The sequence below is a fragment of the Nothoprocta perdicaria genome, unplaced genomic scaffold (genome assembly GCF_003342845.1).
Source record: "Nothoprocta perdicaria isolate Ctin4 unplaced genomic scaffold, notPer1 scaffold_201, whole genome shotgun sequence".
NCBI lineage: Eukaryota > Metazoa > Chordata > Aves > Tinamiformes > Tinamidae > Nothoprocta > Nothoprocta perdicaria.
Genome location: NW_020455217.1, coordinates 1,208,018 through 1,279,539, shown reverse-complemented (window position 1 = coordinate 1,279,539; position 71,522 = coordinate 1,208,018). Strand labels below are relative to the sequence as shown.

Below are 71,522 nucleotides of genomic sequence, written 5' to 3'. Positions count from 1 at the left end.
GCAGCATCCAAGCCATCCTGGAGGTACCCACCACTCCTCCTGAGTGCTAAGCAGTGTGGCTAGACAAGCCACATGCACCTAGAGAAAAGAAAGGTGCTTTGCAGGAACGCAGGCCTTTTCACTCTTCATCTGATTTTCAGAGCTAGCCATAAGACTGCTATAACTTGGATGTAATGAAGCAGAGACTGGGCTGTGCTCCAAAACCACCCCTTCACATTTACAAAGCTACCTGAATAACCTGCAAAGGGCAAAGGCACCTAAGGGAGCCAAGCCTTGTTGCAAAGAGGAAGAGCAAGTGGCTGTTCTATTAGAAATCTCAGTCTCTCTCACAGAATGTCCCAGCTGCTCAGGCCTGATTCCTCTTAAGAGACATAAAGCAACACTCGCTCTACAGAGCAGAATCCTGGTGGAGCTGTAACCACCACTATCACAATTCAGCCCCAGATGAATGATGAGTGTGCGGAGCTGGGCGGAGCACCGTAGGGGCCACGCAGCCATCATGCTTGCACCTTGCATCCCCTGTGGGCCCAAACCCTGGGTCTGCAGATGCAAAAGAGGCTGGGGATAGGGAGAAAAGCAGGAAGCATCCTGGGGAGAGGTGCAAAGAGGTGGTGTGGAGCAAGCATGGTGGCAGGGTAAGACTTGGGCGCTCCTCCTGCTCGCACCAGCCGCTCCTGTGCTGAGCTGCTCCCTTTCCCGTGGTGCTGGCACGCGCTCAGGGATGCTGGCCTGGGGGCCGGCCCGGCCCAGCCGGCTCTCAGCCCGCACCCGTGGGAAGCACCGAGCCCGTCCTGCCGCCCAGGTGTGGCCCTGCGCCTCGGGGCTGCCGCCGGGCGTGAGCACGGAGCCAGCGCGGATGTGGCCAGGGAGCTGGGGGCAGCGATTCGGGGTGGGCCGTGCAACACGCTGCAGAGCTGCAGCGGGCTCCAGCTCCCTCCCGACCCCGCGTGCTGGCAGCAAACTCCATGCCGTCACCCCTCTTCCCCGAAAGCCCAGGAGCAGGAGGGAGTGGTGATGTGGCTTCCCCACCCAGCTTAGAGGTCTGGGACAGGCCTGGGGAGAGCAAGACAGTGCTCGGGCTCCTGGCTCATCCCGTCCCCAAAGACACACGCTAGCTCAGCAGAAAGCAGCGGCTGCTGGTCCCCTCCTTGGCTGCTCCAAGCGGAGGGCAGAGCGCCCTGGATTGATGGGGCAAGCAGCCCTCCCTCCTTCCCTCCTGCAGCTCGGCGAGCCTTGGAAACCCACAGCTTTTCCCTGCGGAACAGGTTCTGCATGGGGAGCAGCCATGCCCGCTTCCCACGCCTGCACCCCCACTCCAGTATCCCCCTCCCCCTTTTCTTTTCCTGTTCCCGGATCAAAGCTGCCTCTCCTCCCTGTATTGCAAACATTATTCTGTGGCTAGATAAGGAACTCTCTGGCAGCTCTTTATTAATCCCATTGGAGGCAGGTAGCAAGTGGAGAAAAAAAGCTTCCATGAGGCCAGGGCAGGGACTAATGTGCCACGAGGCACCTTTACAAAAAGAGAGGGATTTTTTTTTTCTCCAAAAAGTCCCATGGAAGGCATAAGTAATTGATAATTATCGAAATTTAAACCTCGCCATTCCTCTTTTCGTCCTGACCGTGTTTTTGTAATAGCTCTCCCAGTCTGACCTGTTCCCAATCTGGTTTGCCAGGGTGTTTTGGGGAAAAACAGACACAACCTGAGGTTGGTCTTGGAAACAGTACAATGGATCCGGTAAGGGATCAAGGAAGAGGACCCAGGGGATGTAGAAAGACCTCCAGACAGAGTGGATGAAGGCACTGAGCTAGCTGGTTTCTTCCTTTCATGCTGAGCCTCATCCCCACATCTGCATGTGAGTCTCTTTTTCCTTCTTCAGCGTACCTCACTGTTCCCTGGTCCACAAAATCCCACATATCTTTTTGTGGCATACCCCTTTCTAGGGAAGAGCTTCCCCAGCGTAGGAATACCCCAGAGACATGCACAGATGGCTAAAGTTCTCCTCTACCCGGGACACAGAGTAGAAAGGTTTTGCAGCATAAATCCATGTGCTGCCAGAGGCAACTTGAGTGAGTACTGTCCTGTGTGATGGCTCACATGAGAAACAAGTTTAATGGCTCATAGGGCCAGTGTTTGCATTGCTCCCTATCCCTTCTTATTGAAGGACCAGGCAATTTTCAAAGAATTTATGCATGCAACAGGCAGGGTACTACTGTTTTATGCACCCTTTTCAATGGGGATACTTGACCATAGTCCACATTTCTTGCGAGCAATCATTCCCCTGCAAATATTTCTTGGAATAACCTCAGAAATAACCTCAGAGCAAAGCTAGTGGTGTGAGAAATAAACAGACTTTTGCCATGAAAACAGGCAAAGAAGCATTGACCCTCTTCCTCACACCAAAGACTCAGAAGAAAGAAACTGGGTCCAGTGTTTGCCCCAACAGAGAAATTTGTATATATATATCACATAAAACATTTTTTTTTTGACTTCTAAAATCCCTGGGCAGGGAGCAGTCTGATCTCAGCTGCAATGAAAAATGACAAAAGAGAGGAGAGTCACCTTTCCCTGTGCTTTGCAATAGGTCTGCTGCCTGTATAGAGTAACTACTGCAGGATCAGTTGTGCAAGGCACCATGCAAACACAGGGCAATATGAGCAGAGCAGAGAGGGACTGCTACCAGCAGCTTTTGACAAGAAAAGGCACACAGAGGTGAAAGGAGCTGGCCAAGGATGTTTCAGGGAGCCTGTGGCGAAGCCAAGGAATGATGCCAGCGCTTCTGAATTCAGCCCACTTTGCCATCACCTCCAGGCCATTCTTTCCCTCTAAGTAAAAGCTGATTCAACCTTGGTGGAAATCAGTGTGAGGCAGCAGGTATTCCCATTTCCAACAAGTACAAAGGAGCCGTAAGGTACTCTGCAGGCACAGCAGCCACCGGGATGTCAGGAATATGAAAATATATACCTAAAAAGAATGGTTTTAACCTTATATTTCCGAAAGTGAGTTTATAGCCAGCAAAAGGTCTCAGATCAATACAACAGCGAGACCACAAATTGGAGTCCTCCCCTTAACCACAGAAAGGGTACAGCTGAGACAGCATCTGTACAAACAGCCTGCCCACAGCCTCTGCCAGCGTGCCTCAGCTCTGACCTTGAGGACTTGCCTTGAAGAGGGAAACTCCCCTTTTCTCCTTCCTCTCCCCTTCCCATTCAGCCCTTGGTGTTTGTCATCCAGCTGGGAGATCATTGCTGGCTTATTTTGTTTGGATTCATTCTGTCTAGAGAAGAAGCTGACTGCTGACAAACTCATTCCACATGCACACCCCTCTGGAGAAGACATTGTGCTCAACATGCAGGTAGAAAGCAAGTTTAATAAGGGATTCAAGGGGATTTTGCAGCACAGATTTTGAGCACAGATTTTGAGCACAGATTTAGAGAGAGTTTAGCCACCAGGCTGGGCCGGGCATTTCAGACCGTGAGATGCAATTCCTCCTTCACATCCCCCCTTATAAACAAGCCTTTCTTCTTCTATTCTGCCCCACAGCTGTACATGTGCTCAGGTCCATGCCCCAGGGACCTTCAAAGACCGCATTATAGGTTCTCCCCATACAAAGTTTGGATCGATACAGCTGTCAGGCTTTGGCCACATTACCCCTGCTAATTGGAATTACAATAGGCAGACTGCAGCTTTCACCCCATCTCTCTGCTGCTTGTCATAATGTAATCAAAATTTCTCTTGCTCTTTCTTTATCACAGAGCGTGACAGGAGCAGAGGCACTGGCAGCCACATGGCCTCCAGAGAACGGATTCCTGTGGATCAGTACGGCGCTGGGAAGCCTTGGCACAGCGATGGGAGAGCAGCCCTCCTGCACGGGCTGTGTGTGGGGCCCTGGGAGGGATGTGCTTCCCTCCGCACCCTGCCAGCTGCCTCCTGAGCTCCTCCGTGGTGGACAGGCAGAGCAGGGGTACCCAGGGAGGACAAGGCTCCCTGGGAGCATCGCTTCTGTGGGATGGGCTGCTCCCCACCTTGGCAGCCCCTGCTAGTACTCCAGAGCATCCCGCCTGTCCTGAGGTTCTTGTCCACCCGTGCTCAGCAAGAGATGGCTGCCAGCTGTAGGAATGCAATGGAACGGGGCATCATGGGATGAGCAATGCCATGGGCATGGCATGCTGATGGAAACGCAGCACGAAGGAGGCAATGCCAGTTGCTTGGATAGGAAGCAGCTCCCCGCTTGGCCCTGCTGCAAGCAAAGCTGAGATAGCGTCTGCAGGCTTCAGTTAAGTCAGGATCCCCGCCACACAAGGTGCCGCACGAAGAAGTCTCTGCCCCAGCAAGCTTCCCTGTACTGACTCACAAGCTGCTGCCCACAGCTTGCTCACTGCTCCTCGCCCACGCGCAGCAGCCCTGCCAGCGAGAGCCCGTGCGTGCCTCGCTCACACCAGCCCTGAAGACTTGGCTAATTTACGGGACTGGGATGATACACAGCGGGCAATAGATACAGCAGTTGTGATTTGCTGATCATTATCAAATGGCAATAATGCAGGGCTGCTCTAACCAGGCGGGGAAGTATCGGCAGCTCTGACCTACTCGGCTCCCCTGAGACTGGCCATAAACAAAACTTAAATAATTAGAGGGCTTGGGCGGAGATACAGCTTCTAAGTATTCCTAGGCGCATGCAAAGAAAGGAAATAAATTCTTGGAAGGTGCCAGGCTGGATGGGACAGAGGGAGGCTCATTTTCCACATCACTTGAGAGCAGCCGTTATAAATCTCACTGAAAGATGCACCTCCCCAGGCTAGTGATATTTTTAAACTCTGAGAGAGAGGGAAAAGAAAAAAAAAAAACCCATGTTTTAGTATTTACACCACAGGCAAAAGGGATATTTAAGAATCAGGATACATTTTGAAAGCCTGTTCCTGCCATGCCAAGAAAGAAAGCAAGAATTATCTTTCTATAGTGGGATAGCTAGAAGTATTAGCTCTAGAGAAGTCACTGCTATCACTACCCCCCCTCTTTAGGCTGGGAAATTGGACTCTCAGAAGGACTGATGTGGGGAGTGAGGGGATGAAGACTCCTTCACTGGCAAATTGCTGCTTCAGTTCTCAACTGGATCAGTTATAAATTCAAATCAGCTCCCCTAAATCCTGTCAGGGGACATTAAGCCCTTCTTACTTGGTGTCTGGAATCACATCCCTTAGGAGCTGAGACCATGCAGTTCTAGGCAGGGGCAATGCTATCATCTACCTCAGCAGCTTTCCTCCTGCCGAATTTGGCCCTGCTTCTAATTCCTCTTGGGACTTGAGGCACTTGGAACCTTCCCTGTTTTACAAGCTGTGCTCTGTGCAAGCCTCTCACCCCTTGCCAGAGCTGCTGCCATCCTCCCAGTGAGATCCTATTTAGCCCAAATCAAAGGGATCCATGAACACACCCATGAGACATCAGAAGACCAAGCAAATCCCCAAACAGTCCACCTCTAAGGATCAGAGCACGGTGTAATCACTCCCTGGGCAAGGAGATCCCAGGAAGTCCTCCCCCATCCCTAGGTCCTTGACATTGAAATGCACAAGAGAAACATTCAGCAAGTTCAACCCTATCATTGGGAAAAATCTCACAGAGTTCCTAGCCTCTCCCTAGCCCTTGCAATCCCGCAACCCCCTTTCCCTGTGCAGCAGATGTTCAGAGGGTGCCACAGAGGTGGCATTGCTGCTGATCGGAAGGCCTGGGTCTTTCACATCCCTGCCTGCAGCTGGCAGGCAGCACCTGGGCTGGACAGCGAGAGAGGCAACTGCAGATGTCACCAGCAATAGCATCAGGTCCCCTCGCCCTCCAAGCACTCCTCTCCCTGCTGCCCCAGCGGCAGCAGAGAAGCCAAGCAAAGCAAGAGGTGACAGGAATGCTGGCGGCCGGCTGGACGTGCCTGTGCAGGGGCAAACACTGGGACACAGCAGCAGCCGGGAACACGCGTGTTATTTCACGTGCTGGTGCACATGAAGTCTTTCATAACTGTAGCCTCAAAAAGAAAGGCGAGAAGCCTTTTCGAAAGCCTTTCGTAAGAAACCATGTGCTTTTCCTATATGACACAATGAGCACAGCACTTGGCTTTGAAGTTGTGACGTTAGGTGTCCCGCAGGTCAGTCTAGCCTGAGACTGCCCTTTCTTCAACACCTGTCAGCCAGATCTCGGCCCCGCAGTGCACAAACATGAATCCACCATTGCAGTGAGCTACAGCATGTCCGACTGTGGGGTGCAACACACGGACTGCCAGGGGAACCGAGAGGGGACCCGTGTCGCAGGGAAACCACGGCAGCTGACACCAATTAGTGCACGGCAAGGATGCTGCAACGATACGCGTCCCTCATCCTCAGTGGCCATACATGGGCACAGTCTCAGTCCTCAAAGGCCTCCAAAAGGCACCGCTCCTTGCAGCGGTGTGCTGGTCCCCAGCCGCTGTGCCTCTATGCTGGCTGGCACGGGGGAGAGCACGGGCAGGCCAAGCCAATGTGCGCCCATGCAGTTGTCTGCAGTGCCAGTGAATCACAAGCTGCTGCCTTCAGCTCTAGCCTCCATGAGTGTTGGTTTTGCAACTAGGCCGATCTTGAGTAACAGAGCAAGGTGACATCGACAAGAGAAGCAGTAATAAGAAGGAGTACTGTATGCTGTGACCTCTTTAGAGTCTTTTTCCTATCTGTATGTGCAGGCCCTAAAATGACCATGATGACACCACACCGCTTGCAGCTTAATTCTGCCGTGGAGTGGAGTATTCCTGACACCAAGCTCTCCTTGGGGCTTTAATGTGTGACCCTTTCCTGCCTCCCCCCAAGATTGAGTCTGTTGGGCACGTAGCACAGGGCCACCCCATTGCAGCATCATAGCTCCTTAGTCACAAGGAGCTCGGGCGTTTGCACACCAGGACACCAGGACTTGCTCTTCTCTTCTAGTCCCTGGCCAGTGGGAGGTGGAGAAGATATTTCAAGGCAGGAGGAAGGTCGAGCACAGTTGTGGATTTGCGTTTGGGGGTCAGTTATGACTCCATGGTTTGCTGATAAACTTACCCAGCCCCGACTCTGGCTCATTTGTTTGGGCTGTTCAAGGACAGAGGGGGGTTCATTGCTGTTCCCCCCTCCCTGAGTGCGATACTGCATTGCCCTGGGCTGCATAGCACTAGGATTTCTGCTGCTGTTTCCCTATCTACCCCTGCTTATTTGCCTCCAAATAATCCCTGCTTATCATGTTAAACTCTCCCATAGCACCAACATTTCTGCCCACCACGGATCATTTGAAACCCCTGACTTTCCTAGGATACTCAGCAAAACATGCCTTAATGACAGGTCTCTGCTTAGTGTGTCAGATACTCCTCATCCCAGTGATATATGGTCCTAAATCCAGGGCAGAAATATGCCCTAAGGCTCCTGCCTTCGGCTGTCCTTCCTAATGGCAGGCAATATGGCCTGCAAACCGCCTCTTAACTGGTAAGCTCCTGGCTCCAGGGGTTATTTTGCCAGTGGATAAGGAATGATACCCAATCTTGCCAAGTGTGGGACCCCCAGTCCAGAAAGTAGTTACTGAAATGGATGCTTGCTGCTCAATCTGCTTGATGTGGCCACTGGCCCTCCACTGCAGTGGCCAGGACTGGGTTGCTGTGTCTTTAGCCTGGCACAGAAAACAAGGCTGTTTGTGCTCTCAGGTGGCCGTGGGGTGCTCGGCTCCCACACAGATGGGTCATTGTGCTCCGAAGCGCTCGTGCCCGTTACCAGCAGAGACGTGCTGGATGCTGGACACCAGCTGTGAGCTGCACCCTCCCTCTGTCCCTGCTCGCCCTGTCTCTGCATGCCTCACTGTTGAAAGGGGAGGGAAAAATAGACTTGAGATCAGCCCACTCTTGGGCTTTTCCTGGTAGAGAGGAGTTGCTGAGGACAGGATGGAGGCAGGGTCCAGTCCTGGAAATACCTGCTGCCTCACAGCCTTGTGGCCCAGCTGTACCCTGCTGCATAAGGCAGTGACAGGATGGGATGTGATGTGATTTGCAGGTCCTTCTATGACATTCCTGCATGGTCAGAAGCAGGTGGAGCCACTTCACTGTTTCCACTCACCTCCTACAGCTAAAAGGCAGGTGGGCTGGGGGCGAGGACATAAAAGCTTCCTTCCTGGGTTGTTTTTATTTGTTTTCTTTCCCTCTCAGGGAAAAGGAAGCTCCTAGAAAAAAAAAGCCTCTCTTCAAGCCCTTTCTTCTTCTGTGTGTGAAAGTTTAGTGAAGATGCAGAGTGCTGTTGTATATCAGTCTCCAACTGGCCCATCCAACTGGCCTAGTGATAACTTTGTACTGGAGGAATGGAGAAGAGATGCTCTGTTGAGCTGGGTGAGTTTCTCCTGCTTATCCCAGGCACTCCATGGGGAAACTGCAATGCCAGGAGGTTGCTGGCCAGGCTTCTCCCTGGCTGCTGTCACCCCAGCCCTGTTCCATGCAAGGCACAAGCAACCACCCTGGTATGGGCAGCCAGCAAAGTGCTGAAGCTGCGTTTCTCCCTCTCATGCTTCTAGCTGCTGTTCATCTGCCTTGGGACTGCTGCTGGACCTTTGATGACACCAGCCTATGGAAATGCCTGCATCTGCTTCCAGGATGGAAAGGAAGAGCAAACAGACAACAAGGTATTAAACTTGCCCATTTCCTGTGTGTGCACAGAGGCAGGGAGACATGCAAAATGCAGCATGAAGCAGATGCAATAACTGACTGCTGGCCATCGCAGACCCAGTGCCTACAACTGTACGTTCAGCTTTTAAGAGTGTTGGAGAGATAGCCAGGGACACAAGCATGAAAACCCAGCACAGTGGAAGGAGAGATGTGTGCATTGCTAGCTCCTCTGGGCTTTTATTCACAGTCTGGAAGATGCTGTTCCTTCGCCCTCTGGGTGATACTTGAGTATCTGAGCAGCTTGGACAGGAGTTTCCCTTCTGCAGATCTGAGAGGTTTCAGGTTGAGACCTGACTGGAAGAGTGTATGTGTGGATAGGGTCTTATTCCATCCCTGAAATGAAGCTTGCACCAAGAAAGGCAAAGAACTGGAAGGCAGAGAAAATCTGGGGCTCAGCAACATCCAGGAGGAAAGCAGAGTGATATGCTGTGTGATGTCTCCCTGCTTAATTAACTAAGTTTTCACCTGAAATGATCTGCATTACAGAGCTCTCGCCGCAGCCACCAAGAGCTGCGAATTCTCTGTGCTGGGATGGCTGTGCTCCGGTAATTAACACAAGAGGCATCTCAAATGCAAACCAGGTCCCAGTGCCCACAGCTGGCAGCACCAACTTGCCCTGGTTTTGTGTGATGTATTGAATAAGCGAGGTGATCTCTAGGGGTTGCTCAGATTGGATTGCTTTTGTCCTGTATTATTATTTTTTGTTCTCTCTTCTTCCTTGGTCTTTGCACCAATAATCCTTGTTGGCTTGTGCAATACTGATCAAGAGCCACTGCAGCCTCAAGCAATGACATCGCTGGATGCAAACCTTGACTTGGAGGCCCTGGGGACCCAAGAACTTGCAAACTCATCCCCGAAGTATTCACAAGGAGCCAGCTAGCAGTGGGCTGCTCATAGCTGTACCCCTTTTTGGACAGGCTGTCCCACTACACCACACAGGTTTAGCAGTGCTAACTGAAGGCAGGGGGCACTGACAGTAGGGCAACTGGGGCTCAGATTATGGCAACTGGCTCTGCAGGTTCCCTTGGTAATTCAGCTGAGATGTGAGCCGTGCCCAAGGTTTGCTCTGTTTGCTACCTCCCTGTAAACCCAGGTCTGTGGCTGGTGTGGCCCAAAGGAGAGGTGATCCAAGTGGAGAGGTGCCAGCTTTCCAGTACTGGGTTAGTGGGAGCTGCTGGCTCATCATCAGACTTTATCTGGGACTGGACTTGGTTACGTTCCTCTTCTTGCACCTTCTTTGCATCTGCATCTATGTGTGTAGGGCCAGGAGCTTGTGGATTATTAACTTTACCCGTCCAGAGAGCAAATAGCATGAACCATGGCCCTCCTTGGGCACTGGCCAAGGGGCAGGCTCTCCTTGCCACCAATTGTCTCACTCACATTGACAAAGACCTGAGCTCATAAATTCAAGTACTGCTTAAAACATGATGGGTTGGTTCCACTGCAACATGCAAAGTTTAATGAGAATATATCAGCAAAAAGCACGCTTTCACTTTCTGCAATAGCCTGATGTTGTTCCTGGGTGGTTGAAGGAAATAGGTGGGAGGAAGGAAAAATAACCAACAGCTCAAATCAAGGACTGAACAAAACTCTGGGAACTTCTTGTCTTTTTTTTTTTTTTTTTTTTTTTTATTTGAAGCTGCTTCAGGATGTTAAATCAGCGCTTTTGAGTAGGAGATGGAGCAGCCCCTGCAGTGGCTCATCCCAGCGCTCCAGAGCAGTCCTGTCTCCACAGAAATAAAGCCTCTCTCCAGCTGCAGTCAAGCTTGACCTAAGGCCTCTGGGTCACTACAGCTCAGTCAATGCTGCTTTAAAACACCGCAATGGAGAAACCCTATGTCAAAGCCTGGAACACCTCTCCAGCTCTCCCCTACTGAGGATCTCAAAACACTTCACAAAGAAAGACTCGCAGCCCTCTGTCTGAGCCCAAGGAGTAACCCAGCAATAGCAGACAGGAATTTTTCCCTGTCAGAGGGGGAGAATTTGGAAAGAGAGGCCCAGATCTCTGGATGCAGGTCCAAATGTGAGATGAATGTCTCTTCTCTGTGTGGCTCTGTCTCAGGATATAGTAAGCTCCATGTTAGATGTAAACAGATTTTTAAAACTTGTAAAGCATAAATCTAACCCGAGTGTTCTTAACCTCTGAAGATCAGCTGCCTAGGTTTCCTCAACCCTTCTACCTCATAGCCTTTCAATAGGTCCTATTCATATTAATATCTTGATGCTCTAATGCAGTAGTCTGAGTTGATACCTTGCTAATGGTTGCAAATGGACAGGCAAGCAGATCTGCACGGGAGGCTCTGGGAACACTGAACTGAATTGTTCTGGACAATTGAGCTGATTACCTGCTTGAGTAAAGCTGGTTTTTATGAGAGACATCTCGCAGTTTTACAGTAGGGAACTTTTATTTCTTTATCGAGGGGAGGGGGAAAAAAAGCTAACATTGTCAGAAGAAGGAGGCAGTATATGTGGCTGGGAACAAAATGAAATGGCAGTGATCAGGTGACCATGAATGGTGTTCCAGCAAGCAGGCAAAAGACTCCTCTCTTCCTCCTGCCTTTCATGGGTACTGGATACCGAACTGCCTTTTCAGAAAATAAAAAGTTTGTAGCTAGTAATTCATACTTAAAATAGAAGATCCTCAGTTTCCCTTTTCTCTTCCCCTTGATAAGTGTTTGCAGTTGGGGCTTACGTATGGCTTGCCATATATATATATATATATAAATATATATATACAGACATATACACACAAACCCTCTGCTGCTCCTGGCACAGCGCATTGCCAGCTCATGGAACTTCCTGCCTCAGTGCGGCATTGGGGCCTGCAGCTTCGTAAGGACTGTCAACTTGTTGTGCTCCTGCGCAGCGCCTGGCACAGCCTGGTGCTGGTCCCTTCTGCAACTTGGTGACATGCGTTCAGTGCAAATGTGTGCGAATTAATGGAATGATTAACTAAATGAAAGAATAAGCGATATGGGATTAGCCATTCCCACAAAGCCTCCACTGCTGACCTGATCCAGGTGTGTGCAGAGTACTGAGACTGCAGCGTAAGTGGTGATCACTGAGAGGGGTCAGGAAGGCTGATGTTCCCAGAGCATTGCAGAGCTGGCTGCAACCTTTGCAGGGCAAGAAACCCTTAAGATGCACTAGTGGCTTATCCTGGCAGGCCTGTCAGTGGGATGGTGCAAGACAAATGATTAGGCTCCTGCAGAGCATTGGAGGCAAGATTGCTTGACTGCTTGCAGCAAAGTCTTGAGAATAGACAGAAACAGACTAAGTGGGGAAAAGTTTCTTTAGCAGGACAAGGTGATGCCAGGCTCTCTCCCACTGCATAGTCTCTCTCTGATGAGAGCAACTCCCAAATGGGACTGAGGGACTGAGGTCAAGGGCTTTTTTTCAGCACAGTCACCACAGCGTCATTCCCCATTCCCTGCCTTTCCTGGGGGATTTGTGAAGAGTTTCGTGCCCTGAGCTGCCTGGTGGAGGGAAGAGAGGAAGAGAAGTCCAGATGAAGAACTGCAGGGAAAGTTTGGAGTCTTCTTGCAAGGAGCTTAGCCAGACACCTGCCTGGGAACACAACAGAGCACATGGAGCCCCAGGCTGTCCCTTCCATCACCGCTTTCTGCAGCGCGCAGCAAATCCCTTTGTCCTGTGAGCACAGAGGCAGAGCCAGACCTGCCTTTCCAACCTCTCCCCTCTCACAAAGTCTCCCTCGTCTTGTGATTTCCACCCGCTACACTCACACAGCCTGTGCCCCATTTCACTGCTGTCCTCACCCGTAGTAGCTGCACCATCCAGTCAGTGTGCTTGGTCCAGACCATCCCCTGCTGTGCAGGTACCAGGGGCCATGGGCCCTGGCATTTGCTCTCATAGCCCAGACCTTGCCAGCTGCAGCCACATTTCTGAATTGCAGCCCAGCCGGTTCTGGCTGCTTTTGGAGGCTGCTGCCCCAGTCCAGTCAGAGGAGGAACAGGAGGAAATTGCACCCTTCCTTTGCTGCAGCTTCTCTCCATCTGTAGCCCCCTTCCCTGGGCAGGTGCTGACTGTCTCCTGCCCCTGCAGCAGGATGGCATCCTGGCCCAGACAGTGGCACGTGCCCATGCTGCCACACTTTTCAGCCACCAGGAGCCTAGACTCCAAAAGACCAAAAAAAAAAAAAAAAAAAAAAAAAAAGCCTCCCAAATACATTTCTCAGTTCATTCACAAAAGCTGTAAGATGTGATTGCTTGTTTCCCACCCCCAGCCATGTGAATTTCTGACAGTAGCTTTGGAAAACCCTCCAGGCTGACACTAACCCATTCAGCACCAGAGCAGGATAGGAGTCCCCCACACCACCAAAGCACTAGGCAGAGTGGGTCCCCTACCTGCTTTTAGCAGCTGGACTGAGTGCTGGACTGGGACACACAGGCTCTTCTGCCACCGCTAGGATAAAGCCTAAGAGCTAGGGAGATGTCAGTGCAAGTCTCTACCCATTTCCTTTCCAGGGATGGATCAGAACCAGGCAAGTGCAAAGGCAATGACAGAAGGGTCTGAAACCAGGGAGCAGTTCAGCCCCTCTGCAAAAGTCGCTTGTAGGAAGTATGTGTGTGTACAGAGGATGTTCGGGATGTTAGACAGTGTAAACCTCCCTCTCTTTTCCAAACATCTGTGCTCATTACCCAGCCTTGTGGCTCCCTTTCCTGGGAAGCCTGGCTGCTATGCCTCGCTAGACGTTGTTCGATCCAAAAAGCAAACAAACCGCCTCAGCTCCCAGGATGCCGGAGCCCACTGCCTGCAGCTGCCTCCAAAACAAACGATGATGTTGTTCCTTTCCAAGACAAGGATGAAATCGGCCCTGACTCTCTTCCTCCCTCAAGCAGATGCTTCCACACCTGCTCTGGACTCGGATGCATACCCCAAAAAAGCCAATGCCACCCGTCCCCACTGCTCACAGCACTTTCCACACCCTTTTTCCCCCATTGCCCACCACAGCCTTTTCCAGAGGCTGCTCCAGGCCAGCAGCCCCCCAAATGCCACCCGTGGCCCCTGAGGTCATCGGCCACCCGGCTGGTAGCTGCTCACCTGGTAGGAGCACGGCCACCAGAATGCAAACTCCAATAGTCCACCGAGATGCAGGGCAACTTGTCTGCAGCTGTGAAGCCATGAGAGTTCCTTAGCAGCAATGGGCAGGGGTCGGTCTGGCAGCGTTGCTAGCGCCCCTCACCCTTCCTGCCCGCGATGATGCTCAGGTCTGCTGAAGAAAAAAAAATGTAGGCGCAGGAGGATAAAGCAGCGGTGCACCCCGCAGGCAGGCGGGCAGCAGCAAGGGCGGCCGGAGGAGAGCTTCGCACATCCGCAGGGTCCCTGGGGCTCGGCCGGGCGCTCGGGCCGGCTGCGGGCGCCGGGGCAGCGCGGCTGCCTTCCCGCGGCAGCGAGCACGTCCGCAGAGCCGGGTGAGTGCAAAGAGGTGGGGGAAAAAAACGGGGGAAAAAAAACAGCCAAAGGAAAAAAAAAGAAAAAAGAAAAATGGGGGAAGGAAATAAAAACAAAAAGAAAAAAGCAGCAGGCGAGGAAGAGCCCTCCGCGGGCTGCTGCCGCCGCTCGGACGCGCGGCGGGTCCCGTGGCTCCGGCTGGCGGGGCTCGGCAGCCCCCTCCCGCCGCCGCGCTGCCCTCCGCTCCGCTCCGCTCGGCTCGGCTCGGCTCGGCTCTGCTCCGCGCGGCTCCGCGGCGCTCAGGCGGCGGCTCCGGCGGCGGGGCGGCTGCGGCGCGCCATGGCCGGGCGCGGGGCTGGCGGCGGGGGCGCGGGCCGGGCCGGGCCGGACTGGACCGGACCGGGCGGGGGGCGCGGGCTGCCCGGGCTGCAGGGGCTCGCTCGCTCGCTCGCACACGCGCTCACGCACACGCAGACACTCGCGGGCGGAGCGGCGGCGCTCGCCCCCTCTCCGCCGTGATGTCAGTGTCGGGCGGAGGCAGGCGCTGCGTTAACCCTTTGCCTGCCCCCGCTCCCCGGCCCCGCCGGGCCGCCCGGCAGCGTCGCCTCCCGGCCCCGGGCTCTTTCCCGCCGCTGCTGGAGCCGGCCCGGCCGAGCTCCGGCACGTTGGAGGGATGCGGCTGCAGCGCGGGGCCTCCCTCCGCGGCGTTGCCACCCCGGGGCTCTTGCTGCTTTGCTGGGATTCGGCAAGGATGGGGGAATGTCTGGGCCACGTCCGCTGGGTAGGAAGCGACAGCAGCCTACCCATTTAGTCACTGGTGTGACATATAAAGGCACCTTACATAAACTGTGTGTAAAATAGATTTATTGCCTGGAATCTCGCTTTACACTCATAAGTATTTTTGCCTGTGGATCCTGAGCAATGCATAGCGTCGTCGTGGGGCCTACCAGACGCAGGGCCATGTTTTGAACACCCTCTGTGCGCCTAGGCAAGCTGGAGGGCTCACAAGCAGTGGAAGGGCTGAAACACTGGGGGAGGGACACACTCAGGCTCTGTAACAGCCTATATTACGCAGGCACAGCCACATTTTGTGGATCTTTCGCCAAGGAGGTATTTAGGCTGCTAATGCCAGCTCCTGAGCTGCCCTGGCCTCGACAAGGATGCTGAACCCCAAACAAAGATGTGAACAACAATGACAACAACCAACAACAAAGTCATGTTGATTTCAAGCTCCATTAGAAGAGCCCAGGAACAAATCAATGCCTGGCAAGCAGAAAAGGACAGAAGCAGTGTGGAAGGATACCACCCATAATGGGAAGGGGGGGGGCAGCCAGTAGCTATAAAAAGATACCTCTAAGGACCCCTTCAGCAGTCTCCTCCTCCTTTTAATTCCTTTAGAAGTTAATTCCTGTTCAAGGGAAGGATGGGCAGCTCTGTAACAAAGCGGATTAGCCAGATACAAGGTTTGTTCTAAAATAACAAAAAGTTATTACGTAGTAATGAGGTTTAATTAATAGATTCATGGACTTTAAGGCCAGTGGTATTCCCCTGGGCATCCTGCTTGTGGAGAGGAGGCTGCATAGCTTCACCCAGTGCTTTCTGCTTCCTGCTGCTTCTGTGATGCAGCACAGAGCTCAGAAATGCAAACCACGGTCCTGATGGGGAGGCGAGCAATGGAGAGGACACAGCATACTTGCAACAGTTGTTTCAGTGGTCGGCTTTCCTGTCCTTCGAATGTTTTTGTGGCTAGTTGATTCATAAAATCTCTCTCTCTCTCTCTCTCTCTCTCTCTCTTTTTTTTTTCCTTTTTTTTTTTTTTTTCTCCTTTTTTTTCCCCCCGATCCTCTTGGAAATTACTACCCTGTTCAGAGCTCTAGCTTGTGTGTAAATTGTGATCAAGTCTCCACATTGAACTATGTTCTAGCTGGTGTTTCCCCAGTGCAGCCTGGACCTTGACCTCCCCAGTCACAGACCTCAATCATTTGAGAAAGAAATGTAAATCCGTTAGCAGCAGCAGCAGTAGACTCTTAGCCGTGGTGCATCAGGCCTAACTTATTGAGCCAGAATGTATTATTTTCATGATCCTGTGCAAAGCAAAACCCATCGCATTTGGCACAGTTCTGGCTGTTAACTTCTAAGATTTATTGCACAGTGCCATGGGGCCCCTGTTCCCCAGCTTTTTGTGAGTCCAAAATTTCCGTGAAGCCCAAAGGGACTTCTTCATGAGCAAGAAAGGCTGAAGTAGAATGCTTTGGTTTGGCAGTTTTTGTTATTTCTAAGGGAGGAAGATCATAATATGTAACACATTTAATTGCATCATCCTTTTTATAATTATTGGGGAAGGCCTCTGCAGGCATGTCCTTTGAGGGCTAGTCTTGTAAGCATATAGCACTTGCTATATCAGCTGGCATAACTGATTCTTTCTTTCTTTTTTTTTTGTTTCTAATTCTCCTAGCAAGAGGTTTTTAAAGAGCATCCCAGCCAGAAAAGGGGGAGCAAGGGCCCTAACTCCTTTTAAGATGACCTGTGGCATAGAATTCTGTCATGGAGCCTGCAATGGTAGGGAACAGGTTTCAAGATTGCCTTTCCTCTGTACTCCTAGTGTAGGAACCCACGCACCAATCTGAGGCTCAAAAACACCATTCATAAATCCATATAGAAACAAAGAGAGGAAGAGGGAAATAAAAAAAGTCTAACAGCTGCTCTAAATAGTACGAAGGACTGGGATATGCGGAATCCCTCCTTCCCCTAAGAAAATCATTCCTAATACTACACAGAAGTGACATTTACCCCTTCTTCATTTTCAGGGATGGCAGAAGCCTCATTTTAGATGGCAAGTAGCCACAAGCACAGAGCTCTACGAGTTATAGAAGCCCCCTCCTCTATTCCTCCGTATGAAATCTGTTTTAGGCACAAATACTAGGCATGGTGTAGCAACTTGGCCGACACATATAAGTTGTCATGCTAATACAGTTCTTGAAATTGCAATTAAAGCATGAAACAACATTTGGCTGGGGGAAAAAAAAAAAAAAAAGGTTCGCTTGTAGCTGAGCACTCTTTTGTCCTCCCAGCATTTTGGCTATTTAGCCAGCACAAGAGTTTTCTGCTGATGCTGACATGTGAGATAACATCTCTGCAACAATGCTCCATACCAGGAGGTTTCCCATGCATCTCCTGGAGCTCTTTACAGCTTCTAACGTGGTCCAGCATGGTCTTTGCTAATCTGTGGAGGGACACAGGGTAGGCTTGATTTGGGATCTGCAATGTCACTATTCTGTAGGGTGTAGGAGTGGAGTCTTTGTTAGGCGACCAAGATGAGTGTTTTGCTTGGTTTGGAGACAGGACAAAGTGGTCATTCGAGTATTTGTCAGTGCAGCTCCTGGTGAGAATGCAGTGTGTGAGCCTGCGTGCTCAGGCACAATGTCTCTGGGATGACAGGGGGCTCTGAGGAGCCACTGGGTTTCCATTTTCTGGCCCACTGTTTGCCAAGGAGGAGGAAAAGTCACTCAGGAACTCCCAATTGCTGGTGGCTTCCCAGTGGCTCCCCATGCACACATACTCTGGCACAGCCTGGGACTTGAAAGGCATAATAGAAATGGATATCTTATATTATTGTTTACAATTATGAGTACCAGAAGGATTGGAAAGAGGAGGGGAGGGGGAGAGAAAGAAATTGCTCTTTAAAGCATCCTTCAGCATTTTTTTTCCAGCTGCTTTTGTTCAATGAAGAGCCCACAGCAGAGGTTTGTCATTCTGAGCCAGGAGGGTATCTGACATTCGCATTTCTGCTGTATACCTGTGGTGTATTTGCTGCAGTGCTGATTACATTAACTTCTGTGTTTATAAACATTTTGAATCGATGCAGAAGGCTGTGCAGAACAGAATTTTAAAGCCAGCATCCGTTTTATTTTTGCTTTTTCATCTGTAAACACACATAATGCCTCTGCAGCACAGTCAACAAAGAGGGATTGGAGGTGCAAAGGGTTTCCAGAGCTGATTCTCTGCTTGGCTTCACTCCTGAGCTCTTGAGATCCAGCCTCATACATGCCTACATGAGCGCACATACACACACACACATAGACATGGCACAGGCACTCTTTCAGAGCGGGAAGCTCTACTCCTGCAAGCAGCAGTTCTGTGCTGGTAGTCATTCCTGTCCTGCCATTCTCTGGCAAGAGGATGCAAGGATGTATCTACCCCTACCCTCTCAAAATGTGGATGATTTGGGCCTAGTATGGATGGGTGAGGTGGAATTGGGCAGATGCATGTCCGCTGCATACAAGAAGACTGTTCCTGGTGGAGCAGCATTCCTTGTAGAGCCTGAAGCCCTTGGGAAAAGGGCAGGCAAAACTGGCTGATGCCTCTCCTGAAATTCCCCGCTGAAGTGGAGAAGAGGCCCCAGCTGTGGATGCAGCAAGCACAACCACCGAGCACCATCTAGTGTCAGTAGGGCCCGGCTGTGCCACCGGGTGCTCTTAGGAGGCAGCTGCAGCCCAGACAGGAGCCTCATCCTCCAGGACGGGGCCACAAACAGCCACGTCACTCAGCCTTACACTGGCTCTGGATGTGACCCCAAATTGAGCTATCTTGTTTCCCTCCCAGGGCTTTTCATCATTGAAAGCAGGCTCAGGAAGCACTGGGGCATGGTTTTTTCCCATTGGTTATCCTCTATCTGTATGTATGTGAATGTGTTTAACTTCGACAGAGAACATTTGCTTTGGCAAAGCTGCTCAGTTGGTTGATGGAAGGAGTTATTGTTTCTCTTGATGGCGCCGACATCTAAGAAGGAATTAAAAGGTCTGTTTTACCCGTACACGCACAAACAGGCTTGCACTTGGGATTGTGTGTGTATGCTTATTCATACACAGAGGGCTGACGCTAGGCAGAAAATTAAACACAGCTTTCACTGAGATGCAATGAGATAGAGGAAAAAAGCATAGAATAGAAACATAAAACTGAAATCCACAGAAACATTGCAGAGGGCATGTGTTCTTGGCATTGCTAATAAGGTCCTGCAAGGGAAATGTGTCGCTCTTCTGCTCAAGACTTGTCTCTCAGCTTCCACGTTTGAACTGATAGGCACTCCAGCATTGGCACAGCTCACGCCAAGTGTGCACAAGCCTCAGTGGTTATTGTATTAGGAAATAACATGCATTATTGAACAGCACTGTAGCCTTGCCTTCCCTAGTGCCTTGGCAGTGCCCATGCATGGCAGGGAAGACAGGACACAGAGTCCCAGACCAAAACCCAGAATAGCCTACTGACTGATGGCTTTAGAAGCTGCTGTGCAGTCAGCCATGGGGAAACCACAGAGAGGATTTCTTCTGAACTGGAAATTCATTTAAATGCTCTGTCCAGATTTGAATCCAGATCAGATCTTCCTATAAAATTCTATATAGAGATAAGCCATTTGCTTTCATTGATTGGACTGTTTTCTCAAAGAAGCTCTGCCGGGACCTGATGTCAGGTTCACAGGGTGAGAAGTCAAGAGGTTTGCAGGCCTGTCTCATCTTCAGACCGTCACAGCAGTAGCATGAGAGCATAAATTTGATGCTACAGCAGTGGAGCTGCTGTTGTAAATGTGGAGGGGTCAGATCAGATCAACTTACTGCAGTCAGGGGGTACATCTGGAGTGACTCCAGTGCATTAACTTCATTGAACCTGGAGTAAATCCAGCACAGGCATGGAAATCTACGATGCAAATCTGGCATGACCTGCTGCTGGATGTTGCAGCTACTCAGCTGCAAACCTCACTGAAATCTACACACAGGTAGAGAAACAGTATAAGCTGCTTCCCCATTGAATCCTTCTGAGTCCTCCAGCCAAGTCTGTACTCTCTCCCTTCCTTCCCTCTTTCGGACACGCCATTAATTTTCACTTGTACCTACAAGCGATTTCTCCGCAAGCAGGGCTCTCTCCCAGTTCTGCCAGGCAAGGCAGGCATCAGCCTTGTCAGCATCGCTATCAGCCATGGGAATCAACACATCCCCGTGATGCTGATTTATCGCCCTCTAGGTTGTCAGCATAAATACTTGATAAATACAGATATGAATAATACAGCCTGAGTTTACCTTGTTGGCATTAATGAATCTCCTGTTGGTGAGCAGGGGGGCATGACTAGGCTGTGTGTGCAGCACAGGTCTCCTCTGCCCGCTGTTCTGCTTTTCCAGGGAAAGCAAGAGGTTTTACCTCACGCAGTGCTTTAGTGAACCTTTTAATAATCTCCCTTGCAGCCAATACTGTAAATGCCAAGCTGTGCTGCCTGATGTCTCTTCAGAGGAATTCTGCTGCAGTCTGAGGAGTTAGTGGTGTGAATTTGGAGAGACTCCAAGGGAAATGTTTCTGTCAACCTGGAGGAACTGCAGTGGGGCCAGTGGGAAGACAGCGATACTTTCTCTCAGAGGACAAACCTCTCCTTATGGGCCAGGTTCTTCCCCCTGCCTAGGGCTCAAATGGGAGCAATTCTTCTCTATCCACGAGTTTTTTCTTGCTCCTGCCAATGCTGGAGTGAAGAGCCCATCTTCCTTGTGCAGAGCTGGACATTGGACATTGAGGGCTCTTGCCAAAAACGCTAGATAGGGGGTCTTTACCTTTCTCTGTGGTACTGTGCTGGCTGTCCTGGCATTGAGGAAGGGCATTTGGCCTGTGCCAGGCTTCGCCTGCTAATTTGTGCTAGCTGATATTTGTGTGATGAAAAAGATAATACGAGAAAAGGTAGATTTCTGGTCTCTGTGGGAAATTGCAACCTTCCTTGAGGGGTCAGGGATTCACACAGGCCTGGGATGGCGAGGTGTCGAGTTTATTTGCTCTGCCACAAACACCTTACTTCCAGAGCTTGAGGGTGATGTGGCAGCAAATACACTTCAGAACAGAAGATGTGAGACTTTGCCATCCTGGGCACCCAGTTAAGAACTGTAGACTGACTTAATGAGTCATCTCTTTCCAAGCAAGTAGAAAAATGTCACACTGAATCTTTGTTTGCAAATTTTTGAATGTGTAGCTTGAGCTCCCGACATAAATGAGCTCACAGTAGAAACTGTTGGAAGGGCTGAATTTTCTGTGCCTGTGTTTTTTTGGTAGAGATTTAGTGATATTCCTGGGTTCTCAAACCCTGTTCTCATAGAGTGACAGATCACGCAGCATCTATGCTGAGTTCCATGGTAGCAGGGTTTGCTGTGTCTCCCACCGATCCGAAAGTGGGAGGAGGCAGAAACATTCTGCCAGCAGAGAGAGACTCCTGACTTAACCCTGTAGTTCTGGCACGTATTTTCCTGTGCAAACTTTTCTGTGTTCAAAGCCAGATAGGACTCAGTTATAACCTTTTTTTTTTTTTTTTTTCCCCTGATACAGACTATTGGGATCAGAGCAGCATAGCTACCAACTCCCCAACTCCTGACTATGATACTTATTTTCTCAGCCTATCTGAGCACCTAAAATCCCAGCGTGGATCTGAATCTTCACTATTTCATGCCTCAGTTTACCATCAGGCCTCATACCACAGCTAGCAGGGAAGTCTGAAGACCAAAAGCCATCAGTAGCTGCAGTATGCTCAGCCAAATCTGGAATGAGTGAATAGCTGATTTTCATCTGGAGTGTTAGGGCAAACAGGACTTCTCTAGAGGTGGTATGTTGTGAGGTGCATAACCTGAAAGAAGCAGCACTATGGCCTCACATTATCTGTCAAATGTTTTTTTCTTTTCATGTATTTAAATACTTTCATAGTGTCTACTAATGAAACTTTGGTGACCCTGGGGCTCCTGAGGGAATTAATCTGCATCTAAGTGATGGAAAATGAACTCATTAATAGCTAAGACCTGTTCAGTCAATATAGGAAATCGATCCCTAGTGATGAAGGACTGTATTGTGAGGAGCTTGGGTAAGAAGGCTTTATCTTCAGCATGAGTAGATGTGGGTAGGAGACGAGGAACATAGGGCTTTGATGTATGGAGAGGATCAGATTTGCTGGGAACAGGTCTCATTTTTATTGCTAGCTGCAGGTGGGGAGGAGAATGACAAGACAGGAGGGAAAGAAGGAAAGAGAAAGTATATATATATTTTGCGTTCAGGGAAACGGTGAGAAAAGCTGGTGTGCAATCTTACTGCACACACCATCTGTGCACCAGTGAAACTGTGTGGGGTCTTTTAATAGCACTGATCTGCCCTTTTGTCCCTCATGTAGGGCAAAAAAAAAATACCATGGAGATGGGAGCAGAGCCTCAGACAGAGTAAACCAGTCATGTTCTGATGGCTTCTACGTGCTGATGCTGATTTTCATTACAGAGGTGGATGGCCCAGCAAGATCTAAACAGCAGGAGTGACTATACTTCTACTCATTGCCCCTTTACACACATCCCCTGCACTGTCTCAGAGGGGACTGCCCTCTAATTTAAAGCAGCGTAAATTTCAGGGTGTGTATAAAAAAGAAAAGTTTGGAAATGTAAGTAAAAACTTTACAGAACCAAGGCAGCTTTGGATAGCCACCAAAAGCTTTGAGATGCCACTTGCCAAAGATGAGAAATTTTATTGGTTGGTGCTATGCCCTTCAAATGATCCACACCTCTGTCGTGCTGGATCCTCAGTTGGCAAAAGCTGGGACAGCTTAAGTGACTTACATCCATCAAAGATCAGATGCAGCAAGCCCACATTATACCATTTGAGGTAGTCAGCTCTCTTTCCTCACTAGCATCTGCCTCATTAACACCCTCTCCCTAATCACAGCTCCTGAGCAATAGAGCGCTTTGCCCACTGGACTCTGCACAAAGCTGCTGTCCAGGGATTGCTGCAGGGAGCATAGCATATGATGCTAGCTTCCTTAATGACTTTGTTTCTCCTCAGCAAGTTGCTGGAGGATACGGAGCAGTGATTCCGCAAAGCTGGCTATGGTAGGAGTCCCTCATAAGTGGTTGGAGGTTAGTTGGGAATCTTCTTGCTACCTGAACCATGAAACACTTTGCTTCTCTAAGCAGGGTGCAGTTTCTGTAGCTAAAGGCTTTTTGGCAAAGTCAGAAATTAAAAATTAAGGGGCTGATGGAGGTGATACTTCAGATTTAAAGAGTGTCCCAGAAAGAGTTTAGAGGTCTTTAAGGATTTCATTTTTGTGCCAGGATTTGGCTGCGGATTTCTGGAAAAAAAAAAAAAAAAGAAAAAAAAAGAAAGAAAAAAAAAGAAAGAAAGAAAGCTTAGAGGAAATGCAGCTTCCTGGTCTGAAAGCAATTAAATTTTGGCTACCCCATGCAGGAGGAAATGCTAGATATCAAAAAAGAGCAGGTTCAAACTTAGAAGCATGATCAGGATATGCAAGTAAACACTCTTCCCTCCCCAGTGAATTGTGTCAGGATAGGGACGGGTAGAAAGATGGAGCAAATAAAAGAGCTATTTAAAGAAGAGGGAGGGAGAGAGGGAGGAAGACAAACAAGCTGTATTGGTAAGAAAGGTGCTGAGGAGGACTGAAGATGGAGAAAGATGCTTCCAGGGAATTTGATGGCAGGAATGGCAAGGCAGCAGGATTCAGCATCAGTAATTATCATTGCGCTAAAGGCAGTTAGAGGAGCAGGAACAAAATGTGTCGAAGAGAGGTTGGGAACACCGGTTTTAATTACAAGGAACAAGGTATCACACACACTGAACGCACAAGTGTTGACAGCGGTCCTTGGGGCAGCTGCAGACTCCAAGCAGCTCGTTCCCTTGCTGGCAGGGGGACAAACCCCCCTCACACCTTGGGGGAGATTGGGCAAAGCACAGCTCCAGCCTCCCTCTCCTCCTGGATCACTCACCCCAGTCAGCAGCTTTCCCTGTGCTGCAGCTTGGTAAGTAGAATTCAAGCCTCTCTATTCCGGTGCTGGAGAGGAGCTGCTTGTTTGAGACGTGAGAGTCTCCCCCATACAGCCATTTTTGCCATCGACAGCAGCGACGCTGCGAGAAGCCACCCAGCCCAGCATTATCCTGTGGGTGGCTTGTTTTTCTTTCCTCCCACCCTCTCAGCGATGACGATGCCTATTTTTCTCCCCTTCCATGTGCAGAAACAGCTTGCATTTGTCACCAATCACCTTGGCTGCAGATGGTGAGTCACTGGTTGGTTGATCAAAGGCAAGACCCTCTCCTAGGTCTGCAGGGAAGGGTTGATGCCTCAGCAAATCGTGAAGAATTGGCATTAAGGAGAGTTCCCCCTGTATTTAAGCAGAAAATCTATTCCCCCATCCCTTCCCCTCCATGTCCCCTAGCTTGTCTAGTACTAATTGCAATTTTAGTGACATGAATAGAGATTTAGGATTCTCATTCCAGATACTCTGGGCTATGGGGACAGCTTCCTGCCCTAACCAAGATCTGTGGAGAGCAGCAGGCTTGGGGGAATACACAAGGGTGAGTGCATCTGTGCAGGGAATAGTGGATGAAAAAGGACATAGAGAGCAGGATCAGCATCAGCTAGGTACGAGCTTGACTTTGGCTGGGCAAGCAGAAGCCAGGGTACTGGGTGGGATGCACCACAGGCCTGTGATGGAAGTGCATGAATCAGGACCCTAGATGTAGCCACAGCAGGATGGGAGGCAGTGACACAGTGCAAATGCTCACTGAGATGAGACAAGAAGTTGTCATAAGGCAGTGAGGAGAGAGGCAAAGCCTGAGCCCGTGTGCCACTGTCATGATTACAGTGTCCTGCTCAGGGACACTGGGTTACGCAGGGGACAAGGCTGACATGAGATCTGTCAAGGGAATAAAATAGCACCCTGAGTCAATCTCATACACTGCATCTTCCTTCTCTCTCCACACCCCTTCCACATCTCCAGCCAGCCTTTCTGGGAAGGAAGGGATCAATGGCTCTTGAGTCAGAGACTCAGTTGAAAGCTGAGCAGATGAAGAGTTTGCCATCTGTGAACAAGTTGTTCTGATTGAATTAGGGAACATTTAACATTTACAGATAATTAGAAACAGCCACCCATTACAAAGGGATGAGCAACAGCAGGGAGAAGGGAAGCTCTTGAAAAGAGATTGGAAACTCCTTGACACATCAGTCAGGGGAGCTTTTCAGACATAACTTCTGAGTGTTTCCAAAAGCTCTATGCTCGTTACATCCCCCAATCTTGGGAGCTAAGTACCTGTCTGCATCTTTCTTCTCTCCTCTACAAAATTTTTTACCTTTTACTTTTTTTGCCCCAGGTGTGCTGAGCCAGTTGCCTTCCTAGGAGACTTTAAGAGAATGGCCTTAAGTCCAGTACTGCACTATCAAGCTCTGAAGCAAAGTAAAAGGAAATGCATCGCTCTTGGCCGGCACCTGGGGCACGTGGCCATGGGGAGAAACCTCTTTGAGCAGGCAGAACCTGCACTGCCCTGCTCTGTGCACCTGGACCCTCTGCATGGTGCTGCCTGGGTGAGGGCAGCAGCAAGGTCTTGTGTACTGTGCTAGCCCGCAGGCCACTTGCAGAGGGTTTTGGGGTGTTGCAGGGCCAGAAAGGGGACAGGTTGCAGGCTCAGGGGACAGACCACAGGTAGGACTAAGTCTATATACTAGCCTCTTTCCCCCGACTTTCAAGATGAGAGTAAGAAATCCTTTGTCCCGGCTTTCCTAACACCTCTCTGGACAAAAAGCTGGTTAACATTTTACCAAGATAATTTTATTACCTAGAAATGTAATATATTTAGAATAGCAATGTATGGGTTTTTTTTAATACAGCCTTCTGGAAAAAAAAAGAAAAAGTAAAATATGTAAAATACTCTTGTTGTTATTCAAAAATAGCTTCCCACTTACAATTTTCTCTTTTTTATCTTATGTTTGTTTAATGTGTTTTTACATCAACAGCATTAAGTAAAGCGTGTTTCTCATCCTTTTCTTTTGAAAGAAAAAGAAGCTAGAGAAAATTTAAAATTCCCCACAACACAAAAAGAGATGATTTCCTTCCAAAATTTCCTCTGAAAAAATAACTAGCATTTTTCAAGCAGTAATTGCACTTACATCAGTGATGGTGATAGCATTGCCTCTGCTGCAAAGAGCTACCCAAGAGGTGACATCAGGAAGCTGCAGCTGTCCTTCCACTGGAAACTGCCTCTGGGCAGGTACTTGGGGACTCAGCTTAACCTGTGCACCCAAGTGGGTGACTTGCACTGACATCCCTGCCCGGATATCTGCACTTCGCGCTTGCTGTGCTAACACCAGTACAGCCCTCAGCAGCTCTTCTCCTCCCTTGAAAGGATCTGCCCACCCTGTGCCGGGCCGTCATTACCCCGGGGCAGGCAAGCGGATCTGATGGGGGAATAAATATGAGTGTGTGTGTGTGTGAAGTTGGCTGTCTACTGCTTGCATCCACCCTCCAGAGCATGCCGTCCCTCCTGGGCGTTTGCAGGCCTCGGAGCAACAGGGGTTAGGTTTGTGATAAATGGCAAAGGAACCAGTGAGGGCTCCTGTCACTGTAATTTATATCATAGAGCAGCCTTAGTGGAGCGAGGCCAGGCTCATCGTTCGTGTTGAGTGAGAGGTACGTGGCTCCCTTTGGGGTGGCAGCAGCTCCCTGAGGCTGGGACGGGCAAACCAGAGGGGTGGGAAGATGGAGGAGCCAAGGAGCTAAAGAGGGGCTGGAGCAGGGCAAGGGACTAGCTCTAGGACAGGGTGTCCATGACTAGTTTGCTCAACCTGCAAGACTTGAAGACAGGGGTACTCATGTGGGGTCAGGATGGCAAGAGCATGAGGTAGCCGGCAGTGGGAAAATGGAAGTGAGAAACCACAGGTGCAGCTTTCTGCACGACTTGCATCCTTGCTTTGCTTCTCCTGTTTTCCAGGGCTACTCCTAGCGGGCAATACGTAGGACCCTGACAGTCACCTAGTGGCATTTTATTACAACTACAGGCATATGTGGTAAAGAAGGGGTTCCCGGGGAAGTGGTGGGCCATGGTAGCAGTAAAGAGATGGTTCTACCCTGCAGATAGGCAGTAGACTTTGGTCTCTGGGAAATAGGAGTTCCAGGCCCTTGTGCTGGCAGCAGCCTTGGGAAAGAGGGAAGGCAGAGACCTGCAGTCTAGCGGTGTTGTTTCCTATCCAAGCTGAATGCAAAAGAAGTGCTGCAGATGGCTCACCTTACATAACCCTGTCCCACTGCCACTAATCCCTCTCCCACCGTAGATGGGGAAGGACAGGATACAGAGGGCTGCTCCATGCCATCGAAGACCAAGGATGCTGGGGGGACATGCACATGCCCACATCCTGGCTGGGAGCATGAGTAAATGCCTCCAAGGGGGTGTCAGACACAGTTACAGTGACACACGATATTTATAACAGTGTGGGGGAAGGTGTCACATCACATTATGCTGATGCTCTGGCAACAGAGACTCAGGGACACGAAGCGGAGTGGGACGCAGTAAGGGGTGGCAGGGAGGAAGATGAGCTCACCCTACAATATTAATTCCTCCCGGGAGCCATGGCAGCGAGGCAGGGAATTCCCAGGAGGTGGAGGTGGAAGGGGATGCCTCTCTTGCAGCTGCCTGCATGCGTGCTGGCGTCAGCTACCCCGTCACCTGACTCCTGCACTCCTGCGCCTGCCCTGTCCTGCTTTCCAAGGGGTGGTAGAGCCAAGTGACTGGAGGAGGCATGAGTGAGAAAGAAACACTAAAGCCAAATCCTTTCCTTACAGAAAGATCTGTCAGGAATGCATGCACGAATACTGCTTGAGTTTCTCCCAGTGCTTGGGTATGTGATGGGTGAAAGGGTAAGACAGAAAGCAAAACAAATATTTCCAATGTCCTTAAGCACTGGCTGCAGATGGACGTATCCCACTTGGATCTGCGTCAGTGCAAGGAGGTTGGCTTAGGAGCTTAACCTTGCTGTAGACCTTTCCTTAGCAGGCTAACATTAAGTAGTGTAATCTTACAAATAATCAGTTCTTTAGAGACGGCTGCACTGGATCACTCCAAGCATCTGGGAATGCATAACTTCCTCCCTAAAAGATGAGCTTCTATAAGTGCCGCACTTGCTGGAGCTGCAGTGAGTGTGCCAAGAGGAAAGCCAAGGACCATGTCTCAGAGCAGCAGGTCTCCTTTGCAGTCAGAGGGAAGCCTGGGCCCAAATGCAGAAATACCCTCATACAAGGTATCAAGAGCAGTAGGAGTCAGTACACACACATGCACTTGTGTATGCCCTAGTCTCCTGCAATTTCCCCCTGCCATGGCAGTGGTATGGTGAAATGCTGATGATGGCAATCACCAGCCTCCTGGGACTAATTGCCTGGGACTAACTTGTGACAGCTGCCGTTTCCTCCTCACTGCTAATGTGCCACCATCTCCTGAGACAGCAGCCGACATGGGCAGTCTACTTGTGTCTGGAGCCTGTTGCTTCTGCTCTTCTCTCTGGCAAAGGTATGGGACGTGGACCTGCCAGTAGGTGACTCTGTCCCTGTGGTGAGGAAGTGACTGTCGGTTTTCCTAGCGGAATGAGCACTGCTGACCTCAACCCTAGATAGAACCAGTCCTGAGCTCACCCAGGCTGCGCTTGGCAGCCTCCGCGTGTGCAGATAATCAGCAGGCAGACAGGCAAGATGCCCTCATTAGGCTGCTGCTCAGGGCGGTGCTCATTAACTCGAGGCATGCAAATCCTGACATGCGGACCGTGTCAGCAGGGTGGAGGGGAGGGCAAGGGCACAGTCCGGCACGCAGCCTTGGCAGGACCAAGTGCTGCGGCTCCTTAGATGCTACAGTCCTCTGATGGCACTGCTCTCAGTGCTGCTAGTAGCTGCTTTGGGGAGGAAATGGGGTAGTGGAGCGACTGGGAGGTCTCCGTCCTGAGACCAGGGTGGAGAAAAGAGGACAGTCTTGCTATGTGAGAGCTATTCAGCAGGTTGCAAACTGGGTCTGTGCGGAATAGGACTATGATGTGAGCCGCTGCACTGCAGCATGTGTGCACGTCTGCTGTGGCACACCCAGCATCTGCACTGGGGCTGCTGATGGAGTGTGGCTCTATGGGGACAGACATTTGCCTGTCGTGTGCTGCATTTGCAGAGGAGTTATGGAGAGGTGCAGTGGTCATGTCCACGCAGGAAGTGACAGAGTCTCTGCACACCATCTTCATACATGGGTAATGCCAAGCTGCTTTGGTCATATTTATGCTGAAGTCTGAGTGCGGACATCATGTGCACGTGGTATGATGGGCTGAAGAGTGATGGCACGTATGTGGCTGTAAGGAATCATGTGTTTCTGCATCTCAGTCTGCAGACGTGTTTGTCCGCAGGTCCCCAACATGTCACGTGTGAGCTAGTGATCACATGAAAGCTGAGCATTTGGTTCAGATGTCCCTGAATATGCGTGTGCCTAACACATACATTTATTCTGTAAGACAAATTCTGCAATGTGCATATTCATGTGTGTGTCTGCTTGCTGTATACCCAGCTCTGACTTGGGGCCCTTCAGCTGTATGCCCACAGGAACAGCATGACGCAGCCAGCCCTGTAATGTGGCCACTGTTCCCCTGACTACATAGGCAGTTTAAAGGAGGTCGTCCTTCTCCTGTTACAGCCTGTGACTAAGACAGCCTGGCATTTACCCAGGATTTACTTGGACACTTTAGATCCAGCTGAACGGCTTTTTTTTTTTTTTTTTTTGGTCTAACTTCATGCCCTTCTGGTGATTTCTTATGGCCCCAGTGCAGAGAGGGGATCAGCCCTTGTTTCTTTCAGGGGAAGGAGAATTGCACAGCACCCACCAGATGCAGAGAGATTAGAAAGCAAGCAAGCAAACAGACAAAAAAAAAAAACCAAAAAAAAAAAAAAAAACCCCAAAAAAACATGCTTTAGCTCTCCTGGAAATGGCAGGTTCTTTGCACAATCTCTTTGACTTTCTGGGGAAAGGTTTTTTTTCTCCTTTCTCATTACAGCAGTTTCCAGTCTTCCTGTAATTTTGGAGCTGCCCAGATTAACTGTGCATCCTCAGCCCCTGATTAGCTCTATTTGCCGTGTTGTTATTGACCTATGCAAGAGAGAAACTAGGTCAAGCCAGGCTGATGAGGCTAGATCTGGCTTTGTAATATAAATCAGTATGAACGAGGCCATCCGTTCGCTGAGCCATCAAATCATGCTCTGGGGTGGGTCGCCTCCAAAGTGTCCAGGGGACATAATTAGGAGCTTTCCCAATCTGTCAGTCACAAGTGAAGTGTACTCTGGCAGCAGAGGGAGGGTAGATGTTTTTAGAAGCTGCTCTTTGTTTCAGTGGTGAGGGATATTTCAGCGGATGAGGCACTGCACGGTCACCGAGTCGGCTGCAAACACAAGTGGCTCCTATGTGTCTGGGACTGCAGCACAAACGCTGTCCATGGAGAGAGGATGGGGGCAGCTAAGAGAAGCCGGATGGACTGAGATAAGGATATTTTACAGGTGCAGGAGGGGAGAAGGGAAACTTCTATTCAGCTTCCTTGGTAGCAAATCTTGTCAATGGAGGGAGTCATGGCTTTTGCCATGCATAGCCAAATGCAATGCAGCATTGAGAAGATATTTAGAGTCTGCTCCTGGTAGAACTGACTCTCCTCTAAATGTTCTCATTCCTGCTTTGGTTGGGATCAGCTTGTGACCCAGACTGCTGCTGCTGAGCTAGTCATCCTGCTCTGGGGAGAAACAAGGAGGTGAGAGGTTGCTTTCAGAAGTACTAAAAAGCCCTTCCATCACCATATAAAAACTCTTTGCAGAAAGACTTGGGTGGCTGGTGCTAAAAGTTTCCAGGACAGGAAGCAAGGAGCAGCCTCAGCTGGTCTTGTATTCGATTTGTCACATGCTCAGCGTGAGATGTCACATAGCATTAGCTTCAGTGGGGCGGAGGTGGCTGACAGTCTGGCTGTGACAGCTGAGGACTCACAGAGCCGCCCTGCACAGAGGCAGCACGGCAGCCGCGTGGGGAAGCAGAGTGGGCTGAGTCCTAGGTGGGATGTGAAGGGGGCTCGAGTCAATACGGGAGCAGAGGAGGATGGAGTTCTCTCCATGCAGAGGGCAAGGCAGGCTCTCTGTGCTAGTCCTGACAAAGCACGGAGATGTTGGTAAGCTGGTTAGTGAGCTGGTGGCCAGGCACTGGGGCAGCAAGGGGCAGTGTCCCTGCAGAGGGTCACCCAGATGTGAAGAGCTATCTGGGATCTGCTTTTCAGGAAATGGAGAGAAGGAGGGAGAGGTCTTATCACCAGCTAAAATCTTTGGGATCCTTTCTAGGCGCCAGGCCACAAAAGCCTTGTTCTTTGCTCCTGAATATGTGTCATCCCTTTTAACACTGCCCAGCTCAGCCTGGAAGATGCTGCCTTCCCTGCGCAAAGTTGGTGGGAGCACAGGGGGAGGCTTCTCTCAGGGTAGGATCCAGGCAGGCATCTCCGCCTGTGCCGCTTCCAGACCTGCCTCTCCTGGCTGAGCACAGCAGCAGCCCCATGTGAGTGATGATCTCGGCTTCCCGGATGCATTTACATCCCCTTTGTATGCTGCTGTTGCTGTCTCTTCTTTATATCTGTGATTTACTGACGTCACAGGCGCTGCATCATGGAATTGAATTTACAGGAGGCTGAATTTATGATTAGAGAAATGATCCCTTCACCACTTGGTGCTCTCTCTCCCCCCTCCACTTCTCCTGCACACGCATGCACACATGCATATACACTTCACTTTGCTCTGTGCTATAGCAACGGAGCAGGAAAAGAGACCTGGGGCGACCCAGGTTCCCAGAGCATCTCTGCTTGTATGGATACAGACAGAAAGGAAGGTGCGTGGTGTGTCTTCTGGGGTTAGGCAGACCCTGGTCTCCCAGTCTCAGTACATGTGCAGGCTGGTGTAGCCCATGTTGGCGCTACACCACACAGGTGCAGCATGGTGCCCGGGCTCTGCAGGAGCAGAGTCCTGCAGCAGCAGCTCCTGAAGCAGGTCTCCCGAACTCTTTGCTTCATACTAAAAATCCTGTTAACATTGATGGATTCCTGCCTTTGGGTGACTTCCAAAGCATTCCCAGCAAGCATTCCTCAACCTCTACAATCTCCTCTCCTTCTCCTCCAAACTTTGCCCTCTTTCCAGCTGAACTTCTTTATAAGTTGAAGGATCAGTAGCCAAACAAAGAAGGGAGGGCATGAGAAATGAGAGAAAATTGATAAGGCATAACTTGTAACAGGACGCAACTCCTCACAGCTTGAAGCATGGCTAGGTTTGTGCCAGGGCTTGCTGGAATATCTCCATCCTCAGAGCTAAGTCACAGCATCCTCTGCTCCCTGCCTGCGGAGGAGAAGGCATCTGCATGGAGCACACTTGTCTTTGACAGATCTCTTGTAAACAGCCTAATGGCTTGATTGCAGACATGCCCAAGACATCTTTATCAGTTATTTCGCCAAAGCCCCCAGGGAAGGATCTTGGTCAGCAGAGATTTTCGGGCAGAGGATGATCGAGATTCAGGCTGATGGAGATTGAGGTCAGCTAACCCAAAGCTTTGTTTAGACTGATAGCTATCAGTGGCAAAAAGGAGGTGGGTATTATGCACTCTGCATCAGAATTTGCCCAGCTTCTCTGCAGAGGAGTTTTCCTGAGGGGTTCGAAGTAGTGGCAGGGAGGAAAAGGTTGTTATATCAAAGCTGATGTTTTTATCTGTGATTTTTTTTTTAAGTGAAGAGAATCACTCCTGCTTTTTCATGAACAATTTTGGGTTTTGTTGTTTGTGGGAGGATGAAAGCAAAGCAGCTTTAGTGGGCATCAGAGTTTTTCTGGTGATGTGCTCATTTCTCTCCAGCCTGTGAAAACAGACGTCCCTGTGCCTGCCATCAGTCTACCCATTCATGCATCCATCTATCCATTCCCTCTCTGCCTGTATAACAGAGAACCCTCTGGCTAAGCTGAAACACACTGAGCTGCAGAAATGGTGCATGAGGTGGAGAAATTGCAGAAGCAGAAGGAGCCCTTACAGCAAACAGTCTATTTATTGATATTTTATTATGCTGTTTAGCAGGGCCCTGGTGCCTGTAATAAAGCATTAAGGAAGTGTAGCTGCACATTCTCATTGATCCTATTCAGAACTGCGATGTTAGCATGAAGGCAGGTGACAAAGAAAAGAAATTATTTGGTTTCTCTCCCCTGTGCTCAATTGCTGATGACAAAATGCCCTAGAAGCCAGAAGATTAGTTAGTTGTACCGTGCCCCCAACTGAACAGCTGCATACTGCATGCAAAAGAGAAAAAGCAAGCTATTTTTTGATCTATAGATCTACATAGTTAGGGATCAAGAGAAATCCCTGATAATTCAGCAGGACTGAGATCTATCAAGCCCAGGATTTTGAGGCTGAAAATGTGAAATGGTCTGGATTGGTCCTAAAAAGCAACCAGGGAATGAGGTGAGTTGGAAGTCTCTCTGTGTGAGAGAAGCCCTCACTGTTTTGCTGTTTTGTCTGCTCTAGGTTTCCTGTGTGCCAGACACAGCAGCTCATCCAAATAGTTGCATAAGGAACAAACCGTTCCGGTTCACAGGTACGCACTTCCCTGCTTGATGCATTTCCCCCATCCACCAGCAGTGACTCCAAGGGCATGTGTGAACTCAGTGGAGGAGAGATGCCAGGCACCTGAGGGCTGCTTTTGTGCTCATTTTTCCTCTTTTTTTTTTTTTTTTTTTTTTTTTTTTCTTTTTTTTCTTCCAGCCATGTTCCTACATGGCCCACAAGAGCTGCTTTTGGAGCATGGTAAGTTGCAGTCTCTGAACATTGGGCACCCCATCAGCGCAGCCCTTGCCCCAGCCGTGGCAGCTTCCCATTAGTATGCCCCGGAGCAGCCTGTGCAAACATCACTTTAGCTAGATAACCTTTCCAGAGGGAGGAGGCACCAGGGAGAGCATGTTTGAGGAGGGATTTAGCTCTATTATCACCTGTGCAGCTGGTATTCTGGATGGAGAATTGCTAAATATTTACATGCAAGCAGAGCAGCTGGGAAATATGGCACTTGAAGTCCCCCTACTCCAGCCAGAGCTTAGTGTAAGATTTCAGCTCCACTCAACCCCTGTCTCAGCTATCAGTGGAGCAGTGCTGCCACTCACCAGCTCATTTCTGCTGAGTTCCTGTATGGGCACTACGTCTTCTGATGCTCCATTCTCTCCTTCCTGTGAAAATTATCATCAGGGTAATAATAGTTTACTATTAATTAGGATCCCTCAGATGGGTTGAATCATTAATTTTGTAATGTTTCCAAGGGCCCAAATTTCTCATATTGCACTTTGTGAGTCTCACATTGGCATGGACAGGCGTCTTGCTATCTCAGCAATACCCTCCCTCCCGCACTGGGGCTGTGGGGACAATTAGAGGCTGTAATCTTCTGATCCTGGTGTAAGGAGAGGAAGAACCTGGCACTACCTGGCTGGGATTTTGTGTGGATTAATTAGCTACTGTTTGCACAGCTCTCTGAAGCTTCAAACCAATTCAAGTGCTAAATGTTATTATTAAATAATGATCCATTAGTTCTAGTCATTGGTTACAAGCCTCTCCATGGCATTTTCTGTGCTATCGTATATTTGTCTTTGTTTTTATTAAATACATTTATTAAGGAGACATTACCATGGAAGAGTCTATCTGCAGTTCTTTGTGACGCTTAGGTGGGGCTTTGGTCCTCATATTTGTGCTGGCAGGGTTATAATTGTGTGTAGCAAGCATAGAGACAYGGACTAGATGACTGGCAGCTGTGGGATGCTGTGGCTGGCCCAAGTATTGTCCCGCAGGGCCCATCGTGCAGAGGCGCGATGTGCCACATCATATATGCTATCTCATGGGCCCCCAGTTKTGTGGCCCTGGGCCTGTGACTTGAAGTGATCCCTGCACAAGGCCAGTGTCTTCCTGCTTCTCATGCTGGTCTYGCGTGATGCTGCTCTGCTGGGGTGAGCTGAAACTGGGACGGATCTGAAGCTGGCAAGGCAAGGCCAGCTGTTTATACCAACCGAGAAGCATGTGCATCTGTGAGTTTGCTCCTGAGACTCGCCAGCGGGAAGAGACCCGAGCTGGTGGCACTGACATATATATGTGCGAACATATTTCTATCTTTTATTCTTGTAAATATTGTATTTATTATTTAAAGAAACCACAGGCTGCTGAATTCATATTGAACAGAAAAAAATATAAACTTACACTAAAGATTTAGGGAAAAAAAAAAGCCATGAGAGGAACAAAGCAACATATATCACTACATTTGACCAATCTTAAACACAGTCACAGCATCACAATAAAAGACGCTGTTGGTCCTTTCAGCACAAATGTATTCTCAATCAGAAAAAAAATATGTAATTCAAACCCTGATACACTGTAAATCAAGATGTGACATATATTCAAGAAGATAAAAAAACACAGGACAATTTCTAAATCATTCAGGTCTCCAATCGCTAGTTCTTGAATTGATGTTTAAGAGAGAAGTTTTGGGAACAAATCAAAGTTTTTAAGTGGGGCATGTAATTCAGAATACTTCAAACTATGAGCCTGAASCCCGCTCTCCTAAATCCCAGTATCACAATATCATTCACCACTTCTGAACACTTGTATTCTCCCACATATAAAATTGATCACAATGGGATGATTTAACGCTTCCTCTGCTAGGTACAGACCAAAGCTTTTCTACATGGAGGAAAAGGGTTTCCTGGAAAAATTGCCATTTTCCTCCAAAATCTAAAAAGATAAAACCTAACCTAACACTGTGCAGGCCTACCCTACTTTTTCTCTTGTATAGGCAAAATAACTTACCTTTTTAATCTGTCTTTTAATCAGGTATAAAACTGCAAGCTGGGTGGTTCTTTGCTACAAAAGTGATTAGGGAGAGCAGAATCCATCATTATTAGGCTTAAATCTGCTACATGGGATCCACAATTCCTCTGAAATATTTGTAGGCATCCACAAGCCAAAACTGAAATCTATTTTGACACTGAAGTCACTATGGCACAGACTGGCTCTCAGGAGAGTTATAGACAGCATGTAGGACAGTGGAGACTTGTCTGGTTTGAAGAATTTTAGTCCTGTGTAGAAAATGATATGTAGAAAAATATCTTAACAGAACCTGGCACTCTCTGCCAGAACCTCCAAATGGTGCTGAAATGCAGAACTATTTTGTGCCTAGACATATCTGATAATGTATGAGAGCTATTTATGTCCAACTTAACTTGATCTTGGTCCCTTAATTATATCATCTGGATTATTTCCGAATCAGTTCTCTCAAAACATCTGAAGCAGGAGTCTGAAGAGAGCAGTTATCTAACTTCTGATCCACTTTCCTGATAAAGCTTACGCAAAAGGCTTTCATGTGATATGGCTTTCTCTCGGTGCTGGAGAGTTCAGGCTTACAAGCATGTGTGTGTTTGTGTGTGTGTGTGTGTGTGCACGCACATGGTGAAGACCACCTCAAAGTACACATATGCATTGCTGCAGGTTGCATGTTCTTAACTGCATCCGGATATTGTGATGGATCTACCAGTACAGTGGACCTTACTAAGAAAGTGTCTCCCCTTTATAACTTCGGGRCTTTAGTCTTACTGTGCTGGGTGATGTGTAAGCAACCAGTGCTGCTGGAGGGGTAGCCCAGGGAATAAGGCAAAAGATGTGTGGAAAAAAAGTGTTATTCCCCCTGTTGTACAGCTGGGGGCTCTGAGGCACAGCAGGACTGTGAGCTACCCACAGCCCTGAGGTCCAGTGCTTTGCTGCCTTCCAGTGTCACCTGCCCCTCAGGCCTCTAGGGCTTTTCCTGGGTCTGGTTGGGTGAGGAGTTAGGTCTTCARCAGCTATAAAGCCATACAGCCTCAGGGGAGAAATGCTCACTGTTTTCCTGGTCTTTGGCCCATTTCTTAACACAGATTAATGCTCATTTGTTAGTGTGGATGGGAACTTTTCCCTCACCGGTTCACCTATGCTTTTGCACTTGCAAGCCCGTTTATTAAATACTCATCTGGAAATGAGGCTCCTTAGTCTGAAAGAAGACWCTGCCTGCACACATGTGGTTTCTGTGTAAACACAGACATGCTGCAAAGCTTTTTTTCTTATTTGAAAGGTGTAAACCTTTGCAGGATAAACATACCTCCAACAGAAAGGGAGAATGACTTCACTTCTGGCTCACCATCATTGCTTTTGTGAGCTTTAATCATTCTGCTCTTTGTACTAAGCGGAGCCCTTATGATCAATCATAACTTTGAAGTTTTGTTATAAAAATGTAGATGAAATGCATTTCTAAATGAGGCCTTTCTTCAGCCCTGCTCTCCTCTCCATTCTTCTGCCCGCGTTCTCAGAAAGCCACGATGGCCGATAACACAGCACTAAGGTGCACGGCTGCCTCCCCCATGCTTTTCTCTGCTCCTACCTCGCCACTAAGGAAAAAAAGGAGAGAGATACGGGAGCAGAGCTGCCCCTCGTGTCTTTCCAGATGTCCCGATCTGATCTGGAGACAAAATGTTCTTTTGATTACAGCTCTAAAAATAAAGATAAGGCTTGTAGGAAAAACATTGCTTTGCTGGTTGCTTTTTTCTCTTTTTCTTTTCTTTTTTTTTTTTTTAATTTTAGCCTGTCTCCCTAAGGCAGTAAGGTGTATGCAATCCGCTCTCAGTCTGTGGGCCTGTCTAGCATGCTCCTTTAGTAACTTCTGGTCTAGTAACTGCTTACTTTAGTAACTTTCCTCTGAATCTCACAGAAATAGAGATGTTTCCAAGGCATGAAGTTCTCACAGGTTTCAGAAGAAACCATCTGTCCAAGCATGCTGATGTTGTTCCAACACCTGAGATGTGGCAAAATAAATCGGCACCTTTAACTAGTTTGCACAAACCTGGCCCCAGTGACCTTCCACAACTGACCATCTGGACACAGTCCTTAGAGAAACTTTTCCCGAAGGTTTTGGACAGGATCTGATCATAGGAAGAAGTAAAACTGGAATATCTGTGATGGCTTGGCTAGRTGGAAGGCAAGGAAGAAAAGATTGGTGTTCAATTTTGAACTCTTTCATCAAATTTCAGTTTTGCTGCCACGCTTAGCCACTTCCTGGGAAGCAGAGCTAGCCAAGTCTGACAGATGTCTGGGAAGAGGCAGCTTTATCGGGCCCTGAACACTTTTTCTGGACGTGTGGGTGGGTCTTTTTGTTTTCATTGTTTTTCTGCACACATTTCAAATATTTATTTCTAATCCAGTGATGTCTTTCATTCTTGAGCAGAGATTTTTGGTTGTGAGCATTTCTGTAGGATGGGGTTTGGCATGTTAGCAGATGCTCTGGGAGATGTATTGCCATGCCCTACATATATCTGGAGCTGTGGTGCTCACAATGCAGTCCATGGATTCCAAGCAACCCACCAACTATTTCTGGTTGTTTGATGAAAACAAATTAATTATGAGTAGACTTAAATTTGATATACAAGGATCTGTAATTCCAAGAGAGAATTCTAAAGAATAAGAAAATAAAAAAAAAAAAAAAAGGAAAGCAAAACACAAGCAAAAAAAGCAAGCACTGATTCACATAGGTCAGATATTAAGTTTTAGAGCGGATTTTGCTTTAATTTTAGTGTAGAAAGGCTGATTTTAATAGCTAGATGATTAATTCCAGGCTGCAAGCAAGAACCTCTATACACTAGTCGGTAGGCTCCACAAATTGATAGCTTGCCATCCTTACTGAGTATTAGATTTATGCCATTAACAACTTCAGAGATAAAACAGTCAGTATGTTCTAAACCAATGATGTACGCAGAATGGGGAATGTACTGGTTTAGTGGTTTCTGAATTTGATTGCTTTAGGGCTGGTTTATTTCTCAATTAGACAGACTGTGTTCTAAATTACAAAGCATTTATGAATTGAGTAGAGTGTAGATTAAGGAGCTGACGAGGCTGCCAGTGTTGACTAGCAGCTTCACATCTTTCAAGAAGAGCRGTTGAGTTCAATTCAAGTTCACTACACTGGAAGGAGTTTATGATTTCTCTGTTATGGAGGTTCAATATGAATTGATTTTAAAATAAAGTTTTTTGACCAATTTAATAAATTCCTTTTATTGCTCAGACTTTGATTTTTTTTCATGTGATCAGCATAAAATATTGCCCTTACTCTCTGTATCACTCTGAATATTATTTAGAGTTCACATATCTTCTTGCCGTCTCTTCCAAAGCTTAATGGAGAGATGTGYGCGAATGGAAAGTCATTTGAGGCTTGGGTCTAGAGGTCAGTTTTGCAGGTGTAGTTTAGGAAGCCAGACAGAAGGAGGTAGTGTGAGAGAGAGATCCATTTAGCTCAAGCCAGTGTTATCCCAGGTATTTTTGCTGGAATTAAGGAAATTCAAATCGTTTTTTGTTTTTTTTTTTTAAGTGAGCGCTAATGGATGGAAAACTGGCATCCATTATTGCATGAATTAATAAACAGAAGTAAGTCCTTGTACAAGAGATCCTATGAACCTGTTCTTCTAAAGTTGAACTTTTGCTTCTTCAGTGCCTCATGGCTCTTACTCTGCTCTTTCCTTTTGCAGAGACAGTGGTGGGAACCTTTCCTCTCCTTGCTCTTCAGCTGCAGAAGCTTGTCAAAACTTCACCCTCCCACACTGTCCCCTGTCCTGCAAATGGAGGCCAGGGAGTGCAGTGTGGAGGGCTAGCAAGCTGTCAGAAGCACAGGGAGACCTGTCATTTCCTTGAATGGGACCCAGGTGAAAGAAATGTGAGATGTGCTAAATATCACGTAGGCACCTAGCTGATTTTGTTAACTGGAACAAAAAACTTTTCTTCTCAGGCTTTATATTGTGAAAATTCTTTCTCTCTTATACATGCCTCACTTTTGTCAATACATTTAAAATCAGCTAAGTTGCTATCTTATCTGTCTATACATAGCACTGGACCAAGCTGCAATGTTTATGAACAAAYCATGTTTTAGGCATTATTGGGTCAGCTGTTTCCATTGAGGTCRTGATGTCTCCATCAGTACCAACAGCTTGGTGCATTTTCTTTGCAAGGAAAAAATATTTATTAAGCATCACAAGAGCCATGCAGGTTTTTTGGTGAAATGAGTAGCACTCCTGTTTCTTTGCACTCCTATAGAGGCCTGAGCATAAGCTTGGATTTMGACTTACTTTGACTGTAGCTGCAAGAGGATTTTCACTTTTGTTGGATCCTACTTTGCTCACTTGCTCTCCATAAGAACTGTATGGCTAAGGTAAGGAAACTAATTAGTATTTCTGTTTTTCTATCTTATTTGTTTTTCTYTCACACAGTGTGGCAGTGTGGGGGAGGTAGTAGAAAAGGACAGTAGATTTGTCAGTGAGATAAGTGTGTTTTAAAGAGTAGTGGTATCTGTCAGTGCGACTGCAGCCACGTGGTAATTCATTTCTAACTCTGCTTCTTAYTCTGCTCCAGGAATGTTGATACAGCACTTGGTTCTGTGTGCTTGTTTTGTGAGGATTTCTTAGTGCTTGCAGTGCATCTGGGARCTGCACTGTGGAAAGGACAAAGGAAACTGGAATAAGCTTGGGTACTTTTGTAGCCCTGCCCCAGACCTTCCCTAGACTTCTTTTCTTGAGGGTGCASTGGCTGGTAGCTTGGCATGGTTGTATCTTGGAGATTTGACAACACAATGAAGCGTGCCTAGAGGGACAGCCAGAAATTCATCCAAAGGTACCCTTTTGCATGCATTGCATCTCATCCTGTTCTTCTATCTCTCCTGCATCCCCCTGAAGCTAAGCTCAGCTGAGCTCAGGGCACTAAATGGAGCGAAGAGGATYCCTCAGTTCTGGACATGGTGGGAATGCTGCAGGCAGCAGTGAGTCTGCTGTCAGGAAAAGGTCACATTTGTTGGTGAACAAGCAGTTTTCATAGGGTAGGAAACATGAATTGGGACATTAGCATTTTCTGAGACTGCCAAATACACCTCTGAGCAGCCTTATATAACCCTGTGTCATACTTAATGCTTYCTCAAATTTCAGTGTTCCCTCTCTGCTCCTAGTGGCTGCTAGGCTCATCTGTACCAGAGATCTCCATTAGCACATCATGTGCCCTGAACTCCCCAGCTCCTTTTGCCTTTGAGTGTGATAGTGACAGTAGCACTYGCAGAGCAACTCAGGCAGCAGACCTGGTCTCCTGTCAAAGTCCGCTTTCCACTCTGCAGCCAGAACAGCTCTACTAAGAGTAGGAGCATCACCTTCTACAGGTGAGGCCAGTTGACCTCTAGGCGAGGCTATTTGAAGTTAATTTCCTRCAGAGAACAGGAAAGGGACCTGGGGATTTGGTGCCCAAATGGGGGTTGGCAAATACCCTTTGGTCTCTCTCAAAATTTCTATTTGTCTGAGGGGCTGCAGACACTCCAGACTCTCCCATAAAGCTGCCTGCTTGCTCAGCAGCTGCCACAGCCTGTTCCGTGTATTTACTTCTTAGGGCCACAGAGAGTCTGCAGCATTTCATAGCTCCACCCTGGGTTATATTGACTGAAGATAGATTGGTAAAAGTTATTTACAGAGCATCTTTAAAAAGAAAGAGGAAGAAACTGCAGCACACATGACTGATGCAGGTAATGCTGGTGAACAGCAGCAGGATGGCTGCTTGCTTTGACACTGCTTGCTTTTCTGAGCTCCCTATTGTTTTTCCATTGTTGTTGGCTGCCAAGATGGAAGGCTTGTTGTTCCCACTCTTTGTTAAAGAAGCTTTAAAAAGCATTTTTTGTAGGTCCTGTTGGGGTATGTCTGCTGAATATATATTTTCATGGGAAAGTCACTTGCTGTATTTTCTTTTATTTAAAAGCTTTTTCTTTAAGCACCTGTCCTTTAGTAAGTGTTACTCTATGCAGTCAATCATCTTGCTGCTGCTCTCTGCAATGCAAACAACACGCATCATATGACAGGGGAAGTTACAGGAATGCTTTGTTACCCATTCCTGATCATCTGCAATGCACAATAATAGCTGTGATGTTGATGAATACGCTTAAGGGTTTARGGGTGAGCAGAGCTGGTTTACCCAGCTGTTCTGCTGGAACGATTAGAAATATGCTTGTTGCTTTGTTTAAGTTAAGAATGTGTCTCTTATAATTGCTTCTCTTGCTTTTGCGTTGTGGGAGGTATTAGAAGGCCAAGTGATTACCAGGTCTAAGTCAGAACAGCTTCTCTGGAGTCACATTAAGTGTATTTCAGTTGGAAGTCTATTGTTGCAGTGGAACTGGGCAGATTTATGCCAGCTGAAGGTCTGTTGCTAAAATTCTGTTTAAAGCTTTGCATCCCTCTCTCAGCATCCCTGTGAGATAAGGATTTACTACAGCTGTTTGAAAAATGCAAATTTTTTTTTGTGGGAAATATATTTTTCATAAAAATGCTATTTCAGTGGATGAAAAGTATTTCGTGAGCTTCTTTAAGGTTTTGGTGCGAGATGGAATGCTAAAAAGGAACATATTTTGAATTTTCTAGTTTAGAAGATTGGGCTTGCTTGTGGTCTCAATTGTTTTCATTTTCATCATAATAAAAAATTGAGGAAAACCTGTAAAAATTATGATAAATGAAACAAGGAAGTGCCTTATAGCATAAGAAGTGGAACTTTAGGGGAAGCTTTTTCCACTGAAAGATTGTACTGCATTATCATGATCTAGCCACTTCTGTGACAACTTTAAGCTCTAAAAAAAATAATTCTGGATTCAATTTTTGTTTGGCAGGTTCCTTTATTCTTTCATCCTCTTCTGTAAGGCAGTCCATGCTTCCCTTTCTAGTTAAAAAGCAGAATCAATACCCTAGAAGGGTCAACTAGCTTACAATTCATTACATGCATGCATTTCTAACTGACAATGCAATTCTTGTTTCTCATTTTTCATGTCAACTGTTTCTCAGAAAAACAATGAAAGAAAGAAAGGCAGAAAAAGACAAAGAAATGAATTTACCCAAGTCATCAAGTGAAATGAAAGCTGACATATTCTCTAATGTTACATGTCCAGAACAAAGAGGATTCCTCACTATGCTCTTCTGTAAATGTTTGGGAATACTTTGTGCATAACTGTGCTATTCACTGTGAACTTCGGCTCGAGGGTTCCCCAGTAATTACCTTAAAAATGTGCCCAAGATGTTCCTTGTCCTTCCAAGTATAATTCTGCAGATCAAAGGGAAATAGAACTGAATTTTTTGATCTCTTTACAGTTTTGTCACTGAATCTGCCCTAGTTATTCCAGGCATGTCTATTGTCTTTCCTTTGCCTCAGTTTATTTCCCTGGCAACTAGAAAGAAAAAGGGCAACTTTTATTGGGATAGGCTTTAAAATTCAGGGAGAGGGAGTGGGGAGAAAAGCCCTCCCCCACCCCCCAAAAAAAAAAAAGAAAAAAAATAAAAAGAAAGCCAAAAAAGAGTCACTGCGGAGAAATTATGCTGTTAGAATCATAACTGGCTTAAGTAGGCAGAATATTTGGCACAATAACTAAATTTTAATATCGTTACTTTTCTCAAGTTGTGGTATGTTCTTGACTGAGTATGACAATGGTCTCTCTTAGTATTGGACTTATGTAATTACAAAGTGTCTGCTTTTGTGTAGTACTGTGCCGAAGGTTGCTCAGAGCCAGGACTTATTTGTAAATGTAAGGTGAAAAAACAAGATTTATTTTTCTGTTCTGGGCTCATTTCTGTAACAGTTTCACATGATTTCACTGTGACAGGTCTCTCTCTTTCTCTGTTGTCTGGCCTTGCTTAACCCCTCATTTGCTACCTGTGAAGTCAAACAGCCAGCAGTTTAGCAGGACCACACAGGCCTGGGCTGTCAGGCTGGCTGACAGTCTCCTTAAAGTCTCTTCCATCTAGTCCCCTTGAGATAACATATACAGCCAGTTTAGACACACTCCAGCACTTTCCTGTCCCCATGAGATAAATGTGTCACTCCCAGAACAGACTTGAAGTGATTTTTTTTTTTTGCTAGAAAGCAAATTCATCTTTTTTCATCTCTGTTTTCCATTAGTTTCCCTTCAACATCCTCTGTGACTATATTCCCTCTTGTCCTTACATGATGTGCTGCATCTGGAGAACTGCTTAGAGTCCACCTGTTGTGGGGGAAAGGAAGCAAGAAAAGAATTCARTGTCTCCAGCCACAGCTTGTTGGGGAGTTGGAGGGAAATATTGTCTCCTGGGAGATTATTATTCTTGATTTGTGCCCTGAAAGTGCAGGAGGTATTTCAGAGAAAATACCTCTTAATTCTTGTAACCTACATGTAAAGCAGAATTGCTGGACTGAGCAGGCTTTAAGGCAAAGCTGAATTGGAATTCTCAGCTGCTTTGGTAGGGCAGAGAGGTGAGTGACAGTTTGCAGTGTTAATTGATAGAAGGAGCTTTGCATTTTCTAAATGGGGAAGGGTAGGCTGAAAGCAAATGAATCAGGCAGTAACTGGCATTTATACATACCTAATGCCTTCTTCAGATACTACCTCTGCAGGAGGCGGGTAAGCCTCAGTGCTATCTTCTCCCTCTTGCTGTCTTTCCCCTTGTTTAACTTGTGCAATGCTACTTTTTGCTTCCTTTGAAGTATCAGAGTGATCTCAGCTAGAGACAAGATAACAGTGTGATGTACAGATTTTTCTTCAGTGACACTGAGAAATTCCTGCAGTGTCTTGCTGATGAGTATTGCTCACATGCTCAAGGACTCATTGATCATGAGCTCTGATGCCTGGAATATGCTCCTCTTCATTCCTACCCTTGCATAGGAACTGCTGGAGAAGTTCCCTTTGCAATAAAAGCTCCTATCCTAGGCTYAAATCCTGCATTGTGTTCCTCTTTCCCCCTTCCCCCTCATGGACAAGATGTTCCTCTTGTCCCTTCTGCATGTGCAAGAGAGGTATAATCACAGGAATATAGGGCGGGTGGGTCTCAGAGGTCATCTAATCCTCCCTGGATCCCCTGCGCAACTGATGATATTAGACCAATCCTGACAGATGTTCTTAAAATCCCCCTCCGACAAGAACTCAATCCTCTGCCTGAATGGTCTGTTCCGGTGTTTATTATCTTCAGCATTAAATCGTTTCCTAATAACAAACCTAAATCTACATCTTTTAYTTTTCCTCTGTGAATTTCTCCTTTTTCCCTGTTCTACCTTTAGTTGCYTGAAAAATAATAGCTACTGTCCTTCAAAACCACCTTTTACATATCAGAAGTCTGTTACTGGATCTGCCTTCTAAGAAACTGTCTTATCTGGGCTGGGCAAACCAGTTTCATTTGACCTTTTCTCGAGGCTTGTATTTTCAAAGCCTCCCATCAGTCTTCTGGGTGTGCTACCATAAGAGCTGTTGATTAAATGTATGATATGAACTTTTGTTCCCCTGGAATTTGACTGGGTAATTCAATTCCCCCAACTTCTCAAGCAGAATAGTTAAATCACATYTATTTACAAACATGTATTAAAAGTCATGCCAGCTTATTACTCTATGGCTGAGCCACAAAACAAGCCCTGTCTCACTGGGCTGCAGAGCAGCTGACTTGGGAAGGGAAACGGACTGGGCAYTGTAGTCAGCCTTTCCCCATTTGCCTTTTGAAACAAAATATGCTTCCTTTTTGAACACAAACTGTGGGGATGAGTTCTCTTTACTTGGTCCAGTCAGCACATTTGCCTAGTGTGCCGAGGGCAACATCTGCAGGGCCAGTGTGATTTAGTCACTACCTGACTGAAGGCCATTGATATTAAAAGTTCCCCTCATCTGAGGAACTGGGCATCAGGTACCCTGCCTTGATCTTTCTCCCAGTATTTTTCCCACTTAAACAGAATTCTTGTCAATGCAGACAGCTACAGCTTTGCATATTAGCTGAAAAAAATGCAGAAATAAACCACTCATGCATTTCTTTTTTTTTATATAGCAACATGACTTTACTGTCATGTTGTCCCTGTTTTCTCCTAGCACTTGATATTTGTAAATTTCCTTGCTTCAAGCTGTGTCGGCTGCAGGCCCAGGACACTGAATAGCTACATCTTGCTTTCACTTGCTCCCTCTCTCTCCTTGGTTTGAGTGTTTAATTTGTTCCAGACTCTGCTTGAGCAATTTTTGGAGAGAACAGTTTATATTTGTGTATGCAAATAAGCTGAGCAAATATGCTAAGGAGCTCCAAAGATAGATCAGTACACTTAAAGTACATGCCAGCCCCCAGTAAATTCATCTCAGACCATTCTGTCTCAACCATTCTGCCTTCTTCACAGCTAAGTCTGTACAGCACTGCAAGGTTCCTCCTGTATCACTGCGAGGAGATGGTTATTGTTGGCATTAGTGATGCTGTTACGTGTTGTGAGCCAGGTAGAAGGGCACAGCTTTATGCCCATGTTTATGCATAATTATGTATTCCGATATTAGTTCTTTCGTGTCCTTTTAATAGTTGAACAAACAGTTCCGGGAGCTGTGAAAGTAACACTGCCAGTTCTCCTTTAGACTAGTGATTTATGTTGGAGTCTCTGGTGTCTAATAAAACATGCACTTCTGAAGCTTTCTGCATGGCTGAAGAGTTCATAAAAGCACTCTGCCCTGCGGATGCTCTTGTGGCTATTAACRTAGCTGAGCTCATGTAGTTGTCTTTTCCTTAGGGGCAGGGAAAATACTAGGTCTTTTTTCCTCTAATTATCTGCCAGTGGACATAAAATTTGGGAGAAAAAAAAAAAAAAAACTTCCCTAAAACTGGTAGATTAGTCACCACTAATTTACTTAAATTGGTTYAAATATCTTGCATGGAGCGTGCTAGTTTTCCTAATCTGGTCCCCTCCCTATAGGAGGGGGCAAGTGAGAGATCATTGTCATTCTGCTGTGTTTGCCTATGCTGGGGAATTGACTGGAATAGCTATTGCAGAATAAGCTTTTCGTCAGGAAATCTTCCAGAATAGTTCCCTTCATGGACAAACTCTTCTGGAGTAAGTGTCTTTATAGTAGCATAATTACTTCCCATTGGAAGGATGCTAATTATTCTGGAGTGATTTTATTTTTTATTCTGTATTAAAATCCTGCAGGTGTAACRCCCCTAGGGGGGTGGGGGTGATGTTTACCAGCAGTCACCACTCCATGCAGTTTCCTCTTGTAGATAAGGGAAATAAGAGTCTGAAATGATAGTTTACTACTCCTGTGCTGAACCTGTGTAAGATATGAATAAAAAAGAACTGAACAGATTTTTGTGCTGCTTCCAGTGTGAAAATAGGGCTTTTCATTACTCTTAATAGCTTAATTCTAAGGACGTGAGCTTTACATAATCCTGTGTATGTATATTTCCTGTACCTTTTGCCTCATGATCCTATTTAAGTCATAATTAGCAGAGAACAGGGGGTCACCATAGTATTTTATTCCTGTGCACAGATAGAGATAGGTCCTATGACAACAACACTAAATGCTGTGTCATAAGACCATCCTGATTGAACATCAGAGAAAGCATCTAGGATGACTGAAGACCTCCCGAGTCACTGGGAAAACTCTCCTCTGCAGACCATACCTTCACAAACAGCAAAGCCCATTAACACCAGACTGACAGGACGAATTCTTGTGTTTGTAGAAGGTCTTTTTTCTTTCTGTTACTTTCCTTTGACAATGAAACRTTAAACATAAAAACAAAAAAAGTATTCAGCTACTCCCTAAGCTTCACAAACCAGTTTGTGCTCTACTGAAGTCGAGCCAGCTCCAGGAGGAAGCAGTGTTGCCCGTTTTCTATCTCTGCATGTTATCCCAGTGTGACTCACGGCCCAGTCACACTGTGACAGCCAGAAGAATTTCTTCATAGTCCTCCCACTTTGGATTGTTTTCCTCAGATATCTATGAAAGGGGAACTCTGCAACAAACATCCCTAAATGGAATCAGATGGCATCTCAGGGTGGTGTAGCAGTTTCACAAATCTATTACTGTTCTTGCAGCCAAAAGCTGTCTCATTAGAAGACCTTGCTAGACAATGTAGTCTAAATCCTTCCCCCTTAGGTCTTCCCCCTTAGAGAAGGCAAGGAAGGGAAAGACCTTGTCTGCAGGGGTCTGCTCAGTGTTGCCAGAGACATGTAGTTGTGACTGATTTGACTTGCACTGCTACATTTAGGGATGCACYGCCTTTAGAGACATCTGATCTGTTTATATTAGCTTATATAATGTTTAACAGCCATCTGGTAAATATAAAGCATGCAAATGATACCTGGAAGGCTATGAGGATATATGGGGACCAGTTGCCAATGTCATATTGAAGCAGAGAATGAGATAATTGTGGAGAAACTACTTTTTGGGTTTTATCATTCTTCAGTGCCATTAAGCAGTATTGATTAATGTAGAATGAGTGATGGGGAGCTGTCAGGTGGGAGCCAGTGCTGGGCTCTGACTCCTTGAAATCCTCACTGAGAATACAACCCAAGGCTCCAAGAGGAGTGGGAGGATGGTCTTCACGGGCTYGTACTGGGAAGGCTGTGGAAGGGGCCTGCTTGAAGCAATGAGAGCAAAGCTATGTGTGACTCAGAGCCTGCTGCCTGCCCTCGYTCATCCCAGGGAATGGTGACAGGCAAGCGCCTGCCTCTGGAAGGGCTGGCATGCGCCACAGGCTGTGGGATGTGTTCCCAGATCTGGGCACAGCAGGGAATTCTGCGTGTGTCAACATGAGAAAGCAAAAGCCAGATGCAGAGAAATATTGAAGAATCTCTTGCCCAGTCCAGCTTTTGTGTTTTGATTTGTCAACACTTAACRTGGTTGTCTGACACAAAGCAGAAACACTTGGTCAGTGTTTTGGCTAATGCTCTTCTTAGACTGCTGTGTCACTTGCAATAATACTCCCMGCTATTCAAGCTGAATGTGCCTGTGTGCTCTCATGCCAATTGCAATTGTGAAAGGTTTGTTGCAGCCCATGCTCTGGTGGGTAACAACCTTCTGCTGCTTGAGAGAGCTATTCTGCTAGCTCACAGCAAAGAGTATCTCTTTGGTGCAGGGATATTATAAAAGCTTTCTGCAAAAAGTGGCTCAACTTGTGATTTTTATCCTGGTGAACGGGATGATAGTGTATTGAAATGAATAGAAGTAAAAATAATTGGTTGAAACTCATGTTCAATAGTCCAAGCTTTAGTGTGAGTCTTAACTGTGATGCAGTTGCCCTCAGGATTATGGCCATAAATTGACGATCAGATTAGTTTTCAGGAAGACTGAGGTATGCTTACTCTTTTTTTTCCTGATCTGCTTCTGGTCATTGTGGAAGGCAGGACAGTGAATAAGGGAGAGTTTGGGTCTGACCCAATGCAGCTGTGAAACCTACAATTAGGATTTCACTGCATGGATTAAAAATCCAAAATGTTTTGTGTTGTCTATAATATTATAAGTAATTAAGTCTAGTCATCTGTGACTTTCCAGCATTGCTGCTGTGCTTATTTCAGCTGCTTTGTTCTCTACATCATGGGTGAGGTCAGAACAGCTTTCATGGAGTATTAAATGGTACCTCTGCAACCCAGAACAGAGCTGGTGCTTCATAGTTCTGCTCAGGTTACTTGCTATGAGTAAGGAATACGTTTTTCCTAGCTAGGATAACTGCCTCCTTTCCTTCTCAGAAGCAGCAAATGTATTTCAAAAGAAGCCTCTCCCAGAGGTTTCATCCAGGAGACAGGTCCCAAGCATGGAGGAATTTAACTGGGTGTGTTAACATGTGGCAAAGTAATAAACTGAAGATAAGGTCATAAAGCAAAGCACTAGGCAGCTCACCTGCATACCTCCTGCACTGCCTTTGGTAAATATCACGATGGAAGGCTGGATCCAGATCTGATCTGAAAAGAAGATGAGAACAAAGACTGGAGGTGAAGCCTATCTCAGCTTGGTGGTCAGTACATAAAACCTACCAAAGCAATAGTATTATATATGTGTTTATACATCAACATATGTTTAAAGGATTGATTCCTTCTGGCAGACTCTCGTAGGAGGCAGGCAGCACATGTGAACTGATGCTGTCAAGGGAAATTGGAAGCTCACTGTTGTCTGACAGGTATATTATTCCAGCTGCCCTCGAGATATTTACAAAACAAGAAGCTAAGATCCCTGAAGTGAGGCAAGTCAGAACTACAGAGCTGCCTGTTTTTCTTTTTTTTTTTGTGGTTTTTTTTTTTTTTTTTTTTTTGGTAGCCCATCAGAGCTGGCCTCAATTTGCTTGACATTTGAAATGGATGGAGGAGGAGGAGGGAAAAAAATTATCCTGCTTCCACAGCCTGTTCTTGCAAGGAGACAGACTTAAATTTAAAATGCTAGGAGTAAAAGAAACCAAATTTGTTTTTCCTGGCTGTGGCAACCTTCCCTGCCATGCACTCTGCTGTCAGAGTGTTGCACTGGAGTGCAGGCAGGAGTTTGCAGATGACAACCAGCTTTGAGTCTTTAACTGCAGGGAAAGCCTTGACCTCAGCATCCCTATGTATCCTGTGAGCTGGTGGCATATGAGGACTTTCAGGACCTTGGTTTGCTGGTAGTCACCCTCACTGGAGACAGTCACTGGTCTCATGCTGTTTCCTGAGACCATGGACACAGTTATTCCATAGTTTGGGTCAGAGCTTTCTCTTCTCTTCAGGATACTTCGAACATGATGGTTCAGACTCCAGGGTGTTGTGTTCTGGGCACGGTACATGACAGCACTGGTCACATATGAATGAGCATACAAATATATGGCACTCTTGTGTTGGGAGACATGTTCTGGCATGGGAATTTACTGTATGTGCTTTAACTGAAGGTGGTTTTCCTACATGAAAGTGTTTGCATGCACAGGAGTCCTCAGTGCAGGGAGAGACAGTCCTCAGTCTGGGATGATTAAATGAGATTCACTTGGATGTTTTTGGAGAATTGAAATGGGAATCAGATCTGACTTGGTAGCATATTCAGCTCATGCTTCCTGACTTCAAACAGCAATGTAAAATTCATCAAGCGTCAGTCTATAGAAAACTAACCAAGACATCTTGGGAAACAGAGATTGTCCTGTCTTGAGTGGCGAGGCATAAATATGCTTGGGAAGGAGAGCTAGAAGTGCGAGCTCTTATTCTGCAGTGTCAGCTGGCAGTGTTGCGTKGCGAGTGTTCTTAGCATCTATATGATGCTAAGGGTTTGGGGATACAGCACTCGGATCATGAGCCCTGCTGTATCTATGTCCTGGGAGCGTGGCCATCTTTGAAGCTCTAGCTATTCATGAAGATCAGACTGTCCTGAGGGGTTTGATTTCAAGGGCATGCCAAGCCCTTGAGACAGAGGCAGCCTGTTTTCATCTTGGGATGAATTGATTATCAAACTCTTTTCACAGATAAGGAGGCAGAGAGTGCAAGTAACTGGCTCAGATACTGGAATGCTTTCTGTAGCCCCCGTCAGTGGACTCTGTGCCCCACTAAAGCACAGAAGGACAAAGTGATTGTGTGTGGTTGGCCAATAGGATGAAATATTTTACTCAAACATGTGAAAATCTTGCTGCTTTTATCCAGGAGTGGTTCTATAAAGCACACCTACGAAGAGGCCTAACGACAAGCCTGTAAGTAGCAATGTAGTCTGAGGAGAGACTAAAGAATTCACTGTGCCCTTAAATTTTGGTGTTTTCACCAAAACACCAGATAGCAATTTTTAATAGCATATTGAAATGACTTTGCTTAAGACAGGACTACAGCCATTGAGGTGCTCTCGTCTCCTGTGGAATCATCTCAAAGCTGGTATCTCCCAAGGGAGTACCTCTCAAACTCCACAGTCCAGAAAGTCAGAAGTTAAGTGGAGTGTTTACATGCTTTGAGTTCGGCCCTGCTGGCCTTGCTGAGAAAGGCCTTATTTTAGTGGGATGTGTGTGAAAGCAAGCTTGCGTGGCCGCCTTGTGCTGTGGCGGGGGGAGCGCATTGGACGAGGGGCGCCAGGTCTCATTTGAAGTCAATGGGTATTGGAATTGGTCATTGCCTCTCAGAATCAGCCTGTGTTGTGGTTTGTGCTGTGAAACAAGAGCAAACATGGAGAAATCGGCACATGTGCCTTTACCTGACAGAATGAGGTAATATTTCTTTAGAAAGATGTAAGGGGCTTTTTTTTGTTGTTTATTTTTTTTGGAAGTGGTGGGGATAGGAGGGGGTCAAGACTCCTGCACTGTCCCTACCTGACAATGTTGGATGCACCTCAGCAACCTGACCAGAACATGTTTGGAGTGTGGCTTAAACACGGTTATGTGGCTCTAGTTCCACACCACTGCCGCTCAGGAAGGCTACTGAGACTCGACTTTTCTAAGCAGCTCAGCGATGGGACTGCCTCCTTATGGTCAAAGACATCATAGGCTCAACTCCTTCCATTGCTACCCTGTGCATGTAAATCCAAGATGCTTAACAAGTGCCTCCTGACATACTGTCTTGAAAGTATTCATTGGCATCTCAGATAAGCTAAAAATATAGGGCACTTCCCAGGTGGGAAGCAGGCTCTCAGTGTGTTCCTCATCACTGATAGTTATTGGAAGTTTGTAGGCCTGAACATACTTCTAGATGTTAACTTGGGAGCTGAAATCATGCTTCTTATTTTCCGCTTTGTCTCTGCTTTATAGCTCACCTTTAAAATCTCCTTAGAGAACTGAACAGGCACAAAGGCAGCACAGAAGGGCAAGAGATTATAGCTGCCTTGGTGTCAAAAATAGCACCTCGAGAGAGTTTTTTTTCCTCCAGATGCTTTAAGCTAAATCATGATCATAGATTGCTGTCCTCTAATTTACAATGCAGTGTCCTTTCCTCCACAGCCTTTCCTACCCTTGCTGGCTCCAGGGCCCAATCCCTTCCTCTCATGTCAGACATCAGAGGCAGGAAGCGCTAAGGCTGTGGAGTCTAGAGCTGGCAGATCAAATGTCCGTTAATGAATGTGAAACCAGTGGCTTCATTAGTCATAGCCATATGGGGCTTTAAAAAGCTGTCTTGCAGCAGTAGGGGAGGCAGTGTGGGAGGAGGGAGCACCGGGTGACCACTGACGGAGGAAAACACAGGTTGTGCTTTGTTTCTGCCTGCCCAGCTCAGCCCCTCACAAATGGTGCAGAGCTGTTCCTGTCACAAGTGAAGCATGTTGACTTTATTCAGTATATTTATTGAGGTATAGTCGGTGGATGCTGCCCTTAACCTAGCGCTGAACACATCATTTKCTCTCCCTGTAAGTAGAGGGATGAGTGCTATGTGGCAGAGCCTGATGCCGTTTTGTGCCCTTGCTGCCACAGCAGACAGCATGCAGAGTATCTGTCAACAAATTAGGCTGCTCCATGGTGAATGTCCTCATGTGATGCTCCTGGTCTTAAGGCTACTGTTTTGCCCAGGCTTTCTGCTTGCTCTATGGAATAAGGGTGGTCTGAAGGCAGCAGAGAACTGAATCCAAGCTGAAAGAATCTCATAGGAACAAGCTCTGAGAAAACTCTGCATGCTGATTTGCAGCCAGGAATGCAAAACAACTGAGTACTRTTCCTATCTTTCTAGAAAGTGTGATCCATACGCTTCTCCTTGCTCTGCCTCAAGCTATAACATGAGAGCCATCCTAGTAACCCAGCACTGAGCAAAGTGATGCCTCTGTGTCCTGGCAGGTAGAGAAACCCTGCCAACAGATCAGAGCATCCATGTCTTATAGTCTCAGGGGGCTTGGTATAGTGTGGACTGACTGGCACTGATTGATATTTCAGTTTAAGATGATGAATGCTGTAGACTGATCAATACCTTAATCAACATTGCAAGCATCACAGTGACTTTGCCACTTACCTCAGCCAGGAAGAAGAGAGCAAGAGATTAACTGGAGAGCTTAGAACTCCACTTCATGAATAACTAAATCAATGAGCAAGGGAGGGGCCTGAATTGAGAAGCAAAAGTAGAGATGAGGGAAGGAGCTGGCAACACCACCAGAACAAATGCTGCAAGCTCAGAAGGGACCCYACCAGCTTTCATGTTGGTTTGCAGTGTAGCTGCTTCTGATCTGCAGGGAGCTAAGGAACACCAGCTTCAGCTGATTGGTGCAGGTTGGGCCTGCTGGGTTATTTATGTTCCCCCTCCTGCTTTTGCTGAGCTTCCTTTTAACTTGGGTTAGAGGCCTTCTTTGAATGCCAGCCACGCAGCAGGCAGCACTAGCTGGGAGATCTTCCTTTGCATTGCAATGAAAGTCCTGGGAGCACTGTGGCTTTCTTTGTGATTTTACTATTTTTTTTTTTCCTTCAGCTAGAGAGAACTTATCTCTCTGTCCACAATGTTCCAGACACAGATGAGATCTAACGGGGATGTGAGATTCGTATGGTCCCAGAGTTCCTGGAAATCAATCTGAGAGCAACTCAAATGCCCAGTAACAAGACTTTTTGAAGTGAGGACAGACTTGCATACAYATGTTCATGAAAGAAATTTCTTTGGGACTGTGATGTTTGAGGAAGTAAAGGAAAATTGGGGACTCTAAGTTTAGGAAAGTCGCATTGTTTTGAGAGACAAGATTAAGTTGTGGAAAAGAACCATGAGGAGCTGAGGAAAGGGTATTCTACCTGTACCAGAGATAAAAGCCATCTTAGGTAGAAATAATCAAGAAATTTATTATGATACACATAAAAACGAGGACAGAGGAGATATCCAGAATTGAGAGGATTCTGATCAGTCAAGAGACTAGTCTTGATTGCATCACTGATATTGATGGTTACAGGAAGAGAATCTGTACACAGGCCAGAGCAGAAATGAGATAAACTGAGCTTTGGCACTGCTCATCACCTAGTAATGTATTTCCAAATCCATGTGAGCTCATTTGAATTTGGCATCTTGGAGCTGAAAGAACCATATGGCCTACTTAAGTGACATAAGCTATCAAGTCCCCTTCAGTGCTCATTGAGCTTGATTTGCATTTGCCTCCAACATGACATCTTAGTACTTTTGGGGAGCCTTTCAATGTATTTTCTTCTGGCCCTCAAAATAAACTGGCCTCCAATTATCTTCTTATGCCTTGGAGAACATCCACATGAAATTACTTTGCTTCCTGTTTCACTTGTCATACAGAGACAATGATTTCTTTTAAAGGCATCATGCAAATGTTCAGCTCTCTCTGCTGTTCAATAAAGTTGATCATTTTACTTGGGAAGCATCTAAGCAATTTTCCACACCACTAGCTTCAAGATTGTGTCTCAGTAAATGCAACCATTCTTTTTCAGTCATTTGTGTTGCAAACAAACAAGAGAGGAAAAAGTCTGGTGTTGACTCCTTGACAAATGTATTAGCAGCATATACAAATTGCTGAGAGCCAACCCATCAGCCCAGAATAGATACTACCAATGCATTTCTACAAGTTCTATTCCATCTGTGTCTCAGCTAGTACAGTGTTTGCAAAGCTAGGGAATGTCTTTACATTTCATTTCCCAGAGAAATATGTGAGAATTACCTCTGATGTTAGTAGGAAGCCATCAGGATGTAAAACATAGGCAATGAAATATTAACTTTCCTATTCAACTCAGTAGCAACTGTTATGTTTTGTATTATAACACATTAAGGTGAAGTTCCTGAATAGGAAATAAATAAAAACCCTAAGCTTCTATCTAGGCAGTATTGCATGTAAATGACACACTGATGTTAGATGGTAAAATTGGAATGCTGGGGGGGAAAAATATAATATATTCACAGTTTAGATGACAGTGAATATAAAGACAGACTGAGCTTAAATGGAAGTTGCAAAATATCCCTGAGAAATCTTATTCCCTCCAGATTGCTACAAGTTATACTGAAAAGTAGAAATTTGGAACACAAAAAACAGCAAAGCCTTGTGGATCCACAAGCTAAATGCACRTCTTCGTAATGCCCTTCAGTTCATCAGGCTTATGGAAAAGCTGAATATTTGTTGTTATTGTTAACAGCCTGCCTTTGCTGTGTGTAGCTGATTCTTGACTCGACGTGGTGGCTGAGGCCACAGATCTCTTCAAACACATAAGATGTGGGACTTGAGAGGGTCTATTCACAGATGAGTTTTTTTTTGTGGCAGGGATAGGATACCTGTTTTTTTCCTTCTGTTGCAATCGGTTTCTGTTTAGAGGCAAATTCCCTGTTATTGCACTTATTGCTGTAGATTCTGGTCTCATCTGGCACCTACGGATACAAAAAAGTCTCTTACAGAACCAGGAGTTCAGATTTAAGGTACTGATTCACTACTCTTCTTTCAGTAGAAGCTCACTTGTACATTACCTACATCTGCACTAAAGACCTCATTTAGATATATGAGGGAAAGATAATGTGGCAATAACCATCTACCCTTCTTCCCACCACCACCACAACACAGAAAAAAAAAGTCAAATATGCTTCCAGTATGTTGTTTTCAGTGAGCTTTAGTGAAAAGGATAAGGGATATTCCTAATTTCCTCATTTTGCTACTTAGCTGGTTTGCATCTTAGCTGGTCTTGCATAAAAGAACCAGTCTTAGCTGGTTTGCATAGAAAGGATCTMGTTTCCTTTTCACTGTTTGATATTACACCAGTTAACTTGGTAAAGAACTTTTCTGCTTCTGCAATAAAAGGTTTGGGGCYGGATTGGCAAAGATGTGGTTGTCTGATTGCAACAGAAATTGTATGCCTAAGTACCTTTAAATAAATGATTCCCACTGAAGATCTGCTAATTGAACAATCTAGATATTTCAAGGACCAGAGAGAGAGAGAGAAAGGTGATGAACATAACGTGGTTGGTTACATTTAGGATTTGTGATGATTCTCAATTAGCCAGTGGGACACCAGGTGTTCTGAAACAGCTAAATGAAAAATTATGTACAAATGAAAGACATGTGATAACATCAGAGGATATATCTTTTTCTGCTTTGCTAATATCTCAGAGCTTATATCTCTAGTGGAGATACAGAAATTAGAAATTAGATAGGCTTTCCTAATGGGAGTACTATCAGCAGATCTTTTTGGCTATGCACTGGTTTTAGTGGTGTTTCTTACACTTTTACTTGCTATCTAGTAACTTAAAATCTCTGGAAAGTTTTTTGCGTGCTAGATTTCAACAAGGTACTTAGTTACYTTCTGTGAAACTTCTTTTCCAGCCTGATTGTTAGTTTGGTGAGTTGGCAGAAGTAACAGATGATACATGGGACTTAAGTTCAGATGCAGAAATCTTCCTGATTGACAGAATTATCACCTAGCACTGCTTCCTGGGGCTAAAAGTACTTCTACCTTCTGCTTTGAAAATTCTTCAGGCATGCTAGGAAGCTCATTGTGTGGGTGAAGGGAGAAGGTAGGAAACACATTCTTGCTCATTCATTATATTTTTTTATCCATTCAGACTAGCTCATAGTGTGCTGTCTGGAGCTATTACCTCTGTCTCTGGTCTCCCTGCTGGAAGGAAAAAATGAACATAGCTGACAAATTACAGGGTTCTGYGCTGGAGTACCAATACGCTTCCTTTGCTGGCCAGAGATGAGCAGAACAACTGGCAGGACAGTAAAGAAATCTCAAATCATGGCATTAATGGGCTGATATGCAACTGTCTCTCCACTGGAATTGAAACTTGCTGCTTTGGCCTTCAATATAAGTGCTTTGGATAGACAGGTGTTGAGAAACTATGCGTGCTTCCAGTGGCAAGGTAGACTAGGAAGCTATCTGTCTTGGAGGCTAATGGGAGGGAAGGAGAGCCCCAATTCTTGGTATTAATGAAGGATGGGCTCTTTTTTTTTTTTTCTTTTGCGTTAGTAAGCTCTTCTAGACTGTGTGTTTATGAAAGCATGCTGCCTCTATGTGATTCCACTCCTGTGAAGAGGGTTGTCCATTATGGTCCTAACTGACCTTGTCTCTGACCTTGTCCAAACCTGAGGTGTGCTTCACAGAAAAGCAGAGTAGAACTTGTGTTTTTCAAGGTATGCTACCCTTGAAAAGAGTAGCCTCACATAGGCTTAATAGCATATTTCTTTTTCCCCTGTGCTGGTATATGTAGCTAAAAATGCAGTCCTTGGAATATTAAACTACTTAGGGGGAAGCAGATGAATTAGCTTCTCTGAAGAAACTCTTGCACTAGATAGCTATTCAATTCCAAATCTTACCCTCCTGTTCTTATGTTCTCTGCTAAATATATTGAGTAAAAAATCTTGTTGAGTCAACAGAAAAGATGCAATGATATCATTCATCTTATTCTCTTGCTGTATTTCTATCTGCCTGTATATTCATCCTGCCTCTTCTAGCTCAAATGGTGCACATAAAGCACATTCAGGTTTGTCATGTAGCACACAGCTCTCACAACTATATCCAGTTATGCATGCAGTCAGGGAAACCTGTCATTTTCAGTGTGTTCTTTTGATGACATCCCTCAGATGACCTGTCTATACGTGGTTATTTGAAAGAACAGCAAGATACAGTTTCATGTGGGTAAAAGGTCCTTACCTCTTAGAGCTAGAGTTCCTGGGATGCAGAATAATTAACAGTAAATAAAGAGATTTCAAAAAATAGAATTAATCTAGATCTACTGTCTCTTTATGGGGTAATGTTTTTTTGTTCCCTTCTCAGTATTCCATTGGTAAATGATGGAAAGGAAAGGTTGCAGTTGGCTTGTTCCAGGCTTCTTTTAAAATCCAGTCTCTGCAGCTACAGAACAATTCTGGATKATATTGCCATTAACGGGAAATTATRGGCCTCCAAACTCAAGGATGACTCCTTCCCTACTGTAATCCACCTTTATTTTCATTTTCAGTTGTTTCTTCTGTTCAAACCTTCTCTAGCTGATGTGTCAGGTGGACATGAGAATGCTGCTTGGGGCTCTATAGCCCATTGCAGGAAAAAGCAAAGAGCAAACAGGGCTATAAACTACAGGTCAAACTGAGTGCTTGCCTTTTCTGCCTTTTTAAGTGTAGCAAGAAAAACATTYTCATGGTAGAAGGCCAGGACAGCACTGGAGGAGTTATGTATTGGTCCATTTAATGATGGCTGTAGGTGGATTGGTCTACATATCTGTAGAACAACTGAGAAATGAGGACAGTTTCTACCTTTGCATCAAAGAGCAGTTYGTACAGGTGTATATTATTTCAGAGGGTCAGACACCGAGGTTTCTGAGAGGAGCTAGACAATTATTCTCGGAAAAGCTTATAGTAATGAAGAGGCCTTTTATTCACTGGTAGGGACTGTCAGGTCTGTGATCTCTCTTCCTTTCAGAGAAGCATTCTGTAATACCTATGCATTTGCTGAGGAATCAGTTTGTTAAAAGCATCCATGAAGACGCTGTTTAAACTAAGAGCATCATCCATAATTTCATTTGAGGCCTTTCTAGGGCATGCTTTGTTCGTGTTATGCTATGCAATCCATTTTTATTTGGAGGCTTCCAGGAGGAGAACAATAGGAAACAAATAGAGCTATAGAAAAGTGCAAACAAAAGCTACATTATAAACCCTGTTTGAGGCAGTACAGAGTCCACCAGATCTGTCGATGGCCAAAGCCTTCCGGGTAATGAGTCTCACACAGCGATAGCAAAGAGAAATAGTGCCTTTTCAGAGTAAGCAATCAGTATGTACTGAATGGAAAACCATTTTATATGCATTTTATCTGCTGTTAAGGACACATAAGCCAGAAAAGCAGATAACTATCCCTATTAATATTGATTAGTCCATTATATAGCTGAAAACGTGATTATAGTCTGTGAAGCTCTCTTTTTCCCCAGGAGGGAGAATTCTGTCCTGAAATCACTGCTTCTACAACCACTGTATTGCCTCTGACAAGTGGTGTAATTCACAGCAAAACTTGGAGGTCTGGTTCAAAGCATATTACAACAATATGCTGGGGATGTAGTTCTGGCAAACAACCTCCAAGCATGAGTTTTCACTGTTCTTTCTGCTCTTATGATTTGATGGGTCATGGAGCCCATCTTGATCTGCCAAGGGGGAGATGTGTGATGGCTCAGATGCCAAACGGGCTTAGGGAGAAACTACAAATCTCTTCTTTTCCCTTACTTACACAGGTAGGTGGGATTCTGTGATGAAGAGATGGGGAATGCTGTAAGGACAGCTTCGGCAACACATTGAGAGATAGATTTTTCCCTTTTGTGGAAAACTTCAGAAAAGTGAGGACAGAGATTATCTGGAAACGTTCAGGCAGGTTTTTTTGCAGAGAGCTCTTTTTTTTTGGACTAGTATTTATAAGGTTTTCCATTGGATTTCCAAAGAATTTCCCAAGCATCGGATTGCTTTCCTCGTGGTTTCCTGCCTAGCTACTGTGTTACAGATTAAACCACATTCAGTRCTTTGTTAGGGGCTGTGCAGGTTCAGTCTCAGAGGTTGAGCTAATCTGTGAGCAAGTTGCTCAATAGGTTTGCTGTGTGAATGGCTGCTTGGTGTAAGATTTTTTTTTTCTCCTTCCAATTCAGTTGACTGTCTGATAGTCAGCTTTGAAGGAGGAAGAAGGGGAGGAAGGTGTGGGGTTTTTGTTTTAAACCTTAGATGAAAAATCCTGCAATCACTGTTCTCAGCTAATAATCAATAAAAGAGAATGAATAAAAGATGTTTATTAGGATTGTATCTAAACGCATCTGGAGAGTTGCTTAGAGGGTCCACGCTGTTCTCAGCATGACTGTGCCTTATTATGGAGGTTTTCTGAGAAACAGAGACTTTTCCCACAGAAACTTGATTTTTTTTTTTCTTCCATTAACAAACTCCATGAGACTCAGTAAAATCTTTCTTCGTATCCTCTTGTTTTCTAACCACTTCATGAAGACTTCTTATGTGAGACTTGTAAGATAGGGAAGCTTGCCTTTTAAGTCAAGACCTCCTGCTTGTTTCAGGTGAAAATGCACAGTATTTCTAGATGATTTGCTTTTTGGGATTTTAAGGGGAAAATGCCATGGTGATAAGTTCAGGGCAACTACTCAGGTTAGTTAAGTAGACAGAATGCATCTCTACACCACAGAAATGAAAGACTCTTACACTCTGTTACCAGAGACTTGAGACCTCAGGCATGTGTTTAAAGCCAGATATGACTGAATTTTAACATGGTGGCAAAGCCACCATGGGCAATGTGTGCAGTATAATGTGTGAAGAGAATAACTTCTTTTTCTAGCATCATGGTGTTAATTTGGATTATTACTTGTTCTCAAAACTGCAAGGAGACTTGAGAGGAAAGAGGAGAGCAAGGAACAAGGCTTTGCCTTGCTTTGCTGAATAAGTATCTCCCCAACATGGTGGAAAGAGGGAGAAGGGGATGATGAATCATTCAGGGTCCCCTATTTCACATTTGTAGGGGCAAACCAGAAATGCAATTTAAGAAAATAAGACATTAAAAGGATATAAATGTCCTCAACCAAGAGGWAGCTAGCTCTTCCCCTGTCCCACCTTAGAGCTGTTCTGGGAGAGCTGTCTTTCCTTGTGTTAACTAATTTAACCTCCAGATTTCTCATGGCTTTTGAAAATGTCTGTCCATTTACACATGAGCCTGGCTTGCGATGCTTTTAGCTTTCGAAGCCTTGAGTCTGGTCTCTGGGGACCAGAGTCTAAAGCTTTGCTTTTGCTGAGAGGCACCACATTTTTGCACGGCGTCCCACATGCTTCAAGGTGACTCTGCAGTGCTACAGGCCAAGGGTTTGCTAGCCAGATGTGTGATAAGGTAAAAAGGTTCTGCTAAAGAGCTTGAGGGAGGAGAAGGCTCATGACCGCTTCAGGAAGGGTGGAACTGCACTCTTTGTGGACTGCTTTTAGGGGTCTTTTTGCTTTCATGGATGTGAATCTCCCTCGCCTTCAATATCCCTGGGTTTCTAATAAATATTTATAGACAAGACACAATGACAAAAAAGGCAACATGTTTGTTTGGTGCCAGATCTGCTACAAGGCTGTCTTCTGAAAATGACTGTAGATTTATTTCCCTTCTGGGTTTAAAATTGCTATGTAAATATCTCTTCCCCGCCATCAGTGTGTGCCTGCTACAGCTGTGAAATGTGATTCAGAAGTGACAGAGATGGAGATCTATGGGTTTATCAGCAGCATTGCAGGGAGAAGAAACTGAAGGCAATGGCGTTAGTTCCCTCAGCCCAGAATTCTTGAAATAGCAAGAGATCCTTGATCTGTGAGCAGAAACACTGCTGCTAGAACCAGGGCATCAGTGCCAGGGCGAATCCAGCAGGAAGAGGAATGCTGCATATAATCATGTGCTAACATGTTATCAGCTCTGAATTTTGAATAAGCTTGTGGTGCATTTAACAAGAGTTTGACTTCTTTCCTTTTTTTTCTTTTCCACTCTTGATAATGCTTTATGTGGAGTATATTGATTCCATTTGCTGGAATATTCCTTCCTTAAATATTCTTAACATAATGTGTATTGTATACGTTCATAACGGCTTTTGCAATCTGGGTATTTCAGTGGCACCAATAAAGCAATTTGGTTTAAATTGAACTCAGTGAAACAGAGAAAATGGAAATTGAGAAAAGGTATGCTTATGTGAGGATGGAAGGAAAGCAAAAGAGAATGCAAGGTAAGGAAAGCGGAATGGATTTCTGAAAGGAGAGAAGAAATGAAAAACAAGAGTAGAAAAAAAATAAAATGTGTGGAAATGTGAGAGTGAGGCATTTTCCGCTTTACCACTATGAAGAAGGAGCCTTGCTGACTTTCAGCTGTTGAGCAGAGAACAATGAGAGGTAGAGAGGGTTATGTGACAATGTCCTTATGTCCTGAACGAGCAAGGGAATGAGAGCATCCTTTCTCTTTCCATGTTCTTATGTGATGTTTACTCCTGGGTATTTAGGCACATCTCAGATCTGTCAAAGGTCAAGTTTTCTCCACCTGCAATACACCTTCCATAGGACCACACTGGAGGATGTGTAAGGTCTATGGAAGGTCAGGAGTGATCCCAAGATGGGTGAAATCAGTAATTTGTCTTCTGCTCTTCAAAGGGTTCATGTCCTTCAAAGGGTTCATTTCTTTACCTGGCAGGATGCAGCTCATCTTGGGATAGGTCAGGTCAGAAGTGCAGAGGACCATTCTGTACTACTTGCTTGCTTTCATTGTCTTCCTTTTATTTTTTTGTGGGAGCTTATTGTGTGCTTGATCTGATTTATTTTTTTCCTCTTTAATTGACAGAGAATTAATTATCCCCTTGAATACGCCTGTCATTTACTCAATGACAGAATTGTCAGGCATCTTTTGACGAGAAAAATGAATGTCACATTACCACCCTCCCTCTCCCCTTCCCATTCTATTTGGTTCATTTTCATTCCAAGGTTTGTTTTATTGTTGATTCAATTTGAAAACAGTCAAATAAAACAAAGAAATGTGAGATAATGACACAGCAGGCAAAAGATGAGCTGCAATGGAGGCAGCTTCTGTTAATGGGAGTCCYTTAGCCAGGGGTAGTGCTCTTGATATGATGGCTGCATTCCAAGATCTCTGATGGAACTGGGGACATGTCATTCTCCACTGGGTCTTTTCCACAGGCTTACTGGAAGATGTAGCCCCTACCTGGAAGGGGGTGGGTTTATCTTCATGGAAGAGCTACTGCAGGTTGAGATTCTCTCCTTTGCAATTGAATCTGTGCTTGCTGCTGTGTTCTCATCTGCACCAGGGGCATCTAAACCTTGAGGTACTTTTTGCATCGTGGCCCTAGCTAACCTGCAGCTGCCTCTAGCCTTTCTTCCTGAGGGCAACTTGAAGCCAATAGCACCACTTTATGGAGTGGGATCCCTGGAGAGCTGTGTCTTTCTCCCAGGTGGCTGAGTGTTTTYGGGCATTTGGAGAGGGGGAAGCTGATAATCAGATGTAAAGAGACCAGGAGTTGCTGTTTTTCCCTTGGTTTACTTCCTGGAGGGAAATGAGCACAGTTAATGGCATCTTGATATTTAAAAACAGGCAGGAGTCAAAGCATCTTGGTTTTTACTAGGTCTCTGACATTTCAGAGAGCTCTTGTTGACTAAATGCTCGGGCGATTAGCTGATGAGGTCTAAGTACCTCCAGCTATGTGAAGATCATTGCCCAAGCTAACTAGTCTAATGACAGCTGGGGCATGACAGAATTGCTTGTCTCAGCAAGACAGTGCAAGAGACCTGCTTGGGGTGGGGATCAGCTGTCATCAGAAAAGCCTCTATTCCTGCCTCTGGAGTGGGGGAAATGGAGAAGGAAACGGAGTGCTAGCAGATGCTTGCCCCATGCTAAAATCACAGGAGTTAGGAACAGTTTCCTTGAAGCATCCCCCAACTCAAGATCTCCATTCCTAAGCACTGCTGGAAAGCCTCCGTTTTAGAAGTCAATTGGATTTTTGAAAAGAGTAGTGGGCGGTTTGAGGTGGAAGGAGATTCTGTGCAAGGGCCTTGGCTTCAGTGCTCTCAACATTTCCTCATGCCTCATAATTAAATTGTAAGYAAAAGTAAGGAGCTGACTGCTCTGCTAATAGCAGTGAAAGGARACAATCATGTAACTTCCATCTGTCTGCAAATATAGTTTATGGAGGAAATACATTAGCAACCTGGAGCTGTGTGCCAGGCTCAATTAGACTAAACAGGATCAAAGGGCACCCCGGGTAATAAATATCCTTGTGGAATCAAGACGGAGTCTTTCTATTTATTGCTGGAGGAGATRATAATCRTTAATGAGTGGAAGTGCAATYCAGCTACTGAAGAGAGTTCATCTTGGGGAGGAGGRTGACGTTATACAGGAGGATAAAGAAAATATGTCCCCTTTCCCTAACATGTAGACAGGCTGGCATTATACATGTTGCCTTTTATAGCCTGCTGCAGTTTAGGAGAGGAATAAAGCACACGTATTGATTGCAGGGCTGTAATGGGAGAGAGGTGGCAAAGGTAATTGGGGAAGTGTTTAAAATGTACACTGGGTAATTGAAAGCTAATATCAAAACCTAGTTCAGCCAGAGAAGAATCTCTTCTAATGAAGCATAAGGTGAAAGGAGATTGACTCTKACTCGTATTGCTACTCCCAGAAAATTTCTTTGCTCTGCTGCTTTTAGGCATYTCTGCCTATACACTGATGCTCACATGCACTATCTTTAGTTAGCATGCTTGCAGATAACATTACCAACTAAGCAGGGAAGATTATAAAACACATTGGGTATAGAAATATATAATAGCAATTGTRTCTGTCTGGTCATGGCCTTGGAAAGATGCAAAACAAAATCCCATTCCCCCTCAAGACGAAAATAAAGAGCAAATCAAAATATTTTAGTATCAAATCTTGCTTTTCTCGAAATTTCCTCCTATTCTTAAACTCCAACAAAAACAACAAAAAATCAGTCTAGAGGGAAGGACTATTTTCTTAAGATGAATGTGTTTTCTGAATGTGGATTCAGTGATCTAGTTATTCAGGCTCAGTTTTTGCTCTTGTAATTGTTATGAAGGGAAGCACATAGCTCTGATGTTTCACTGCCTATTCTGGTTTCATTCTTTAGGACTGAATTTTCTGGAGAGTTCAGCTGAAGTATTAAATCAGGTAATTAGGCCTATTTTGAACTGTTTACTCAATAGCAGAAGTCTTAGGTGGTGCTGGGGCCCAAACAGAAATTATATTGATCCAAAATGTCATATGGCAGCATACAGTGGTGTGGAGCCTAGGGACATGTTGTGCCCATTAAGTGTACAGTGTTGGTATAACTTTTTAGGGTGCACCTGTTTTGGACAAACTACCCACTAAACTAAGCATCCTAGCCAAGAGACTCAAGTAGTTCCCTACTTTGCTCTCCCTGTCCTCACTGCAAGCCCGATGGTTCTGAAAGACAGTGAACAAAGCAGAAGCCTGCAGTGTGCAAGTGAACTCCGCATTGTTTCTTCACCAGCCAGATTTGCTTTTCTGCACAATCTTCCCCCTCTGCCCATCTGTCTGCTTATGCCATTTGGCTGAAGATGAGCACTTTGCTGTGTTAGCAATGTGCCAAGGACCTAAACCTTGATTTAGAGCTTTGGGAAGTGACCATAATATCACATGAGCACTGATAGGTATAACTTTTGACAAAGGACAAGCTAAATCTGCTGCAAAGGATGCTGACCAATGCTGTCTCATTTATTCAAGAATCTTTTCCACTACTGATGTGTTACAACTTCTGTATTCAACCTCTGTGGCAGGTACTCTACTTAATATTTGCACAACACCCTTTCCAATACATGTTACATATTATTTAATGCAAATAGTTATTTTAATATCAGTGATGTAAATGTTTAAGATGCATACAGCTTATACTGCATAAAAATGCTTATTTGACACTTCTGCTTTTTGTAAATATCATTCTTCTGGTGTTTTTCCATTATCTTATGTAGCTCTGCCTGTCAAGTTTGATCACGTTTCCGTACTGAACTGCTAATTGTCACGTTTAATTTGCTAAAGAACGGTCAAATAACTTTTTTCTCCCTGTGCAGCTACCAGGGCACTGTCATATATTATCTGGTACATATGGTCCTAAATTTTTGTTTTTCAAAATGCAGCTCAATAATTGTTTTCCTTGCAAATAAAAGATGGCTAGCTGTCTTGAAATAATTGATTTTCTGGAGAGATCTTCAAAACAAGTTTTATTTGCTCTGTCAGAAAATCTTTACCTTGCACTGTACTGTTCTGTGTACTTGGCATGTTCAAAGTTTACAGGCCAGGGGAAATTACTAGACAAAGGCAAGGAGAAGTATGGAGATTTGTTTGTGTGMTAGCTTGGTGCCATGCTGAGAAATGAAATGTAACTGGGGGGTCCAGTTTTAGCATGGTGAAATGACTCCCCATGACCTGGCCAGAAATGCAGAAAAAGGCTAGCAAAGCCAGGATACTCTTACTGCCTTTGGTGTGAGATCGGGGCCTCCTGCTCTTGCTTGTCTGGGCATATGACTCATAGACCAGAGGTGCCAACTAGTTTTCACACCTTTGTGTAAAGGTGGGCAGAGTGACCCTGATGCCAGGGCATGAGAGCCTTGCTTAAGAATGAATGGCAACAATAATTATTCAAGTGGAGACAACTTCAACTTGTTCCCTAGAAGCAAAAGATTTTGAAAATAAATCAGACTTTACATCTGTTGCAACAATAGGCTAAGGGTTCTAATAAATGTAGTAAGAAACAGGGGTCTAAAAGTCCATTCACAGTTAAGGAGGAAGGAAAAGAGTAATGTTTAATTGTAAGCTTTGTTTATAAGTCAAAAGGTGAGAAAAACATATCGAGTTAGAATTTTGTGTTCCCTGGGGTTAAGCATTCCTTTTTTTTTCAGAGGGCATTTTTTGTTGTGGATGCATTAAGATTGTTGATTTCTAAGACTTCTCTTTTTCAATATCTAAAGTATAATTAGGAAGCTTAACACCAGATGTGAAATGATATTTATGATCATTTTGAAATTGATTTGGGAAAGACAAAATAAATCAGCTGCACAGAGTGACTATTTATCTAATGGCCATAAATTTTAATCACTTCCATATTTTGATGCCTTTGATCATGCAGAGTTTTTCTTTCCACTTCTCCTTGAATATAAAACTGGAGTATCCTTTTCAGTAAAAACAGTGAGACGGGGGTACCGTTGCTATATGTCAAGGAAAAGCTTATTAAAAGGAAAGCAATTATGGGAAGATAGAGCCTTAAAAAAAAAAAAAAAAAAAAAAAAGATAGCCCAAGGCACAGAATTTCTAGATAGGATCAAACAGAAATAAACCCTCAACTTTGTCAAATGTTTTCCCTGCTCTTGATTATATACAGTTTCTGGGCCTTGCTGAACAGTGAATAATCTTAAAAATGTTGCAATGGCTACTTGAAATTTTTATATCTCTTCCCAAAGCCTRCAAGTTTTAAGGATTTTTGGAAATGTTTTGTTGATAATCTGCTAGCAAAATTACATATACCATTACATCAATAAGAGTAGAGCTTCACTTTAGTTTGAATGATGAGGTACATGATTATTTCTTCCCTACTGTGGAGGCTGATAGATGTCTACAGTTTGGGATTTTTCCCCTGAATCTGTTCCAGGCATACTAAAGTACTTCTGCCTACCTCTTTATCTGTTTGCAGAATTGAGAGGGGAATGCTTCCCTTATATTTTCTAAAATGGTTTGATGAACAGGGTCATCAGAAAGCTATGCTTTTTCTGTTAGTGCTTGTTTGCTGCTGTTGAAGGCCTTTCTTCTGGACCTGAGCTTGGAGAGAAACTACCTGCGCTAGCTCTGTAGATGTTGCTAGAGTCATGGGAGTCAGGAAAGGTTACTGGACTTACAGGGATATGATGAGAAGGAGAGACCAGGATTAACTGTTCTTGGCTAGAATGCTCTTGGCGTCTCCTGAAGCTATTTCAAAGCTGGTTGGATATTTGTAGAAAAACTGCAAATGCACTGTGGGCTTTACAGGCAACAGTCCTTGCTTGTGGTTGGAAAAAGTGAAAAGGAAGTTGATGCTTTCATACTGATGTATTTGGTTGTCCTGGTGTTTAGAGAAAAGATGTAGGAGATGATTCTTTCAGACTGATGGAGGAAAAGGGTGAGATAAGGCAAGGAAGAGAAATCATTTTTTTGCATCTGTGACCCTCAGAAAAGAGTGTAAATTGCTTTTCCCTGGGATCCTATGAAACCCAATTGACCAGAGACATGTCCTTTGGATTCCTATTTGTGGAGACTTGTTTTATTTCTGCCTGTTCTCTGCCTGTCTGTGGTGAGAGTAACACGTTACCTCTGAGGATATCTTGGTTTTTTTTTCTACTCTCATAATTAGAGTTGATTTAGAGGGTAGGAGAGGCAGAATATCTTCCTCTATTGGAAAATACAATTCATGTTGTCTAGAATTGTTCATGAGTGCATGCCACATTGGACTAATAGTTTTCATTTGAAAAAAGATAAGTGTTTTGCTCAATCCAAAATGATATGCTTGTTTACAGGGATCAGAGCATGGAGGGAAGCACATTATTTGCATGAGAAACAACAGCTTTATTTCCAATAGAAGWGAGTAGAAGGACTTTGAGATGCTTCAGTATTGATGGATAGATAAAAAAAATATTTTTGTGTGGAGTTCAAGTTTAAGTTATATTTGTTTCTACCTGATAACAAATGTATCTTCCCTTTGTAATGGGAAGCTTTGCACGTAATCTGAACTATCTGTGACAGTCCTAGAAATCAAGATGATGGGTGACTTGTGTCTATCTTTGGCTCCTCAGAACCTCATTGTAGCCTCCTTGGGATTATTCTGTGTCATATTGAGAGCCTGCCTCCAAATGAGCATATAATGCTGATGCTGCTGATGCTCCTGATTTCCCCGCTGGCAAAAAGGATTTACTTGTAAGGAAAGTCTTATCTGGAAATCAGTTGACAACTAGCTCAAGTGTAGCTTGTCCAAGTACCCGTCTTTCAATCCTTGGGTGCTTCTCCTTGTCTGGAAAGCAGGAGGTCACAAACCTTTTTACTCTCCCCATTGCAATCTATTTATAGAGTATCTTCAAGCAAAATGCTTCTCTAATACTTAGCAGAAAGAGCGGTTTCAGATTTTTCCCAGGGGTTCATTGTGATGACTATATGATACAAATAATGCCAGAAGAGGACATGGGGAGGTAGCTGGAGGGGAGTGGCCATGGCAAGTAACCAGGGAAATCTGTCTGGAAGACACTTTGCCTGTTTGATCCCAGAGGACTGTGCCTCCTGAGGCAGATCACAGCAGATCAGTACTGCCTGGCAGTTCTGTCAGCAGTTCTGAGCCACTGGGGTGTTGTTTGTGAAGCCTGATGCTTAGGCTGCTCTGCTTGGTGAATTGCTGAGACATGGATTCCTGACAGGCACACAGTAAAAGGGAAATTAGCAATRGATAAAGTGAATTAAACATAATAAAAATAAAAATGTCCAGCTGGAGCATTCATCTATTATATGAACAACTTCTCAGCTTGAGTGGAAAGATGTTACATAATGCAGAAGGCAGGCCCTGGTTTGAAGAGAAGGACTCTTAATACTTAGCTCTTTGTCTAGCGAGCTAATCCTGAGTGAAGATGGGGCAGCCACAACTGTCCAGTTGCAGTGCTCATGGAGCACTTCTAGACATCTTGCTCTAGCYTTCAGCTCCATGTCACTTCATTTTGGAGTCCAGGATTGCCTGAGCAAGAAGGAGAGAGGATGAATTTGAGGTAGGACTGTAAACTGTTCCCCACAATGCAAGTATTACAGATTGCTTTCTGCTCTTCTTTGAGGGCAAAAATGAAAAGACAAAGACAGATTGTACATACCTGTGTTCTCAGTMAAGTGAGAGAGTAGCTTTGAAACTGAGATGCGGATGCTGTGGGAGAGACCGACTGCCACAGGAGGCTGTGAGATGAAGGCTAGGGGCTGCAGCATGTTGGCTTTGTATATCTCTTGGCTGTGTGGAAAATGGAGAACAGAGCCCATAGGTTGCTTCGGCATGACTTTCTCTCCTCCTAAGAAATATAGAAGTGCTAAAAACTGCCCTGTTTTCAAAACATATTTGTCTGGTTCTTTGATTGTTTTCTATCCTCTTGTAGCTGAAGATGTGCTCTGTGGTATCTCTGGTATGTCTTTCTTTAGAAGGCAAAATACTGATATTCTAGAGACCCCAGGTCTCACTTGGTCTTGACACTGCCTTGTAGACTGCCCTGGACAGAGGCATTTCTGTCTCTGCTTTTATTTTTTTTCTTTTTCCTCTCCCCTCTTAAGTGACTGGGTCATCTCCTTAAACAGACGTGTCTCGAGGGCTTTGGGGGCATGATCTTGTCCATGTTCTTTGAACCAAACCTGCACTTTTGAGTTATGTGTCTGAAGAGGAGAGCCTTCTGTAGCCTGACCACTCAAGTAATACAAGCTATAGCATTTTCCCTGATGATTGTTGTCGTGAAGGGAATCATTCTTCCCTCCTACACAAGTGATCACACTCAAACCACCTACTTTCAGCCTATAATTTTGTGCCTATCTTAGTTGTACTTTGGTTGAGCTTTATAGCACAAGGCAAGTTTTATTTTCTGTAGCAGCTTTCACACAACCACTTTCCCCTAAACACTTTACAAAGGCAAATAAAAATGAGGCAGTGCAGAGTATAAATTAAAGGAAGCAGTACCTTTGAGACATTGACCAGTGAATACATCTGAGGCTTTCAGTCAGAAATCGGCAAATGCGGGGAGAAAATCTGAAGCCAGGAAAAAGAATTATTTTCAAAGATGAGTTTTCTTTAAGCAGGATAGCTTAAAGCATGGAGGGATGCAAGAGTGGCTGTTGCAAAGGGTAGCCAATGTGCAGGTGAGTGGACTTAAGCTAGCTGCAGATCTGATTCTTTGCAGTGATCTGACTGTCTTGCACAAGGACAAACTCTAGCTTACTAAAACTCACTGCAGTTCAARCATCTTTGAACCCCTCCTCCCTGTTCTGTAAAACCTCCTTGTTATGAACCAAGGAGGTACTTTGCTCTCCAAGGCTGTTACTAACATGGTTCTGGTTGAAATGGACGTGTCCTGGCACCAGTGCTTTCACCTTGTACAAATTTGCTTTCTTGCCCAAAGGGGAAATGTGTGGAAGACAGTATTGAAGAGATGAACCTGTCCCCTTAAGATGGCTCTGTGTATCTGGGTAAGGCACAACCAAGTGGCAGTGTACAAATGTAAAATCATGAGGTAGAAGCTGAGAGGATCTGGAGCAAACAGAGAGGAATGAAGATGGATGACTGTGGCTAAGAGACGATTTGAAAAGGGMTATATACAGGCAACAAGTTATTCAC

General features: G+C 45.6%; 1 protein-coding gene and 1 long non-coding RNA gene across 2 annotated transcripts in view; one reads left to right on the top strand and one right to left on the bottom strand.

The window, feature by feature from the left end:
• LOC112946313 (nectin-1-like) overlaps positions 1-14,046 on the bottom strand; it is a 59,311-nt gene extending 45,265 nt beyond the window's left edge. The window contains exon 1 of the mRNA XM_026038119.1: positions 13,749-14,046. Within this exon, the coding sequence (XP_025893904.1) occupies positions 13,749-13,830 (82 nt within the window). The 5' untranslated portion in view covers positions 13,831-14,046. The remainder of the gene's footprint in view (positions 1-13,748) is intronic.
• Positions 14,047-40,171: 26,125 nt separating this feature from the next.
• On the top strand, positions 40,172-65,509 carry LOC112946319. The gene is made up of 3 exons (XR_003249214.1): positions 40,172-40,191; positions 65,265-65,305; positions 65,475-65,509. It is a non-coding gene; the product is annotated as an uncharacterized LOC112946319 (long non-coding RNA).
• The last annotated feature ends 6,013 nt before the right edge of the window (positions 65,510-71,522 follow it).